The sequence below is a fragment of the Erinaceus europaeus genome, unplaced genomic scaffold (genome assembly GCF_950295315.1).
Source record: "Erinaceus europaeus unplaced genomic scaffold, mEriEur2.1 scaffold_738, whole genome shotgun sequence".
NCBI classification, from domain to species: domain Eukaryota; kingdom Metazoa; phylum Chordata; class Mammalia; order Eulipotyphla; family Erinaceidae; genus Erinaceus; species Erinaceus europaeus.
This window is the reverse complement of record NW_026648066.1, coordinates 1-64,708: the sequence shown is the minus strand read 5'-3', so window position 1 is coordinate 64,708 and position 64,708 is coordinate 1. Positions and strand designations below refer to the sequence as shown.

At 37.4% G+C, this 64,708-nt stretch overlaps 1 protein-coding gene and 1 pseudogene across 1 annotated transcript; one reads left to right on the top strand and one right to left on the bottom strand.

Moving 5' to 3' along the window:
• Window positions 1–34,029: 34,029 nt before the first annotated feature.
• LOC103107056 (pregnancy zone protein-like) lies at window positions 34,030–64,053 on the bottom strand (the record flags this gene model as incomplete). Its single annotated transcript, XM_060184702.1, has 25 exons — window positions 34,030–34,798; window positions 35,592–35,633; window positions 36,904–37,006; window positions 37,353–37,421; window positions 38,189–38,279; window positions 38,647–38,777; window positions 38,962–39,180; window positions 39,996–40,219; window positions 40,660–40,837; window positions 41,101–41,175; window positions 41,558–41,714; window positions 42,311–42,401; window positions 43,311–43,487; window positions 44,645–44,728; window positions 46,504–46,555; window positions 46,774–46,895; window positions 47,593–47,719; window positions 48,203–48,431; window positions 48,829–49,018; window positions 52,675–52,810; window positions 54,196–54,354; window positions 56,886–57,035; window positions 59,400–59,542; window positions 63,028–63,091; window positions 63,826–64,053. Coding segments are annotated over 25 exons (3,264 nt in total), but the record flags the coding sequence as incomplete, so codon positions are not given.
• On the top strand, window positions 60,436–62,316 carry LOC103107046 (large ribosomal subunit protein eL28-like; annotated as a pseudogene).
• Window positions 64,054–64,708: the final 655 nt, after the last annotated feature.

The window sequence follows — 64,708 nt, the reverse complement described above, 5'->3', positions numbered from 1 at the left end:
AATTGTATAATTAGGAATAGCTTCCTTGTCCACTATAATTTTTTCAATATAATAGAAGAGTAGAATTTTATATTGCACTTAAGATGTGCCCTTGTAGCTTCTGGTCATTTTTGGCTATACCATTTGCCAACTAAATGATCTCAGCAGGAAATATCTGAATCTTTGTTGCTCCAGATATAAAATGGAGATAAGAGTGCCAGTGAAATAGCTCACTTGGATAGTACACTGCTTTTCCATGTGCATCATCCTGGGTGGAGACCAGCCCCCCACTATGCTGAAGGAAGCTTTGACTGTGATATTGTTCACTGTCTCTCTGGATCTGTCCCTAATTTAAAAATAAAGGGATAGAACAATATTCTCTAGATCATTTTGACACTGCTGCCGCCACCACCACCACCCACTTTTTGGGCAAAGTAATATTGTTGAATATGATACAAAATTAAAAGCAACTTATTATTTTACCTGGATATGCTGCTATTCCACCTACTCGCACTCAGTGTCTTATTAGACATGGTTGTGGTTTTCAATTTTAGAGTTGGTGAGTACTTTTAATCCCATACTCTGTAAAAGTGATAGTTTAGTAAGATCTAGATATTCCTTGTGTAATTCCAATAATTATGATGCTATGTTAATTCCATGGAGATACACATGTTCAAGAAATATAAATGAGGGAGGAGGGTTAAATAGCATAATAGTCATGCAGAGATTCTCATGCCTGAGGCTCCAAAGTCCCAGGTTCAATGCTCACAAACTAAAGTTGAGCAGTGCTTTGATATAAGTAAGTAAATAATAAATGAATGAAATGCAAATGAATAATGAAATTACAACACTTTTTCATTATAATTTTTGAAAACAAATTAAATGCAATTAAAATAGATAAGTAACATGGCAAAAGATAAGTAAGACTGTTTTTGACTGCAAGGCTAAATAATTTCTAAAAATTAAAATATACATATGTATAATATCTGACACCAAAACACTCACAGACCCATATACTAATAAGCAAATACAATTTTACCTTTAGGAAACTATAAATGTCTTCTTCATTTTGATTTGCTAAAGGAGTATAAATAGTTCCTTGATGGATTATATTAGGATGAGTGGCACAACTTGCTTGTGCTTTTTCTTGCTGGTTCAAATTTTCAAGGAAATCAGTGAGATCTTTTATAGTTAGCAGATTAGATACCTATAGCAATGAGGAAAACAAAAACAACTCTTACCTGATTTTCTTTTGAGCTGAGAGAAATAAGATAATCCAGTTCATGTGGTTGGTACTACTTAGCGAAAAGTAAAAGTGTTTTTTTTTTTTTTCCTGTGGGCTTAGAAACTGATACAGCAGCAGAGCACACAGCTTGCAAATATGAGGTCCTGAATTTGTCCCCTGTTACTGTATGTACCAGACTCTGGTTCTTTTTCCTTTGTTAATAGATAAAGTCTTATAACATTTTGTTCTGAGTAGTTTTTTTGTTTGTTTGTTCTAAAGATGGAAATACCTCCTGAGCAAATCTTTCCAAGAAATAATAAAATCAAGTTATCTCTCTTTAATATTATTGTGCCACATAGGTAATGGAGTTTAATTTTATTCCATAGAGAAACAGAAGTTAGTTATGTCATGGAAGAGATCAAAGTTTGAGAGTAGAGTTTCAGACTCACATCTCAGTTGGATCTGAGAAAAATATAGTTACAAGCACATTACATTATGTCTCTTCTGAACCAACTCACACAAATCTTTCAGTTATTCTGAATCCTAGTTTTCATTTTCTCTCTTTCTTTTGTTTTTATTTACCAGAGCACTGTTCAGCTCTGGCTTATGATAATTTAGGAGTTGAACTTAGAACCTTGGGGCCTCAGGTGTGAAAGTCTTTTGCATAACTATTGTGCTGTCTGCCTGGTTAAATTTTCATATGGTTATATGAGTATATTATTTACAGTGTGGGTTGTTAAAATGTATGTAAGAGAATTTAGAAGACATTATTTTTAAAGTAGACACGTGATTATTATATTTTACTCTCTTTTCTTACCCAGCACAGGGGACTTCAACTGATTCTAGACTGATTTTTTAAAAATTACTGCAGATAGAGGAAGGCAGAGGGAGGTGGAGGGGAGAAGGAGGGAAGGAGGAGAAGGGAGGAAAGAGGTGAAGAAGGGAGAAGATGCTAGGAAACAGCATAATGATTATGCAAAAAAAATTCTATGCCTGAGTCTCTGAGGTCCTAGGTTCAATCCCCAGTATCACCATAAGCCAGAGCTGATCAGTGCCCTAGCCTCAGTGTCTCTCTGCTTCTTTCTCTTTTTCTCTTTCTCATTTAAATAAATAAATTAATTAATTAATAAATAAAATGTTTATAAAGTGTGTGTGTGGGGGTATACCACAGCTTTACTATCTGTGGAGCTTTCCTGAATGCCTTGGTGCTTTCATGTGGAACCAGGGCTTAAACCCAGTACTTTGTACTTGGTAAGACATGTACCAGACTGAGATATCTCTTGGCTCTTGTATTTTATTATCAGTGGGGCTTGATTGACCCTTCTTGACTTCTGAAACTGAAAGGAACTTATTGAAGCTACAGAGAGCTCTGCCTCAGGCTTCATGAGTAACACACTCTGGTCCACAGCTTGGAAGGCACAGAGGGATTTGGGAGAAGCTGTGACTGGCAGGTGGGTCTGTGAGGCTGGAAAACTTTGTGCTGGAGTGAAACTCAGGTCCATCTATTAGAAATGAAGGACAAGTCACCCAATAATGCCTCTACTTTTGCAGTGCTGCAGTCATCCACATTTCTTTTTATTTTTTTAAATTTTTATTTATAAAAAGGAAACTGACAAAAAACATAGGATAAGTGGATTAGAATTCCACACAATTCCCACCACCAGAACTCCGTATCCCATCCCCTCCCCTGATAACTTTCCTATTCTTTATCGCTCTGGGAGTATGGACCTAGGGTCTTTATGGGGTACAGAAGTTTGAAGGTCTGGTTTCAATAATTGCTACCCCGCTGAACATGGGTGTTGACAGGTCCATCCATACTCCCAGCCTGCCTCTCTGTTTCCCTAATGTGGTGGACTCTGGGGACATTGGGCTCCAAGACACATTGGTAGGTTCCTCTGACCAGGGAAGTCCAGCTGGTATCATCTTAGCACCTGGAATCGGAGTCACTCACATTTCTTTTTTTTTTTTTTTTCTATGCAATACATTTTTTAAAAAATTTTTTATTTAAGAAAGGATTAACGAACAAAACCATAAGGTAGGAGGGGTACAACTCCACACAATTCCCACCACCCAATCTCCTTAACCCACCCCCTCCCATGATAGCTTTCCCATTCTCTAGCCCTCTGGGAGTATGGACCCAGGGTCATTGAGGGTTGCAGAAGGTAGAAGGTCTGGCTTCTGTAATTGCTTCCCCGCTGAACATGGGCGTTGACTGGTCGGTCCATACTCCCAGTCTGCCTCTCTCTTTCCCTAGTAAGGTGTGTCTCTGGGGAAGCTGAGCTCCAGGACACATTGGTGGGGTCTACTCACATTTCTTAAAAGGCCCTTATGTTCAGCTTTGCCACATAAGTAATTTTCCCCATCTCTCCGTGATAAGTGTCTGCATATCATCATCAACTTGTTTTCACTTGCTTGCACAGAACCCACCACCACCTCCCATATTCCTTAGCTATGATTGGTTAATGTCAACTCACTACCCACTTTTAGCATCCTTTACTGCTGAAAGGTTTATTCAATCACTCAGTCTTAACCAAACAGACAACAGATAGGGACAGAATGCTTGGTGGCAAATCCAGTTGAGTACACATTACCAAGCAGAAGGACCCAGGTTCAAGTCCCCATTCCCAACTGCAGGGCTGGGAGTGAGGGTAGGGAGATGAGCTTCATGAGTGGTAAAGCAGGTGTCTCTCTTTCTCTCTCCCTTTCTATCTCCCCTTCAATCTCGGTTTCTCTATGTCTCTAGCCAATAAATAAATACAATATATTTAAAAAGAATGTTGGATTGAGGGGTGGGCAGTAGGATACTGGGTTAAGCACACATAGTACAAAACACAAGAACCTGCTCAAAAATCTCAGTTGAGCCCCCCAGCTCCCCACCTATGGGGGGGTCGCAAGCAGTGAAGCAGGTCTGCAGGTGTCTATCTTTCTTGCACCCTCTCTTTCAATTTCTCTCTGTCCTATCCAATTAAAAAAAGGGAAAAAATGGCCTGGAGGAACAGTGGATTTGTAGTTCAGGCACTGAGCCTCAATAATAAACCTGGAGGCAAAAAAAAAAAAAGAAGAATGTTGAATTGACAACAGAGAGTGTTGTGTTTATCTTGGATGCATTATAAGGTGATTTCTGGGTATTTGCATTTACTTTTGAGATTTTAGAAATCTCAATTGCTTTTTAACATCTTTCATACTTCACACAGTTGATTCAATGAAGTGGCCACGATGGGCCCAAGATAGAATTATATTTTATGTGGTAGAAAGTTTTTGTTGTTGAAGAAGGACTGTACTAGTTCTTGTGAAATTGTGGCTGTGTTATAACCCTGTGGTTACTTGTTTACTTTGCGGGACTCAGTTTTCCCTGAGGTAAAGAGAAGATAGGTAGATCAGAATACTTTTGTTTTTATTCTTGTAATTTGATGCTAATGGCACTCACCTTCTTGCCTAGACAGTTTTAAATCTCTAAACTCCCTGAATCTCCGATAACTTCTCCATCAGGTAAAATGGTAAAGATGAATAGTCAGGCGATGGGAGCAATGTCTGACCTATGGGGAAGAAGGAAAAACTGCCTTTCACTGGGGTTTAGAGAGGAGGAAAAACAATAGATATTGTCACTGGTCAGATCCAGCTTAGAATTATGCCTATGCATTCAACAGCATTATTTGTTTATTTATTTATTTATTTATTTATTTATTTATGTATCTAGGAATATTGCTGGGGCTCTGAGAATCCACTGTGCTTGGTCCCCCCCCCCCAATTTATTGGATAGGACAGAGAGAAATTGAGAGAAAAGGGGGAGATAGAGACACCTGCAGACCTACTTCACTGCTTGTGAAGCTTTCCCCCTGCAAGTGGGAAGCTGGGGGCTCAAACCCAGACCCTTGTGCAGGTCCTTGTGTTTAGTACTATATGTGCTTAAATCCAGTGCACCACCTCCTGCCCCCCCATATGTGTGTGTGTGTGTGTGTGTGTGTGTGTGTGTGTGAGTCACAGGAGTTTCATCACTCTGGACCAACTTTTTCAGACAGAAAGAGAGAAATAGAGATAAATATCATAGCACTGAAACTTCTCCCATGCCATGGGTCCTATACATGACAAAGCATGTACCCTCCCTTATAGTCTTTTTAATGCCATTATGGTGAATTGTTGATGTATGTACTAGGCTAGTGTTTATCTTTGTAATTTCAGTTTCAGAAATAGATTAAAGTTCCTTCGCTCATATCCTTCTTATTTTCCACATAACTAATTTCTAAATTTATGATGAAAGAGTCTGACTGAAGTCTTAGCAGAGTGTCTGGCACATGTTATTCCATAAAGAAAATAAATAAATATATAATTTAAAAATAGACTCCCAGGATGATTTTTATTTTCTTTTGTTTACTTATTATTGTGAAAGGATACTAGAAAATAAATTTTCATTTGGGAAGTCAGTAGTAGTAGAAAGAGCAAGGGCGGGTGTACGGGAAGGAATGGAGAAACAGAATTGGGGGTTTGCTCTACAGGCAAAGCATGTGATCCTGAGTTGATAATGCCTCCTTTGGCCATGATCTGAAATGACAAGTTAAAACAACAACAACAACAACAAAAAAGAACTGTTTTTTATGAGCCTGATAGAATGCTCAGTATTTTATCCTCCAGACTAACTGCTTTTCTTTGGTGGGTCTGTACAGTAGAGAATCAACACCCCCCCAAAAAAATCAAGGGAAATATAGATGAGAAAACACAGACTCATGAGTTATTTTTATACTCTTGGCCTCATTCACTACTTTTGTCTACCAAAGTAAACTTTAAACAAAATCTTTGGTCTTATTCTTACCAAGTAATGGAAAATGACCTCTTGTAGCTCCCCAGTGGCCTGCCCATTGAGTATATAATGTGCCTTAGTAGTTTGTATTTGCCCACAAGGTTGTTTGCCAGTCACAGGTTACAGATGGACATAGCTCCCACTTATTGAGTAAACATGTTTTACAAAATGCTGAGCTTTCTGTAGATCTTCATGTAACCATGTGAAGTGAGAACACAACTCATGTTGCTCCAAGTATGCCTGACCAAGGAAGAAAAAAAAAATCAAAATTGTTTGAAACTTTAACTTCACCAAGTAGTTAAAATTTTGTGTCTCCCATGCTAACAGATAGCATGTATCATGTCATTTTTGCAGATTGCAGAGATGTAGGTTTTTCTAATAACTTAGAAATATGTAAGTAAAGGTTATCAAAATAACTTCCTTGGATAGTATGTCTGCTTTGTCATGTACACAACCCAGATTCAAACCTGAATCCATTATACTGAAGGAAGCTTTGGTACTGTCATGTCTCTCTGTCTATATATATGACATTGATTACTATCAAATGCAATAATATTTTTGAACAATACATGAATTTTAAAAATAATGCTAATGAAATTGTCAACTGACAAAAAATTTATAATATACTGAATTTTCATGAACTTTTTTATCCCTAATTTTATCCCAAGTTGGACAGTTTCTTTTTTTCTTTTCTTTTCTCCTCCAGTCTTTCCTTCCTTACTTTATTCTTCTTTTCTTCATTTTTCTTCCTGCTTTCCTTCTTTTTTTCCTTCCTCTCATTCTTTTCTTTCTCTACCTCCCCCCTTTACTGCCTCCTCTTTGTTTTTCATTTGTTTCTTTGTTTTTTCCAGAGTACTGCTCAGCTCTGGCTAATAGTGGTTCTGGGGATTAAACCTAGGACCGTTGGTACCTCAGACATGAAAGTCTTTTTGCATAACCATTATATTATCTTTCCAGTCTCACATTCCAGTCTCTTCATATTTCTGTCCTTTGATTACAAACTGTGTCCTTCTTCACTTTTGAATACACGGTTCTTAGCTATGTTATATCTTTGGTCCATTTTTTAAAATACACACCGTAATAAAAAGTGTGTATCCAAAACATTGACTAGTAGTGTTGACTGAAAATGGTACAAGGCCTTGCTCATTGGTAATTGCATTGAATTGATAATTGGCTTCATTTTCAGAGACAGTGAAGCAGATCTGCAGGTGTCTATCTTTCTCTCCTCCTCTCTGTCTTCCCCTCCTCTCTCGATTTCTCTCTGTCCTATCCAACAACAATGACATCAGTAACAACAATAATAACCACAATAATGATAAAAAGTGCAATAAAAGGGGGAAAATAGCCTCCAGGAGCAGTGGATTTGTAGTGCAGGCACTGAACCCCAGCAATAACCCTGGAGGACAAAAAAAAAAAAAAGTCCTGGGGGAGGGGAGCTGATGACAGGGAAAAGGAGAGACTCTGCAACCTAAGTTCAAGTTCACAGGCAGATGTGTGTTTATCTTTAAGCTGTCCTCATCCTGCTCTGAGTGCAGCACCTGGCCCCTCCCTAAGCCAGTTGTCCCAGGGCCAGGGCCATCAGGTCAAAGGGCCCCTCACCCCCACACCAATCCTTACAACTGCTTGGACTCCAAGTCCCTGACCCAGTCCTGAGCCACAGAAGAAACATCGCCATTAACACACACACACACACGCACACACACACACACACACACACACACACGTACTGGAGCAGTGAAATCAAGCCTGTGTGAGGCCCTGATTCTACCAAAATAAACAGAAAGAGAGGGCAGTTTTGTTAAATAAGCATAGATACTTGGTTTTGGAGGTAGTATTTTTGGATAAGCTTACTTTGATGCCCTCTTTCTGGCTAGTAAGATGAAATGGTTAGAAAGCTGTCAGCAATCAACCTCTAGAGAGAACCCTGTACACTAACCTGTTGGCTGAATTTTTCACATAGTTCTTTACTTGAACAAATGTCAAGCCTAAACAGTTTTATACAAATGCGTAGAGTTGCATGTCCTGGCACAGGTTTCCCATAGGTGTATCTGTCACATAAACCATAATCAGGAGAAGTACTCAAACTGTCTCTTAAGTCTTTGTGAGAACTGTTGTGGTTATTGTTGGAAAGGAAAGGAAGGGAAGGGGCATAGAACATTGATGGGGGGGAGTAGGGCAGTAGTGCAGCTGGTTAAGTGCAAGAACTGGCGTAAGGATCCGGGTTCGAGCCCTGGTTCCCCACCTGCAGGGGGGGGTGACTTCACTAGCGGTGAAACAAGTCTGAAGGTGCCTCTCTTTCTGTCCCCCTTTCTGTCTTCCCCTCCTCTCTACATTTCTCTCTGTCCTATACAACAATAATATCATCAACAACAACAATAAAACTACAAAAACAATAAAACAACAAGGGCAGAAAAAAAGGGAAAATAAATAATAAAAGAAAATTAAAAAAGAACATTAGTGGAGTGTGTGATGTGAAACTATAACCTGTAATATTACTATTTTGAAAAACAAAGAAGGAAAGAAAGAAAAAAGAAAAGAACAGAGGAAAAGAAAGAGAGAAAGAAAGAAAGAAAGAAAGAAAGAAAAAGAAAGAAAGAAAGAAAAAAGTGAGAGAGGGAGGGAGGGAAGGAAAGAAGGAAGGGAGGAAGGATCACAAAGTGGGTCAGGGAGAGAGCATAAGGGTTATACAAAATGACTTTGCCTAAGATTCAAAAATCCAGACTCAGTTCCCAGCACCATCATAAGTCAGAGCTAACCTGTGCTCTAGTAAACAAATAAGTCAATTAAAACAATAATAATCAGAAACTGAGGCAGAGTAACTACCTTTTCACTACTAACAGAACAGTTACTCTCTGCAGTTTCATGTACATCTCAAAAACAGTGTCATGACCTTTATAGTTTATCTTGAAATGATAAAGCAAGAAGAAAAACGTAGCAAAAATGGCAAGATGTTGTTTAATTCAGTTTATGGGTATTCCTATTCTTTGTGTTTGAAAGTTTGTATAGTAAGACACAATGAGGGGAATCTTTGGAACAATTTTTCAAATGATGAAGAGAACTTAATTATGTATCTAGTTAAATAATTACTCAAAATTGAGGCAGAACATTAAATTTAGGATAAAAGCAATTCAACTTACATTCCACATGCTGACATGTTCACTTTATCATCCCTGACACTGATTATCTTTGGTGTTTGAACTTTGCCCTCAAACTTGGGAAGCACTATTAAGAGAGGTCATTGAGACAGGAAGACTGTTAAGCATTTCATAAAGATGCATTTATTTTAATGTTTATAATTTCCCAAAATGATATCTCAGATATTTAGACCCATTTTTAATTGTACCGACTTTAAGTTTAGTATCCTTTTAAAATTTAACTAATTGAGATCACAGCAGATATCAATGACACTAACAAATGATGATTCCATTGAAATAAGAGTTTTGATACTTGAGAAAATATAAATTGCTACCAAGGAGAACTAAGCTCTTTAGAAATTATGGTGATTTTATCAACAGACTAACTCACTGACTCTAACTCAAGTTAAATGTAACTATGGGAAATCAAAACATCTAATTGAGCACATGATTATTGTCAAAAGTTATGTCTTTTTCATCTTTCATAATCCATACCAAAATCCTCCACAGCAAAGGGGTGCTCGATTTTCTCCCCTGATTCTTTCTGTACCATTACATTGTCAGGCCCCTGAAAGGGTTCTGCTGAGAGGGGAAAGGACAATTGCTGGAGGCCATTCTACAAGTGGACACTCTGCCATTGTCCAATTTGATTTCTTTTTGGATTCTGGCAGCAAGCAGAGAATGTGATGAATGGTTATTTAGCCATGATAGTCACTGAATTAATTCTGACACTGGCAGTAGTAACTGACAATGTCTTCAAAAAGATAAATACAGAAGGAAGAGAAAATACAATAGATCTGACTTTAAAGTGGAAAAATTCAATCTGAAGGGTTTTGTTTCTACCTGGAATATCAGAACTTCCTATTCTTTTTTTTAATTAGTGAGTTAATATTTTAAGAATATATTTATTTATTTTTTTATTGGATAGAGACAGAAATTGAGAGAGGAGGGAGAGATAGAGAGGAGAGAGACAGAGAGACACCTGCAGTCCTGCTTCACCACTTGTGAAGCTTTCTCCCTGCGGGTGGAGACCAGGGACTTAACCTGGGTCCTTGCACATGTAATGTAAGTGCTTAACTAGATGTGCCACTGCCTGGCTCCACTGTGAGTTAATATTAATTTACAAAATTAGAAGATAACAGGGGTACAACTCTGCACTGTTCCCACTATGAGAGTTCTGAATCCCCAGTTCTTCCATTATAAGCTACAGCAAGAATTTACTAATCTTTAAATCTTAAAAGATTCAGATGCGGGATGGGTGGGTGGATGGGACACAGTCTTTTGGTGGTGGGAATGGTGTTTATGTACACACCTATTAAACTGTAGTCATATAAATTACTATTTAATTAATATGAGAGGGGGAAAATAGATTGTCTAACAAAAGGACTTTTCAAAGTTAACCCAATTACCAAATCATGTGATGTTAACAATAACTATCCATTGTCTTCTTGAACCCTAAGACAGCAGGAACCTCACATTTCCACTATACAGCCTAAACTTCCCCCAGTCCTGGGACTCTAGGGTCAGGCCCACTTTCCCGTATGCTTCTCCCAATTCTTATCAAATAATATTGCATCCACTGATCGCAACCTAATCAGCACAACGAGTGCCACCCCAGCATGCTTCACTTCAGACTGTGTCCAGAGACTTCAGGTGTGGAATGACAACTTCAGCTTCATCACTGGGTGAGACCTTTCCTTTCATAGTATTCTCTAACTCCATCCCAGGTGGTTCACTTCCTAACAAAGTCCCAAAACCTAGATACAGACCAGAATCTGTAAGAGAGAGCATATGTCCACACGTATCCATAAACCAGGGCAAATATATACCTGAAAGCAGTAGTACACTAGAGTTTGCAGTGAGTACCCCCCAACACTTTATCTCCACTATTCCATCCTTTGGGTCCATGATTGCTCAACAATTTGTTTGGCTTTGTATGTTAACTCTCTTTTCAGCCCACAGGTTCCAGATGTAATCAGGATGCCGGAGAGGCTTCCTTGGACTGAAGACCCCACCAACGTGTCCTGGAGCTCAGCTTCCCCAGACCCACCCTTCTAGGGAAAAAGAGAAGCAGACTGGCAGTATGGATTGACCAGTCAACTCCCATGTTCAGCGGGGAAGCAAATTACAGAAGCCAGACCTTCCACATTCTGCTACCCAAAAAGGCCCTGGGTCCATGCTTCCAGAGGGATAGAGAATGAGAAAGCTAGTGGGGAAGGGACAGGATATAGAGATTGGGTGGTGGGAATTGTGTGGAGTTGTACCCCCCCCATCCTATGATTTTGTTAATGTCTCCTTTCTTAAATAAATAAAAAAAAATGATTCAGATGCTTACCTCTAGGTAAACCAGTGGAAACTACATTTAAAAAAGAGAAAGAAATGTGAATAGAATTTTTACTGAATTCTTGTGATTTCTGATATATGACCAAATTATTTATTGAAGAAAAATAATACATGTAGTAAATAAGGCAAATTTTTTTAAATTTATTTTTTTATTTAAGAAAAGATAAATTAACAAAAACATAGGGTAGGAGGGGTACAACTCCACACAATTCCCACCACTCAATCCCCATATCCTATCCCATCCCCTCCCCTGATAGCTTTCCCATTCTCTATCCCTCTGGGAGCATGGACCCAGGGTCCTTGTGGGTTGCAGCAGGTGAAGGTCTGGCTTCTGTAATTGCTTCCCCGCTGAACATGGACGTTGACTGGTAGGTCCATACTCCCAGTTTGCTTCTCTCTTTGGGGGCTCTGGGGAAGCAGAGCTTCAGGACACATTGGTGGGGTCTTTAGTCCAGGAAAGCCTGGCCAGCATCCTGATGGCATCTGGAACCTGGTGTCTGAAAAGAGAGTTAACATACAAAGCAAAACATTTGCTAAGAAATCATGGACCCAAAGGTTGGAATAGTGGAGAGGAAGTGTTGGGGGGGTACTCACTGCAAACTCTAGTGTACTTCTGCTTTCAGGTATAAATTTTGCACTAGTTTATGGATACGTGTGAACATATGCTCTCTCTCACAGAAACTGGTCTATTTCTAGGTTTTGGGACTTTGTTAGAAATTGAACCACATGGGATGGAATTAGAGAATACTATGAAAGGAAAGGTCTCACCCGAGTAATGAAGCTGAAGGGTTGTTATTCCACACCTTAAGTCTCTAGACACAGTCTGAGCTGAAGCATGTTGAGGTGGCAATTGTTTCGTTGATTAGGTTGCGATCAGCAGATGCAATATTATTTGATATGGATTGGGAGAGGCATGCGGGAAAGTGGGCCCTACCCTAAGGTTCCAGGACTGGGGGAAATATAGGCTCTATAGTGGAGATGTGAGGTTCCTGCTGTCTTAGGGTTCAAAAAGACAATAGATAGTTATGTTATCATCACATTACTTGGTAATTGGGTTAACTTTGAAAAGTCCTTTTGTTAGGGTTTGCAATATAGTACCCAGTATCTTGTATATAGCTATGCCATTGGTTGCTTCTGATCTACTTGGTCTCGGCTTTTGAGAGAGTCCGCATATCAAATACACAGCCTATATATTAGAAAGACTCAGTCTGTGTTTTAAAAACTTCGAGACATACAATTAATTTTCCCCCATTCATATTAATTAACTAGTAATTTATATTACTACACTTTACTAGTAGTGTACATAAACACCATTCCCACCACCAAAAGACTGTGTCCCATCCCACCCACCCACCCCAATCCCGCACCACCCAGGAAGCCGCATGTCTACCCCTCAACACAGAGTTTTTACTTTGATGCCCTACTTTCAATTTAGTCAGTTCCTGCTTTAGTTTAACTTTCAGATCTTCTTTCTCAACTTCTGTTCTTGAGTGGGATCATACAAATGCAAATCTTTATCTTTATCCATACTCATTTTTATCTTTCTGACTTAGCTCACTCAACATAATTCCTTCTAGCTCTGTCCAAGATGGGTCAGAGAAGGTGGGTTCATGGTTGTTGATAGCTGTATAGTATTCCATTGTGTATATATACCACAGACTTCTCAGCCACTCATCTGTTGTTGGGCACCTGGGTTGCTTCCAGGTTTTAGCTATTATGAATTATGCTGCTATGAACATAGGAGTACACACCTCTTTTTGGTTGGGTGTTAGGGAGTCCTTGGGGTATAACCCCAGGAGAGGAATTACTGGATCATATGGACGGTCCATGTCTAGCCTTAAGAGTTTTCCAGAATGCTCTCCACAGAAGCTGGACCAATTTACATTCCCACCAGCAATGCAAAAGGGTTCCTCTGTTCCCACAGCATCTCCAGCATTTGTTGCTGCTGTCCTTTTTGATGTATGCCATTCTCACAGGAGTGAGGTGGTATCTCAGTGTTGTCTTAATTTGCATTTCTCTGATAATCAGTGACCTAGAGCAGTTTTTCATATGTTTGGTAGCCTTATAGATTTCCTCGGAGGTGAATGTTTTGTTCATATCCTCTGCCCATTTTTGGATGGGGTCATTTGCTTTTTTGGTGCTAAGTTTGCTGAGCTCTGTATATATTTTTGTGATTAGTTTCTTGTCTGATGTATGGCATGTGAAGATCTTCTCCCATTCTGTGAGGGGTCTCTTTGTTTGTTTAATAGTTTCTTTGGATATGTAGAAGCTTTTCAATTTGATGTAGTCCCATTGATTTGTTTCTGCTTTAGTCTTCCTTGCAGTTGGGTTTATTTCATCAAAGATGTTCTTAAGGTGTAGGTGGGAAAGTGTTTTACCAATATTTTCCTCTAAGTATTTGATTGTTTCTGGTCTAACATCCAGGTCTTTGATCCATTTGGAGTTGATTTTTGTTTCTGGTGAGATAAAGTGGTTAAATTTCATTCCTTATGCAAATATACTATCCACTGTATATTCTAGGGATATCAAGAGGAGAAAGGGAAGTAGAGCAGAGATACACACATAGAGAGTCCACTCTGAGTCAGATTTCTTCCCCAAAATAATTTCCAAATGAATATCAGTGAATTCAGAAAGACAAAGAAGAAGAAAGGAAGAAATGGAAGACAAGATAAAAAAGAGAAACAAGAGAGAGAAAAGAAAAAAGATAAGAAAAGAACTGTACTAAAAGAGCAGTGAAAGGAAAGTTTTTTAATTGATTAATTTATTTTTTTATTTTATTTTATTTTTTTAATTAGCTAGGAGTAGGGAGAATGGAAGAGTCTGTAGAGGAGGTAGGAGTAGTGAGATAAGTTCCTCTTACAATGGATATGATGCCCAGTCCCCTAGCAATGAAAGATACCCTAAGCGTTAATTCTGGTGAAACTAAAGGAGGGGGGAAAGAGATACACCTTTATATAATATTAACAATAGAATAGAGCAGGGTAAGATACCTGTCCCAGATTGCCTCAAGACTCCTGAGCAGATGCAGCTTATTGTTAAGAAAGAAAAAACAAAACATACAAACAAAAAAGTCCTCAGGACTAGACAAGAATAGCAGGAATAGACAGTTATGCAAATCCACTATCCATTGTATATTCAAGGGGTAGCTAAAGGAGAAAGGGAAGTAGAGCTGAAATACATGCAGAGAGAGTCAACTCTGAGTCAGATTTCTTCCCAAAAATATTTCCCAAATGTGTATCAATGAATTCAGAATGCTGAACTTGGAAGGAAGAAAGCATGACAAGAATGAGAAAAAGAAGAATAAAAGAAAGAGAGAGAGAAAATAGAGAAAGATAAGAAAAAGAACAGTAATAAAAGAGCAGTGAAAGGAAAGAGTTATTTATTTATTTATTTATTTATTATTATTTAATTTGCTGTGGGGGGGAGAGAATGGATGGGGTGGTAGGAAAAGTGAAACAAGTTATTTTAGCAGTGAATAATACACCCAGTCCCCTAGCAATGGAAAATACACTAAGAATTAATTTTGGTCAACCTCAAGGAGAGGGGGAAAGAGGTATGTGTTTATCTTGTATTGATAATAAAATAAAACAGAGTAAAAAACCTGTCCTGTCTTCAGCTTGGATGACTCCAGATTGCCTCAAGACCCCTGAACAGAGGCAACTGATTGGCTACTTAGAAAGAAAAAAGGCTAAAGGTTTCAGAAGGGAATAGAATTAGAATGAATGGCACCCCCTGGTGGGATAGGAATCTTGGTAAAGAAAAAAGCTCAGCAATGGAGCCTGCTAGGAGCAGATCTCTGGCCCTCATGGACTGGTTATGGGGGGGGGGGGAGAAGTGAAGGGGTGTGCTTCGGGAATAATAATTTAAAAGAAAAAAATTTTCCCTTTCTTTTTACTCTATTTTCTAACCCAATTGAGTTGTAGTTACCTCCTTGGTGTTACCGCTAGGACCCCTTATTGACTGGCCTACTAAAGGCAAAAAATCCTACCGTTTCTAGTAGATGTGGTCGGAGCTCAAGCCACTAGCAGCTTCTCATTCCGCCATCTTCCAGAATCCCCAATACAGCAAAATTTAACTTGAAGCATTAGAGATGTAATTTCTCATGGGACCAGTAAATAGTTCCAAGCATAAAAATATATTTCATTTCTATAGCAATCAATTTTTCCATTTCCCTCAAAATATTGTTGAATACTATTCATTAAAATATACCTGTTTTGATATTATTAATCACTCATATTTAGCAATTTCATTCTTCAGGTAAATAATATGATATGCTGTTTGTGTGACTTAGGAAATGAATCTTAACAGTTGCATATTATTGTGATTTAGATCCAGTATGAAGGTACCCACATTTATCTACTTAAAAATTAACTGAGAATATTTCTTCCTGTTTCAAAATTGCCTTTGAAGAAGTTTCTTTGTTTTTTTTTTGTCTTAATATTGAAAGATAGTTGGAGGAAGAGATATTCTGTTATCTTAAAATAGGTCTTATATATGGCATCAGACATTATACTAGTATATATTATATGTTAATATATGTATATATGCACATAGTAGCATATTATATATGTGTGTTTTGAAGCACTGAAAATCTTTGTTGTACTAATCATAAATGGTTTTTAGTATGAATATGGATAATACAGGACTCAAATACTTAATATATCAGTAATACATTTAGAGCAATAAGATACCTACTGCCAATTGATTAATATTCTAAGAGGAAATCTTCCTCATTTCTCATTCCTTGATTATACTCTGGATAAAACTGTAGATTATAGATACATGGCGAGACTAATTCTGAGTTTCCAAAAATAATGCCTGAACTTAATTAACTTTTATCTTAGATGAATACTGCTTTTTTCCCCCTCCAGGATTATTGCTGGGGCTAGATGCCTGCTCTATGAATCCACTCTTCCTGTGGCCACTTTTTCTTTTTTTCTTTTGGATAGGACAGAGAGAAATTGAGAGGGGAAGGGAAGATAGAAAGGGAGAGAGAGAAAGATAGACAATTGCATTCCTGCTTCACTGTCCGTGAAGTGACTGCCCTACAGTTGTGGAGCTGGGGCTCAAACACAGATCCCTGTGCAGGTTCTCGTGCTTTGTACTATGTATACTTAATCCAGTGTGTGGGTCTAGGAATTAAGAACAACAAAAAGTTTATTAGTGGAATCAGAAAGTCAGGTTTGATTCTCTCATTCTCTAAGTAGTCTGTTCTAGTCCATCAATTTTACTATGTGTATTTTAATTTGCTCCTTGGTTAAATTATAATCATAAATCTTTAGACATACTCTTAGACAGTTAAACTCTTGGATCTTCACTACATGATTCCCAAGCTTTTGTTCTGAAACAGGGAGGCTCAAAGCAATAAATACCCTCCCCCATAATTGAGACAAAACCTCTCATCTAATCTTTCTCAGAGGTCTGGATGCTTTGATTTTTACTCAGTGGGGCTTCACTGTTATTGACCAACCTTTTCAAACAGAGAGATATGGAGACAGAGACAGAGACACCACACACTGGAGCTTTTCCAAGTGCAATTGGAGGCCAGGCTCAAACCTGGCTTCTGAGTGTTTCTGATCCCCTTATCCTGTGATCTTTCAAAAATGTTATGAATGATTAAGAATATATTTTTTTTACCTCCCAATCCACATTTTTTCTCTAGTTCTTGGATCCTTAATAGGGAAGAAAACATCAGCATACTAAAATTTATCCAATGTACTATTTTTCTCTTAGTTATAGACATAATATCACATTAAAATTAACTCCATGTTTGCTTAATATTACAACTATTGCAAAAAGAATTGGATGTTGTTTTGTAAATAACTACTGAGAGTGGAATTCATCCATGTTCAGCAGTTTACCCAAGATTTCAGCTTTAATCAGTAGGGTGCAACTGAAATGCTTTGATGTATTACTCAATCATAGAAGTTTGTATTCTAAATATTTGCCTTTGTGGGAGTGGCTAAATTTGAGAATAATTAAACAAATAGTCTTCAGTTTTATCTTTTTTAAAATTACTTATTCTGAAACCTCCAACTTTCTGAAACTCAAGTTAAAGTATACTTTTCATTTACCCTATTAAGGGTTAGTGATAGAGGAATGTGGTAAGGTTTCTTTTTTAAAAATTTTAAATTATTATTTATTTTCCCTTTTGTTGCCCTTGTTGTCTTGTTGTTGTAGTTATTATTGTTGTTGATGTCATCATTGTTGGATGGGACAGAGAGCAATGGGGAAAAGAGGCAAAGACAGAGAGGGGGAGAGAAAGATAGACACCTGCAGACCTGTTTCACCGCTTGTGAAGAGACTCCCCTGCAGGTGGGGACCCTGGGGCTCAAACTGGCATCCTTATCAGGTCCTTGTGCTTTGCACCATGTTTGCTTTTTGTTAATTTTTATGACTGTACTCTATCTAAAGAATTAGAAGTGTAGAAATAGTAAAAAGAAAGCAGAAATATAAGAAAGCAACTTAAAAAAAATTTTCTTAACTTGAGGAGATTTCGAGACTTAAGGTTCTGCAGAGTCTAAGGCATTGGTAGAAAACAGGGCAAATAACAGTAGTATAAGGCATGAGTGAGTTAGTTTGTTGTTCTGCATTGTAAGAGATAGATCAGTGACCATATTGTGCCTAAATCCAGGACCTCAGTCAGGTCTCTGATCTCCCAAATCTACCCTATCTTATGTAGCTGTAATCTGTAAACAAACCCACCCCTTCATGCTTCTAGTAAAGAGTTCACCATTAGGCAGAATCCATGACATAGTCATTGCCCTTAGTTATTACCTCCTTGTCAGCAAGGTTAAACACTTTTTCTTCCCAAATTTTATTGAGATATGTGATAAGTATCCCTCCAGGAATTTAAGGTGTACAGAACGATGGCTTGAACACACACACACACACACACACACACACACACTCAAATACACACACAGTAGTGTATATATACATATTATTTAGTATATATGTTTGTATCTATTTATAAATATATGTATTACAAAAGTTAATTAGCATTCACCAATTCACTTGAGGCAATAAAAAGAGAAATATTTTTTCCCTTGGGATAAGAATTCTTAGGATTTATTCTCTTAGAAATTTATATGTGTATCAGTTGCACTATTAATCATAGTAATCTTGTTATGCATTGCATTTCTACTACTTGTTCATATTTTAAGTGGAAGTTTATGCCTTTTCACAGCCTTCCTTCAATCCCCACCCCAACCTCTGGTAACCACAAATATAATCTATTTTTCCATAAGTTTGATATTGAAAAAACATTTTAGACTACACAAGTAAGTTGGATTATACATTATTTGTATTTCCCTATGTGACTCATTTCTCTTAGGATAATTCCCTCAAGATCCACCCATATTATTGTAAACAGTACGATTTCCTTGTTTTTATGAATGAAAATATTCTCTATGCATTCGTCAGTGTATTTTTATGTAACTTTCATACTATGTTGCTAGGAGTATGGAGGAGGAGAATCTTTTAAATTTAGCATTTTGGGATGTTTTCATAGAAGTAGAATTGCTGAATCATATTTTAGCTCTATTTTTAATCTTTGTATTTGTTTCTGATGATCTATATTGCTTTCCATAATGGTTGCGTCAATTTACAGTCTCACCAGTTGTGCCCAGGTTTTTCCTTTTCCATATTTTCTCACCTGCATTTGATATTGCTTAACTTTTGGTGATAGACATTCTTATTTTTTATTCATTTTATTGGAGGCTTAGTGTTTTATAGTATAGTTATTGACACATGGGCATAATTTTACAACTCCCCATGAAAAATATCTGCAAAACAGATATTTATCGTAAACAGTACGATAAATACACTCTCAACTTGACTTAGGTCTGTTTCCAGCACCATACACCATGATCCATCCTTCCCCTTTCACCCCTGTACTTTGGTGCAATATACCAGGCCTAAGTTTCACTTTATGTTTACCCTTTCTGTCCTTGTTTGTTTCTTTCTTTTTTAAAAACTATTATTATTATTTGCCTCCAGGGTTATTGCTGGGGCTCAGTGCCTGCACTAGGAATCCATTGCTCCTAGAGGCTATTTTTCCCTTTTTGTTGCCCTTGTTGTTTATCGTTGTTGCTATTGCTGGCACTGTTGTTGGATAGGACAGAGAGAAATCCAGAGAGGAGGGGGAGACAGATGGGGGAGAGAAAGACACCTGCAGACCTACTTCACTGCTTGTAAAGCAACCCCCCTGCAGATGGGGACCCAGGGGATCGAACTGGGATCCTTGAGACAGTCCTCGCATTTTGTGCTATGTGCGCTTAACCCACTACCCTACCAACCAGACCCCTGTCCTTGTTTCATAAGTTCCACCTGTAAGTGATATTATTGGGTATCTTTCTTTCTCTTTTTGGCTTATCTCATTTAACTTGATTACTTCAAGTGACATTCTAGCTCACTTTAGATGATAACCTTACTTTGGTATTTATTTAAATTTCTCTTAGAAGTAGCTCTTTATTTTTATTAATTATTGATTTATTTTTAATTTTTATTTATTAAAAAGGAGACATTAACAAAACCAAGGAAAAGAGGGGCACAACTCCCCACAATTCCCAACAGATCTCTGTATCCCATCCCCTCCCCTGATAGCTTTCCTATTCGTTATCCCTCTGGGAGTATGGACCCAAGATCATTGTGCGATGCAGAAGGTAGAAGGTCTGGCTTTTGTACTTGCTTCCCCACTGAACATGGGCATTGACTGGTTGATCCATACTCCCAGTCTGCCTCTCTCTTTCCCTAGTAGGGTAGGGCTCTGGGGAAACATAGCTCCAGGACATATTGGTGGGGTTGTCTGTCCAGGGAAGTCTGGTCGGTATCATGCTGGCATCTGGAACCTGGTGGCTGAAAATAGAGTTAACATACAAAGCCAAAGAGCCTGTCCCTCTCTTTCCTTAGTGGAGAAGGGCTCTGGGAAGCAGAGCTCCATGATACATTGGTGTGATTGTCTGTCCAGGGAAGTCTGGTCAGCATCATGCTAGCATCTGGAACCTGGTAGCTGAAAAAAGAGTTAACATACAAAGCCAAACAAATTGTTAAACAATCATGGACCTTAAGGCTGGAATAGTGCAGATGAAGTATTGGGGGGTCCTCCATTTTGTAGTAGGCATATTTTAGTTATATTTCAAAAAGCCTGTGGCTACTAGTTTTGTTTTTTTTTTTCCTCTGAGCCTGAAATCAGAAATGCAGGTGGATCCAAGTTATTGTCTGAGTAGATTATGTCATGGCTGGAAAAATTACCAGAAAGCTGATCAGAGGTGAGAGTAGCTCCCTAATATGAGGAAGGGGTATAAGTGTTGTTGACTATAAATCCCATCGATTTGATTTGGACTGGGGCCCATATTCAGCTTAGGAGCCTATGTGACCTCTTCATCCTTATAGATCTGAGCTAAAATTCTGAGGTCATGAGTAGGAGCATTCCAATTTCAACCCATCTTCCTTAGGTATAGCATAGAGTATGTTGTCCATCCTCCCTTCAGAGGATGGAACATTCTTTACCTACTGTTGTTGATCCAAGTTGAGGGCAAGGTCCTATGTGGGGCCCACAAAGGGGTCTATTTTGTTGTTCCTGATAGAAATGACAGGTAACAATGGATAGAGGGATTTATATGAGGTCTAGGTCCATCATGTCTGCTTGGGAATCTCAGGACTCCCCAAATAAGGCCCCAGCTGATGGGGTGGCCTGATAGTGACTGAAGAGTCATCATTAAAGTATGCCATTTTTTTGCCCTTACTCAGCTTTTGCAGTCCTTGCTTTGCTAAGGTTAGCTTTAGAGTGAGTGAGAGAACTGTAATAGGAGGTAGGTGAGGAGGGTATCTAAGTCTAATTAGATACTATTTCATTAGGAACTTTATACTGACTAACTGTAGACTATTGTGTACTTTTGCTTTCAGGTATATATTTTGTCCTGGTTTATGGATACGTGTGAACATATGCTCTATCTCACTGGACTTGGTCTATATCTAGGTTTTGGGACTTTTTTTTAGGAATTGAACCTCTTGGAATGGAATTAGAGAATACTATGAAAGGAAAGGTTTCACCAGGTAATGAAGCTAAGGGTCGGCATTCCATGCTGGCCATCTCTGGATATAGTCTGAACTAAAGCATGCTGAGGTGGTGGTAATCATTGCATTGATTAGGTTGGGATTGGCGGATGCAGTATTATTTGGTATGAATTAAGAGAAGCATGCAGGAAAGTGTGCCCTACCCTAGAGGTTCCAGGACTGGGGGAAATATAGACTCTATAGTGGAAATGTGAGGTTCCTGCTATCTTAAGGTTAAAGAAGATAATAGATAGTTATTGTTATAATCACATTATTTGGTAATTGTGTTAACTTTGAAATATCCCTTTGTTAGGATTTGTTGTATAATACACAACACCACCATAATTTATGTCCTTTGACATTATTTGTATATAGCTGTGCCACCAGTTGCTTCTGATCTCTCTGGTCTAGGCTTTTGAGAGACTCAAAATATCAAAGACTCAGCCTATGTATTAAAAAAACTCAGTCTTACCAAGAAATGGAAAGACAGTCCATGCTCATGGATGGGAAGAATAAATATCATCAAAATGAAAATTCTCCCCAGAGCCATATAAAAATTTAATGCAATACCCATCAAAGTTCCACCAAGCTTCTTTAGGAGAACAGAACAAACACTACAATCATTTATCTGGAACCTGAAAACACCTAGAATTGCCAAAACCATCTTGAGGAAAAGAAACAGAAATGGAAGCATCACACTCCAAGATCTCAAACTATATTATAAAGCCATCATCATCAAAACAGCAAGGTACTGGAACAAAAATAGGCACACAGACCAGTGGAACAGAATTGAAAGCCAGGAAATAAATCCCCACACATATGGACATCTAATCGTTGATAAGGGGGTCCAAAGCTTTAAATGGAAGAAGAAGGCTCTCTTCAATAAATGTTGCTGGGAAAACTGGGTTGTAACATGCAGAAATGAAATTGAACCACTTTATCTCACCAGAAACAAAAATCAACTCCAAATGGATCAAAGACCTGGATGTTAGACCAGAAACAATCAAATAATTAGAGGAAAACATTGGTAAAACACTTTCCCACCTATACCTCAAGGACATCTTTGATGAAATAAACCCAATTGCAAGGAAGACTAAAGCAGAAACAAACCAATAGGACTACATCAAATTGAAAAGCTTCTGCACATCCAAAGAAACTATTAAACAAACAAAGAGACCCCTCACAGAATGGGAGAAGATCTTCACATGCCATACATCAGACAAGAAACTAATCACAAAAATATATACAGAGCTCAGCAAACTTAGCACCAAAAAAGCAAATGACCCCATACAAAAATGGGCAGAGAATATGAACCAAACATTCACCTCCGAGGAAATCCATAAGACTAACAAACATATGAAAAACTGCTCTAGGTCACTGATTATCAGAGAAATGCAAATTAAGACAACATTGAGATACCACCTCACTCCTGTGAGAATGGCTTACATCAAAAGGGACAGCAGCAACAAATGCTGGAGATGCTGTGGGAACAGAGGAACCCTTTTGCATTGCTGGTGGGAATGTAAATTGGTCCAGCCTCTGTGGAGAGCATTCTGGAAAACTATCAAAAGGCTAGACATGGACCTTCCATATGATCCAGTAATTCCTCTCCTTGGAGTTATACCCCAAGGACTCCATAACACCCAGCCTAAAAGAGATGTGTACTCCTATGTTCATAGCAGCATAATTCATAATAGCTAAAACCTGGAAGCAACCCAGGTGCCCAACAACAGATGAGTGACTGAGAAGTCTGTGGTATATATACACATGGAATACTATACAGCTATCAACAACCATGAACCCACCTTCTCTGACCCATCTTGGACAGAGCTAGAAGGAATTATGTAAAGTAGCTAAGTCAGAAAGATAAAGAAGAGTATGGATAAAGATAAAGATTTGTATTTGTATGATCCCACTCAACAACAGAAGTTGAGAAAGAAGATCTGAAAGTTAAACTAAAGCAGGAACTGACTAAATTGAAAGTAGGGCACCAAAGTAAAAACACTGTGTTAGACATGTGGCTTCCTGGGCCAGTGCGGGATGGGGGTGGGTGGGTGGGATAGTCTTTTTGTGGTGGGAATGGTGTTTATGTACACTACTAGTAAAGTATAGTCATATAAATCACTAATTAATTAATATGAGAGGGGGAAAATTATATGTCTTGAGGTTTTTAAAACACAGACTGAGTCTTTTTAATATATAGGCTCTGTATTTGATATGCGGACTCTCTCAAAAGCCTAGACCAAGTAGATAAGAAGCAACCAATGGCATAGCTATATACAAGATACTGGGTACTATACAGCAAACCCTAACAAAAGGACTTTTCAATGTTAACCAAATTACCAAATAATGTGATGACAACATTAACTATCCATTGTCTTTTTGAACCCTAAGACAGCAGGAACCTCACATCTCCACTATAGAGCCTATATTTCTTCTAGTCCTGGAACCTTAGGGTAGGGCCCACTTTCCCACATGCCTCTCCCAATCCATATCAAATAAAATTGCATCAGCCAATCACAACTTAATCAACACAATGATTGCCACCTCAACATACTTCAGCTCAGATTGTGTCCAGAGACTTAAGGTGTGGAATGACAACCCTTCAGCTTCATTACTCAGGTAAGGCCTTTTCTTTCATAGTATTCTCAAATTCCATCCCAGGTGGATCACTTCCTAACAAAGTCCCAAAACCTAGAAATAGACCAGGTTCTGTGAGAGAGAGCTTATGTTCACACGTATCCATAAACTACTGCAAAATATATACCTGAAAGCAGAAGTGCACTAGAGTTTGTAATGAATACCCCCCCAACACTTCCTCTCCACTATTCCAACCTTTGGGTCCATTATTGCTCAACAATTTGTTTGGCTTTGTGTGTTAACTCTCTTTTCAGCCACCGGGTTCCAGATGCCATCAGGATGCAGGCCAGGATTCCCTGGACTGAAGACCCCACCAGTGTGTCCTGGAGCTCTGCTTCCCCAGAGCCCCACCCTACTAGGGAAAGAGAGAGGCAGACTGGGAGTATGGACCGACCAGTCAACGTCCATGTTCAGCGGGGAAGCAATTACAGAAGCCAGACCTTCCACCTTCTGCAACCCTCAATGACCCTGGGTCCATGCTCCCAGAGGGATAGAGAATGGGAAAGCTATCAGGGGAGGGGATGGGATATGGAGATTGGGTGATGGAAATTGTGTGGAGTTGTACCCCTCCTATCCTATGGTTTTGTTAAATTATCCTTTCTTAAATAAAAAATAAATTAAAAAAATATAAAGACTCAGTCTGTGCTTTAAAAAGTTTGAGGCAATCAATTTACCCCTCTATATTAATTAAATTGTGATTTATGTGATCAGAATTAATAGGAGTGTACATAAACACCTCTCACATGACCAAAAGTCTGTGTACCATCTCTCCCACCCCTGCAACCCCGCTGTGCCGGGAAGCCAAATATCCACCTTAACCCTTACTCCAGGGTTTACACTTTGGTGCCCTACTCCAGATTTAGTCAAATACTGCTTTTAGTTTCCCTTTCTGTTCTTCTTTCTCAACTTCTGTTCTTCTTCTTCTAGTGTTTGCCCTTCTTCCGTAGCCAGTCAACAGCATCAGGTTGAGCCTGATGTAAAGTTTCGAGACCTCCTTTGAATCTGGAGAGGTGGCAGTCGTTGACTATGTGGGTCATAGTCTGTCTGTAGCCGCAGGGGCAGTTCGGGTCGTCTCTGGCTCCCCAGCGATGGAACATAGTGGCGCACCGGCCATGGCCTGTTCAATAACGATTGAGGAGGGCCCAATCATAACGTGCTAGGTCAAAGCCGGGTTGACGCTTGCAGGGGTCTGTGATGAGGTGTTTGTTCTTTACCTCAGCTGACTGCCAACTCTGTTTCCAAGAGACTGGAACAGAGAAGTTCAGTGTAGGCATAGGGGACCAGATTGGGTGACGAGATGTCAAGCGTTGAACAGGGTGGGCGAAGATATCCGCGTATATTGGCAGGTCCGGTCGAGCGAAGACGTGGGAAATGAACTTAGATGATGCCGCATCCCGACGAATATCTGGCGGGGCGATGTTGCTAAGAACTGGCAGCCATGGAACCGGGGTGGAACGGATGGTTCCAGAAATTATCCTCATGGAGGAATATAATTTGGAATCGACCAAGTGGACATGGGGGCTACGGAACCATCCTGGGGCACAGTATTCTGCAGTGGAATAGCATAATGCCAGAGATGATGATCGTAGTGTGGAAGTGCTCGCACCCCATGAGGAGCTGGCCAGTCTTGCAATGATGTTATTCCTTGCGCCCACCTTTGCTGCAGTTTTTATGAGATGTTTGTGAAATGACAGAGTGCAATCGAGAGTAACGCCAAGATAGACTGGCTGGGCTTCATGCTGGATTCTCATATCGCCAAGCTGCACATTAAGCTCACGCGAGGCCGAGGTATGGTGTAGATGGAAAACATCTGTTTTCTGTTTTCAACTTCTGTTGATGAGTGGGATCATCCCATTGTCATCTTTATCTTTCTGACTTAGCTCACTTAACATAATTCCTTCTAGCTCCATACAAGATTGGTCAGAGAAGGTGGGTTCTGTTTTCTTAATAGCTGCATTGTATTCAATTGCCTATATATACCACAGACTTCTCAGCCACTCATCTGTTGTTGGGTACCTGGGTTGCTCCAGGTTTTAGCGATTATGAAATGTGCTGCTATGGACATAGGCGTACAGATATCTTTTTGGTTGGGTATTATGTAATCCTTGGGGTATATCCCCAAGAGAGGAGTTACGGGGTCATATGGAAGGTCCATGTCTAGCCTTGTGAGAGTTCTCCAAATTGCTCTCCACAGAGGCTGGACCAATTTACATTCCCACCAGATGTGCAGAAGGGTTCCTCTGTCCTCACAGCCTCTCCAGTATTTGTTGCTGCTGTCCTTTTTGATGTATGCCATTATCACAGGAGTGAGGTGGTATCTCAGTGTTGTCTTAATTTGCATTTCTCTGACAATCAGTGACCTGGAGCAATTTTTCTTATGTTTGTTAGCCTTTTGTATCTCCTCTATAGTGAGTAAGTTCTGTTCGTATCCTCTGCCCATTTTTGGATGGAATCATGTGCTTTTTTGTTGCTAACTTTGCTGAGCTCTTTGTATATTTTGGTGATTAGTCTCTTGTCTAATGTATGGCATGTGAAGATCTTCTCCCATTCTATGAAGGGACTCTTGGTATGTGTGATAGTTTCTTTGTGCAGAAGCTTTTCAATTTGATGTAGTCCCACTGATTTGTTTCTGCTTTAGTCTTCCTTGCAGTTGGCTTTGTATCATCAAAGATGTCCTTGAGGTTTAGGTGGGAAAGTGTTCCACCAAATTTTCCCTAAGTATTTGATAGTTTCTGGTCTACCATCCATGTCCTTGATCAATTTGGAGTTAATTTTTGTTTCTGGTGAGATAAAGTGGTACAATTTCATTCTCCTGAATGTTTCAATCCATTTTCCCAGCACCATTTATTGAAGAGAGCCTCCTTCCTCCATTTAATACTCTGGGCCCCCTTCTCAAAGACTAGATGCCTAGATGCCCATAGTCATGGGGGTTTAGTTCTGGACTTTCTATTTTGTCCACTGGTCTGTGTGCCTATTTTTGTTCCAGTACCATGCTGTTTTGATGATGATGGCCTCATAATATCTGGGAGATCTGTTAGTGTGATTGATGCCTCCATTTCTGTTTCTTGTCCTCAAGATTATTTTGGCAATTCTGGGTGTTCCCTGGTTCCAGATAAATGATTGTAGTTTTTGTTCTATTCTCTTAAAGAAGCTTGGTGGAACTATGATGGTTATCACATTAAATTTGCATATGACTCTGGGGAGAATATTCATTTTGATGATATTTATTCTTCTAATCCATGAGCATGGGGTGTCTTCCATTTATTGTTATCAGTTTCTATTTCCTTGAATAGTGACTCATAGTTTTCAGTATACAAGTCTTTCACTTCTTTGGTCAACTTTATTCCTAGGTATTTTATTGATTTTGCAGCAACAGTGAATGGGGGTAATTTTTGGATGTCTTCTTCTTCAGATTAGAGTTTGCATAAAGAAATTACACTGATTATTGTACATTGATTTTGTAGCAAGACACCTTGCTATATTGCCTAATAACTTCCAGTAGTTTTCTGCTGGACTCTTTAGGTTTTTTTCTGTGTATACTATCATATCATCTTCAAATAGTGAGAGTCTGACTTCTTCCCTTCCAATCTGTATTCCTTTGATTACTTTCTCTTGTCTGATTGCTATGACAAGAACTTCCAATACTATGTTGAAGAGTAATGGTGACAGTGGACAGCCCTTTGTAGTCCCCGATCTGAGGGGGAATGCTTTCAGCTTCTGTCCATTGAGTATGATTTTGGCTGTAGGTTTACTATGTATGGGCTCCACTATCTAACCAGACCCCTGTCCTTGTTTTTAAGTTCCACCTGTAAGGGAGATCATTGGGTATTTTTTCTTCTCTTCTTGGCTTATCTCATTTAGCTTGATTCCTTCAAGTCACAGACATTGTAGCTCACTTTAGGTGATAACCTTACTGTGTTATTTATTTAAATTTCCCTTAGAAGTAGTTCTATTTAGTATCTTTTTAAGTACCTCTTAGCGTTTTACATATATTATCTGGAAAAAATAGCCATATGTGTCTTCTGCTCATTTTAAAATGTAATCCCTATTGTACATTTATTGCTACTAAATATTGTGAGTTCTTTGTATATTGATGTTAATACCTTCTCACACACATTTTGCAACAGGTTTTTTTCCCTCATCTATAGATTTTCTTTTTCTTTTTCTAAATTTTTTTATTACCACCAGGGTTATCACTGGGTTTCAGTACTTGAGTGACAAATCCACCACTCCCAGTGGCTATTTTGTCCTTCCATCCCTGCCCCCTTTGATTATTTGATAGGACAGAGAGAAAGTGGAAGGGGTAGAGATGTAGAAAGAAAGACACCTGCAGACCTGCTTCACCTCTCATGAAGTGATGCACCACCTGGCCCACCGCCCAGGTGGGTTTTTTGGGTTTTCATTTGTGTCTTTGCACATAGTAAGGTGTGTGCTCAAGTGGGTGAGCCACGGCCTGACCTTAGGTTATCTTTTCATATTGTTTACTTTATTTGCTATGCTGAAGCTTTCAGTGTGATGTAGTTACACTTGTTTGTTTTACTGCTTGTACTTGGCCTGACCTTAGGTTATCTTTTCATATTGTTTACTTTATTTGCTATGCTGAAGCTTTCAGTGTGATGTAGTTAACACTTGTTTGTTTTACTGCTTGTACTTGTGAGTTTGTATCAAGTTCATAATGAAATAGTGTCTACTTAGGCTTAGATACCCTCCTCACCTACTTCCTATTACACTTCCTCACTCACTCCAAAGCTAACCTTAGCAAAGCAAAGACTGCAAAAACTGAGTAAGGGCAAGAGACTGGCATACTTTAATGATGACTCTTTAGTCACTATCAGGCCATTCCATCAGCTGGGACCCTAATCTGGGAGTCCTGAGATTCCCAAACAGAGTTGATTGGCCTAGACTTCAAATAAATCCCTCTCTCTCTTGTTACAGGTCATTTCTATCAGGAACAACACAACAGACCCCTCTGTGGGCCCCAATAGGACCTTGCCCTCAACTGGATCAACAGTGGTAGAGAATTTCCTATCCTCTGAATGGAGGATGGACAACATGCTCTATGCTACGCCTGAGGAAGATGGGTCTATATTGGGGCAGCATGGAATGTTCCTACTCATGACCACAGAATGTGAGCTCAGATCTAGAGGGATGCAGCGGTCACATAGGTTCCTAAACTGATTATGGGCCCCAGATGACATCAAATTGATGGAGTTTACATTCAACAATATTTATGACCCCTTCACATATTAGGGAGCTACTCTCTTCCCTGATCCAGCTTTCTGGTCCTTTTTCCAGCCATGACATCATCTCCCCAGACAATAACTTGGATCCACTGGCATATGAGATTTCAGGCTCAGGGGGAAAAAAGAAAATGGAAAAAAACTTGTGCAGCCACAGGACCTCTAGAATATAACTAAAATATGCCTACTAGCCTTCTACAAAATAGAGGACCCCCCAACTCTTCATCTGCACTATTCCAGCCCTTAGGTGCATGGTTGGTCAACCATCTGTTTGGCTTCGTATGTTAACTCTCTTGTCAACCATCAGGTTCCAGATGCTAGCATGATGCCAACCAGACTTCCAGGGACAGACAACCCCACCAATGTGTCCTGGAGCTTTGCTTCCCCAGAGCCCTTCCCCACTAGGGAAAAAGAAAGACAGGTTAGGAGTATGGATCAACCTGTCAATGCCCATGTTCAGTGAGGAAACAATAACAGAAGCCAGACCTTCCACCTTCTGCATGCCACAATGACCTTGGGTCCATACTCCCAGAAGGTTAAAAAATAGGAAAACTATCAAGCGAGGGCATGGGATACAGAGTTCTTGTGGTGGGAATTGTGTGGAGTTGTACCCCTCTTATCCTATGGTTTAGTCAATGTTTTCTTTTTATAAATAAAAAATTAAAAAGGGGAAATAATATTAAAAATATATATCATATACAAAAAATTCATATCTAGGCCAAAGAAGTTTTTCCTGGTTTTCCATTAAAAATTTCATGGTCTCAAGTTCAAATCTTTATCTCATTTTTGTAAGTACAAAAATTTAAGTATCAGCTAGGATTCCTCTTCTGTTCTTTTACATGTTAATATCCATCTCTCCCCAAACCATTTGTTAAAGAAACTATATTTGAGTATTCTTGGTCTTCTTGTCAAATAACGGTTGTCCACATCATATTATATATACCTGTATTACTTCTGGGCTCTCAATTATATTCATTGATCTATGTCTTTGACTTTTAATCATAAGACTTTATGTTTAGTATCATAGTGTTTTGATTACAATACCTTTGGAGCATTATTTTCAGTTGGAAAGAGTCATAGTTTTCTTCTTTTCTTTTTCAGAATTTCTTGGATAACTTAAATATCTTCTGGTTCTGACCTGGCAGGATGACTTAGCTAGATAGTGCACTGCTTTGACATTTACAGGGCCCAGGATCTAGCATGGCTCCTATTTCATTCAAGAAAACTACAGTGTTGTAGTCTCTTCCACTTTCTCTTTCTTGGTCTCTGTCTATATGAAAAAAAGGAACAAAGAAGGAAGGCTCTCTGTTTCCAAAAATGTGTTTGTTTGTTTTTGCTTCTATAGAAAATTACCACTGGAATGTAGGAAGTGATTGCATTGAATCTATAGACCACTGGGGGTTGCCAGATATTTTAAATCTATTAGTTTTTCATTATGAATACAGTATACCTTGCAATTTACATTTGTAAATTGGTAAAAGACATTTTCACTGTCCTTTATCAATTATTTGAAGCTTTGGTGTAGAGATGAGAACAAGCTCAATGACTGCAGAACTTATTTTGTGGAACGGATTCATTAAATTTCCTGGCTGAAGAGACCCATTGACTCTGTTCTTAGGCAGAAAGCCATGTGCTGTGTTTCTTGTTCAAGTGCCTGTAAGTATATATGTAAGGTTGTTGTATGGCAGTCTCTTCAGCTTTCTTTGATTAGATCACTGGTGAAACAGAGGGAAGGTTGTATTCAGCTATGGGAGAGGCTTATCACCCTAAGTGGAGTGGGGAACAAACTCTAAAACTGGCAATCCTTTCTTCCTTTTCTTCCTTTTCTTCCTTCCTTCCTTCCTTCCTTCCTTCCTTCCTTCCTTCCTTCCTTCCTTCCTTCCTCCTCTTCCTCCCTTCCTCCCTTCCTCCCTTCCTTTCTCACTCCCTTTCTCTCTCCCTCCCTTCCTCTCTCCCCTCCTCATTGCTTCCTCTTTTTTTTTTTCTTGTCTTGATTTCTGCTAACTTCTCTTGTCTTCTCTAGTTTAACTTGACCATTGAATTCACTCTGAGTGGGATTAGCTGTGACTACTGACCTCCCTAAGCACTGTTAGGTAACACAGCCGTTTCTATGTATTCCTGCCAGACTTTCTAGTTAGATGGGGCTGAAAGCTAATTTTATTCTGAAAATTATACAAATAATTTGTCAAAATAAAAGGCAGTCATATTCAATATTGTCCAGCTAGGAGTCCCAAAATGAATCATAAATTATTTCCTAGAGAAAGTGTTATTTAGCATGGGGAGACAGCATAATGGTGATGCAAAAGCCATTCATGTCTGAGATACCAGGTTCAATCCTCAACACCATCATAAGCCAGATTTGAGCAATGCTTTGATAAGAGAAAGTCCAGAGAGAGAGAGAGAAAAAACTTATGTTATTTTATTCAGTCTGAGAAAAGCTTACTTTCAATTAGTTTCTTTTTTACACCTGATACAACTTGTTCGAGTTTAATTTCTTTTTTCCTTTTTTTAATGCCACCAGAGTTATTGGCAGCATTATGAATCCACCATCACTGGAGGCCATATTTAAAATTTTTTTTTCTTTTCTATCATCTTCTTTTATTTTCTATTTTATTTAATAGACCAGGGAAATTGAGAAGGGAGAAGGTGAGATAGACACCTGCAGACCTACTTAACTGATCATGAAGCATCACCCCTGCTGGTAGGGGTCTCAAATCTGGATCCTTCAGCATGTTGAGGACCATATGTGCTCAACTGGGTGCACCACTGCCCACCTGCTGCTGTTTAATTTTATATTCAGCCACTCAGTGTCTGTGGAGAACTTTGGGTCCAAATGCATTGATGATGAAAGTCTTTTATATAGTTTATGCATTAACAGACTTTGTGTAATTCCAGATCTTTTCCCGGACATGTCATGTTTCATTTTGTCAAATTAAGTACACATTACAACTTGGCACGGATTTCCTCAGGAAAAACTTTGTTCAGCAATAGCTTGAATCCAAATAGAACCTTTGCTATTTGTGCCTCAAAATATTCTTTTAAAATATTTATTTATATTATGTGGGGGGGAGAATGAGAAAGGCCAGAATACTACTCTGGTGTATGTAGTGTGGTGGATCACGATTTTACACATTTAAATTCTGTACTCTGTAGCTGAGTAATTCCCCACTTGGTGCACCTTCAGTATTATTTTTTTTAATTTTAAAATTAACTTTATTTACTGGATTGAGACAGTCAGAAATCCAGAGGGTAGGGGGAGATAAGGAAGGAAGAAGAAAAAAAGACACCTGCAGGCCTGCTTCACCACTTGTAAAACTTTCCCTCTACAGGCAGGGACCAGGGGCTCAAACCTTGGTCCTTGCACATTGAAACATGTGCGCTCAATCAGTTGTACCACCACCTGGGCCACCACCTTCAGTATTCTTTATATTAATATTTTTACATTAGGTTTAATTCCTAAGTCTTCTAAAATATTAAATAGTCTTTTAAAATATCAAAAGTACAAAAGTATAAAGATATTTCTCATACTACTGCTATTTTAATAAGTGTGTGTGTGTGTGTGTGTGTGTGTGTGTGTGTGTGCGTGTGCGCGTGTGTGTCATCAGTTTCTCTGCTTTGTACTTAATACTAGTCAAAATTATGTGAGGGAATATAGACTAGCATTTTAAAATCTACAAACTAGTTTTTTTTCCAGCCAAACAACTGATCTTGCAAAAATAAAATAGTAGAGGCCGGGGTGGTGGCACACTAGGTTGAGCATAGATTATTATAGTGCGCGAGGGCCTGGTTTTGAGCCCCTGGCTCACACTTGCAGGGGGAAAACTTCACAAGTGGTAAAGCAGGGCTGCAGGTGTTTCTCTGTCTCTGTTCCTCTCTATTACCCCCTTCCCTCTCAATTTCTGACTGTCTCTATCCAAATCAATAAATAAAGATAATTTTAATGTTTTTTAAAAATAAATAAAACAGTAGTAACCAGATTGACTTTTACACTCTATGAAAACAAGAGCATTTAAATATGGTGGAGAGAGGGAGAGCTAGATGGAAAGTTCCAGTTAGTGTGATAGCACTAGACATGATAAACTGATAAATAAGTAAGAAATTGATCTTTATAGTACAGTCCTAATTCAGCAATTAAGTCTGAATTAGAATTCACTCCATGAGAGCTGAATAAAGATTAAAGGTACCTGTATATGGACATTCATAATCACTGAAATTTATTCATGTTCAGTGTAAATATTAAACAATATGTAGTATGATCACAGGGATAACTGACATGATAAAAGGATACCAAAAATTCATCAAGGATAAATAATGAAATTAGTGTTGTAAAGCAAAGATGGAATTAGAGAAATGAGTGATTCCATAGTAACTTATTATAATACTTTATTAAACCAGAATACTTGAAATTTTTCTCTCTTTTTTTTTTAAAGAATTTATTTATGAGAACGATAGGAGAGAAAGAACCAGCCATCACTCTGGTACATGTGCTAACTCACGACCTCATGCTTGAGAGTCTAGTGCCTTAGACACTGTGCCACCTCCTGGACCACGAAATCTTTCTCTTGTGGAAGAATAGATTAGTTAATCAATGAAATAAAGTACATCATTCAGAAATCAGTCTTAAAATATATGATAATATATTTTGTGACAAATTAGGTACTTATGAAGGAAATACGGCATCAGTCAATAAATGAGTTCATCAACATGAAAATCTCTGTAAGATTTCACCTTTAAAGTAACACACCTCTTTATATCATCATTCCTAACTCGTATAAACACTAATTTGTTTTCCATCTCTGTAATTATGTAATAGCAAGACTGGCATATTAAAAAAATCATGTAGAATGTGACTTTTGGAAATTGACATTTTTTTTTTACTCTGCATGATATTTTGAGATGTATCCAAGTTGTGTATATCAATATCTTGTTCCTTTTCATTGCGGCACAGTATTCCACAGTGTGAATGTATCATACATAATTAGTTTAGCAGTCACCTGCTGACAGACATTTAGTTGTATCCAATATTTAGAAACATTCCTTAAATTCCCCTATCTTCATGAGGGCTATGCAAACATTTGTTTAAATTCCATTTTTACTTATATATAGTCATTTTGAGTGTACCTTTTTGTATATATCTTTCTGGTTTTTAACAATGAAGGATAGATGCGTATTTCAGAAGGTTGATAACATAGATGAATAACAGAATAAGAAAGTTGTGTCACAAGTTGTTTCATTATACAAATTTTATCTATGACCAATCTCCATTCCTTCTTTCTTTCACTGTCTTCTCTCCTGATAAAGCTTTGTACTTCATTTTCTGAGAAGTTCATATGATGAGGCATATACCTGAGCTTCTATTTTCAAGCAATTATATGCTCAGATTCTAAACAGTAGAATAAAATATAACAATATTAGATAAATTGTTTGATCTACTAAAGTACCAGTCTTTTGTATTTCAGTTTTACATTTTCAATTGCAATACATTTAAATTATTTTAGTGATTTTTCCACATTTTGAAGTGGAGAATCAAAAGTTTCACAGCATATATTATATTGTCAAAAGTGAACTCTGTAAAGAAGCCTAAAGGCAAGTCCCCAGGCTACATTTCACATGGGTAATTGCAGTGAAGTTTCCTAATCTTAACTATAAGTTTGAAAAGTTGTAGTTGACAAGTGTGCTATTACTTGATATGAATTTAAACTAAAAGATTAGGTGATTTGATTTCTAAATGAGGCAAATTACTATTTTTTTATTATTCGATACAGACAGAGAGAAATTTAGAGGTGAGGGGAGATAGAGAGGGAGAGAGACAGAGAGACACCTGCAACCCTGCTTCGCCACTCATGAAGCTTCTCCCCTGCAGGTGGGGACCAGAGTCTTGAACCTGGGTCCTTGTGCACGGTATGTGTGCGCTTAGCCAGGTGCGCCACCGCCTGGTCCCACAAATTACTATTTTTAAACTCAAATATATCACCCCTGACATAGATCATTATAATTTTCTTGTATATTTTTCTAATGGAGAAATTCTGTAATGCATTTGAAATAATTCAATTATGAATTATGTACCAGGAGAATTTATAGCAGGACTAAGAGTATAATCAAGGAGCACCACATAGGCAACAGATGCTCATTAATTTTCTTTATGTCGGCACTAGATTTTATAGTTGATACTTTACCAGCATTGCAGGGGATGCTATACTCTTTAATGGTGAACTCATCTGAAATACAGAAATGAAGCAAAAAGAATGAAGACATTGAGTGATAGCAAGAAAACAATAAATTGTAAATGAATTGTCCACAATAAGAACAAAAGTATAAAGCACAGTTATGGAGTCAGTGAAAATGACTGACTTACTTTTGAACTAGGCTATTTGGGATTAGTGGAGAGTAGTAGAGAAAAAATTGTGTTTGGATTGAAAATACGAGGGGTAGGACTTGTTAATTGAAAACTGTGTGCCTATACTATGAATCCACTGCTCCTGGTGGCCATTATTTCTGTTTTATTGCATAGAGACAGAGAGAAATTGAGAGAGCAAGGGGAGAGAGAGAGAGGGAGAGTGAGAAAGATAGACACTTGCAGACCTGCTTCACTTGTGAAGCTTCCCCTGTGCAGGTGGGGAACCACAGGCTCAAACCAAGACTCTTATGAGGGTCCTTATTTTTAGTACTATGTACACTTAGCAAAGTGTACCGCCACCCAATCCCCCTGAGATGTGACTTCATAGTGATTGTTATTCATCTCTTTCTGGAAGAATTCTGTCCAGAATAAGTAGTTTTATATGCGAATTTAGAATAAAAATTGTTACCTTATTGCTTCATAACCAACTTAGATAAATGGTTTTAAGATCCACTTAGGGAGGCACATAACAGGTTAATATTCAATGACTAATTACTTGATAAATACCAGCATAGTTCTTCTACCCATGAAAGTTTGCACTGTTTTTATTTTATTGTAATAACAATGCTTCATAACATTATGTAGGTTTCAAGTGTGTGTCATTATATATCAACACACATTTGTATGTAGATACGTGTGTATGTATGTATACATACACACCTATGTATTTCATTAAATTCACAGTAAAAGTGCAGTTCCACCCTCACTGTCTAAGCGGTTACTTTTATCTAATTTACCCACCTCTCTTCCATTCCCTTCTGGTAACCACTAGTTTGGTCTTATACTCAGAAAGTTCATATTTATTTTATTTAAGTCATTGTTTTGTTTTGTTTTATTATGTGCCACATGTGAACAAAATTATACTGTGTTTGTGTTTGTCTGGCATAGTTCAATAAGCATAGTATGCTCTGACTCTATATATATTGTTGCAAATGAAAAGGAATTTATCTTTAAAAAATCTGAGTAATATTTTACTGCATTTGTGTACTATATCTCTCTTATCAAAGATTGTGCAGTTTTATTTTAGTCTAGTTATTGTTTACACAGTAATTTTTTCTTTCAAAATTTTAACATCTCTGTATCCTACTCACCTGTCTCATAATAATCATAGGCTTTTACTGTGGCTGCTTTTAAATTTTCTACTTGAATGTCTTGTTCCACTGAGAAGGTAAAACTCACAACCTGACTGGTTAGCTGGAGAGACAAGAAAAGATTATTTTAATTACTGGTAATCATCCTCTCTTCCCGACGCATGTTGAAACCCTTTATTTATATTACCCACCTGTGCCAAAACCATGGAAAGAATGAGGCAGTTTTGAGAATTGCATAGCAAACTTAGTGATAGACACAAAACAGTCAAAAGAGATCAATCTATGGACTGTCACAATTAAGCCTTGTTAACAAGTCCTAACTTTATTTCTCTCTGTAGCATTTTTCTCCTCCTTCATCTAGGTATGTGAAAATACTCTTTGAAATATGGAATGGTTTATGAGTAGCCCTGGTAGTTCTATCAGATAATAGTAGTTATAGGGAATCTTACCTCTTCAAAGTAAATCAGGACATGGTTTTTGTTGACTTCAGTCCTTTGAATCTGAGGCATTTCTTTGAGCTGTTGATGAAGAAGATAGGAATGAGGACATTTCACACTGAGTACAGTCTTAGGTATTTATGATCTAAATGGCACCTTTTATCCACAATTTTTGCTCTCTGAACTTTCAGTTGCTTTCAGTTGATCGTGGTTGGAAAAAAATTAAGTGCAAGAATAAAATACTTTAAAAAGAGAGAGTATACGTATACATAACTTTTATCACAGCATACTGTGATGATGTTCTACTTTGTAATTATTAATACCTTACTGTCTAGTTTAGAAATCAAACTTTAGAATAGCTATATGTGCATAGGAAAAACCATAGTATATGTAAGATATTTGTGATTTAAGGTATCTGCTGGAGACCTTAAAACATATTTTCCACAGATAATGATGACTACTATAAGTATCAAATCTTTTGATTATATATGCATGATATATGTGAGATATTTTCCTAGGCAGTTTACAAAATATATACATATACATATACATATACATATATATATATATATATATATATATATATATATGTACTTGGAAGATCAGTTTATACCACACCATCAACCTAGATATCCCAGAGCTTGTTGGGATGTTATTAACCATGTTTATGACTTATGCCTTAAATCTGAGACCATAAAACTATGATACCCAGTGTTAAAATGATGGAAACACAATCTAAGGAACCATATTTGGGCCAGTAATTCTCTTGCATCAATAGAATAAAATGGACAGGTGTAGACATCAGCATTTATCATGGCTATGCTATCTGTAGGGAGTTTAGGTTTTACCTTTTTCACGGATGCTTTCACAGGTATGAAGCCTGACACCATCTTCACATCAACAATCACCATGTTGGAGCTGGGTTGTTCTCCTATATAACTATAAAATGAGGGTATATGGACAAGGGATTCAGGCAAAATTACTTGGAATTTGTTCAAAACCAGAATCTCCCCTTTCATTTCTAGTGTTCTATATTCCTAATACTCATTCTCCAAAATCTCTAGTTGCCTCTTCCCTAGTTGTTAAGGTAACCCAACATTATGAACTCATGTTCTAAAGGTAAGGAAACGTTGTATGCTCCATGTTAAACTTCTCAGTAAGAGTAAAGAAAATTACTTTCTTGTCAAGAAATATTGGAAGCATTTAATTTTCATTGTGTGTGACCCTGGGCAGTGTTTTCATGCATAATAAAACACATTTATTTCACTATATTCTACATAAGAACTGAGAGAAATATAGGATTTACCTAATATTTATGTGAATCTGCATTTTCTTTTGAGCATCCACCCCGTCACAGTTCTTGGGGAAAGTGTCAACACTAAGAGCGAAGGGATCTTTCCCCTCTTTCTTAGGCAGGACATTATATCTCAAGGATGTCTAAAGCAAATTGAAAAAAACAATTCTGAATCTTTGCACTCAAATCATCTTCATCATCTTCTCTCTTCTAGATTATTCATACTTTCCCTTACCATACAATTCATTTACTGGTTTGCAAATTCAGATTTAATTATTGAGATTTTTTTCTGCTGTGTGTAGCATTCCTGAGTCCTGTCAGTCTCACCTGGAGGTACACACATCCAGACCCTGACACTGCAGTGCTGTAGTCCCCTGGAATCTTCGGCAACACCACCTCTTGTAGCAGAAGGCGGTTGCTCTCATCTACTTGGAATTCTTCAGAGAATGTTTCTGAAGAATTGAGGCGGACTATAACAGGTTTATCCCTTTTAGAGAAAGTTGCTGTTCCATATTTTGAAAGGGCTTGGAGAGCTACCACTGTGTCCTGACAATAGATAAAAGCAGAGATTATAGGATGTTAGCAAAATCATAATGGCTGTATGTCATTTGTCCTTTCAATAGTTATAAAGGTGCATCATTAACTGGATATCAATTCTGTTCAGGTCTATTGTAGATAATTTGGGGAGAATAAATAAATCATTTTTCACATAATTTGAAATATACACAGAGAACTGGCACAGAATAGAGACTATTTCAATTACCTATAAGTTTACATAATAATACTTGTTTTTAAAAAATACGAGTATGGAAAATAAATTGGACTCAGAATTGTAAGAGAAGACTATGAAGAAGGTGAGGAATTCAATTTTCTTTGAACATTGAGAAAGATTAAAATGGACAGAGGAGAATTCCCAGGGACTACTGGGGGGGTGGGGTGGGTGGGGAGCATGTCGTAAATGAAGTGAGTGAATTCTAGAAAAGGTGGAGTGATTTGGCCTAATTAGATAGGAGTATTCATGTGAATTGTGGAGAAGAGATATTTTGGGTAAACATCAAATAAGTTTAGTCTTTGGATGGAAAAATATTTACTTTATCAGCAAAGTAATCTTATGAAAATGTTACTTAAGGAAGATCGATATGCTTTACAGGTAAAGGTCCACTTAGAGTCTAGATAAATGTCCAAACAATAGCCTATATATAAAATGGTGACATGGGTATCAATATGGGTATGGAGGAATGGAGAAGGTATGAATTAAAAGCATTATTCAATAATTCAGCTCTTAGAATATGGCTGTGTGTACCTAATGTATTCATATATTTTTCCCCTCCCCCTCCCCCCTCCAGAGTCAGTCCCCAGACCTGAGTGGAGGAAAATCCCCCATAGGGGTTTTGTTGCTTTGTGATCCATTTCACAATCTGGGATGCCACAGATAGGTCACTTGAAGATGGGACAGGTTGAACAGTAAGGTAAGCAAGGAGCACATAAGCTGTCATCTCTACTTCAGCAGAAGGAGCCCGGGGTTGATAAAATAATGTATTCGATTCTTGAAGTTTCCCAGGTCTTTCCCAGTGGATTGAATTCTCTATGGAATGCAAATGGATAGAATAGATTGATATTGAATTTAGAGAATGGTTTCAAACCTTGATCCATAATTATGATTATAATTAGAGTCTCACTACTGAATTGATATAAATGAAGTAAAAGTGTATATTGTCAATAAGCAGATCTTAGATAATAAAATAAACTATGTTTCCAGAAAATCATTCCATATCTCTGTGTCTATTACATGAATAATTTTGGAAGTTAGGTTATATAGATTCTCTAAGTTGTGAATTGATAAAATGGTCATATTAGTAAATGCATGTGTTATGTTGTTCATACTTATTATGGGCTTAGTAATATAATTAATATAAATATAATATAATGTAGTATAAATGTGATAACTGTGAGCTCTACTGGTCTTTTCCCTTTTTGTGATTACAGGGGATTTGGTGAAATAAATTTTGTAGTAGTGATTCTTACCTTCTTTCACAGCCTCTTGGTCTAGTGAGCTAAGCAGTTCATTTCTTCTGGCCTGGTTTCCTGCTAGGGCAAAGGCATAGGCAAGTAGTGCCTTAGTATAGACAGTAGTTTCTTTGGTCCTTGAGGTGGATTGCCAGGCTGTTTCCAAGCAGTATAGAGCATTGCGGACAACTGGGTGCTATAAAGATGAAATATCTTAATAAAACAGAAGCTTAAACTGATCTCAAGCTAATCCCAAGTAAAGACCCAATGGTTCTGGGCAGCATCACAGAACAGTTTTCTCCCAAGCTCCAAATGATCATACCTGTTATGTTTCCATGAAAAATACCCCCAAATTAAATAAAATGAGAAGTGCAATTCATTTTCCTCAGAGATGTATAGTCTTATGATTTTGATGCCTTACTCTTGTGAGGGAGGTACAGGGAGCATGCTAATACATACAGTGATGGACAGTGGCATTTCCAGTAGAGCGATGGTGATGTAGGCAGAAAGTGTCACCTCATTATCCACCCCACCCTGTAAGGATCAGAAGCAGAGGTACTCACACACACGCACACACACTCCAGTATTCATTAATCAGGCTAGCTCAGTCTTTCTGAGCATCCTCATTAGCAAAAAAAAAAAAAAAAATTCCCCTGCATAGTTTTATTTATTTCCCTCTTCTTCTCCTACCTTAATTCTTGAGTCTGTCTTAGCTCACTTCTCCTCAGTTTCAGTAACATTGATTTTTGCACATTTTTTTCAATAAAAGCTATTAATTTATTGCTGGATTGTAGAAGAATTCACCTCTACCAACTATCTTCAAAACGATGCCACTAGAACTTAATAAATCAATAGGTGCATCGTGATTCCTATGTAACACTAAATTTAGGCACCAGAATAAAATTAATTTCATCACCTTCATAGCATTATGTAACAGTGATCCAGAGCTCTGGAAACAACCATTTTCCTTTTGTTTCTGCGTGAGCCATGTGAACGAATCTGTGATGTGTGAAGACTCCACAGAGATGTATACTTGGGCTTGAACAAAGGACTTTAGCACAAATGCAGTGAGCCTGCCAGACAAAGAGACAGCAATAAGAGGACATTTTCATTTTTGAAGCTTACTTTATTTCCTTAAGACCTTGGTCTTCACAACTCAATGAAAACAATTATTGCAGGCATTTGGTGGGAAATGGTACTTGAGAGGTGAATACCCTTCTAGTTGTCCAAGAGACATCTGAACCTCTTTTTAAAGCCTTTCACCTTCTTTGCTTTTTCTAGAGTTTATGTTTTTAAGTTTTTTTTCCTTCATGAAATGGTTTTTTGATCCTCCATGCATTCCTACTACTCAAACTACCATTTTTGAATGATTTCACTACATCTATTTTGCCCTTTATATTCTTCCCTCACTTAATGCAGAATAGATGATAGACTTCTGACATTTCACTTTATGACACTTTTTATTTTGCATTTCCACTTGGAGGTTCTTACTTCATTGTTGTATATGCTTTCAGAACAAATGAACTTTCATGGGTGAGATCACTCAGGTTGTGCTTAATAGATATGAGTTTATAAAGAATAACAGATTTAGAGGTATCAGTATGTAAATATTTGAAAAATTTTGAAATATCATGGATTTACAGAATTCACATGAAGATAATTATCTTACCAAGTGTTTCCTTGCTGTTTGCCATTATCATCTTCTCCAAAAGTACTGTATGAACCATCTTTGTGCTTATAATTCAGCTGCCTTTGGTACCCTGAAGAGGAAGTTTTCATAGACTTTAAAAATAGTAGAAACATAGGATAATTAATGAATCTTTTCTTCATAATTAAATATGTTGAGGTGGAATTACTTGACAACTACTGTTTTCTAGTACTTGATAATGCCATTACTTTTTTTCTTCTTTGCCATCACATTTATCATTAGGGCTCCTCAGTTACTGTTTGACAAATCCGTGGCTCCCTGCATTCCTTCCTCACTTTCTTTCTCTCTCTCTTTTTTTTTTCTTTTTATAAAGTCACATATAAGTAGGGGTAGAAGAAGAAAATAGATACCTGAAGCAATGTTCCACTATCCATAATGAAGCTTTCCAGGAGGAGGGCTTGGTGCCTGTACTATGAATCCAGCGCTCTTGGCAGCCTTTTTTTTTTTTTTTTTTTTTTTTGATAGGATAGAGAGAGATTGAGAGAGGAGGGGAAGATAGAGAGGAAGAGAGAAAGATACATCTCATCCCTACTTTTCACTACTTGTGAAGCCATCCCCCTGCAGATGAGCCGGGTGCTCCAACCAGGATTCTTGCACTGGTCCTTGCACTTGGTACTATGTGTGCTTAACCAGGAGTGCCACCAACTGACTCCCAGGATATTTCATTTTGTAAATAGCTACAATGACTATTGAATTTTTACCATTAGTGTGATTTTATTGAGATCTATAAAGGGAATAAGGCATCTATTAGGATTTCTCCTTTTGAGGGCAGAAGAGCTAACTCAACTTGCTAGTGCACTAGTTTGCATTACTGAGCAACCTGAAACTGCAAGTTCATTCACTCCCCAGCACCACCAGATAGATGCCAGAGCTGAAGAGCACCACAGTATATCCTAAGTCTTTTTCTCCCATGCTCCCCTCTTGTATCACTCTTTTTTTTTTTTTTGAGGCAGTCTCTTACCACTGGTGAGGTAGTCAATGGCTTTGGACTTGATATCCTGTGTCAGCTGTCCTGTCTTATTCAGATAGTTCAGAACATAGATGTTGGGGACAAAACGGACCATATTCTGCTCTCCACAACCAAAGGGCATTTGGATAAGATTGTGAAGGTTTTTCATTGCAGATCCTAGTATATCACCTGGAAATTGAAAGACATAAAAAAAGGGAAAAAAATTCAAAGAAACACAGAGCTAGTTTATATTGGGATATAAAGAAGCATTGTTAGCTAGCTCAAAGGTCATATCAATTATGAAGAGGTACACAGAAAAATATGAGTTGAAGAGAAATAATATAAGGAAGAATTGGGAAAAAATTAAGCCAGTCAGGAGTCGGGTGGTAGCGCAGAGGGTTAAGTGCACGTGGCGCAAAGCGCAAGGACCAGCATAAGGATGGTTCGAGCCCCTGGCTCCCCACCTGCAGGGGAGTCGCTTCACAAGTGGTGAAGCAGGTCTTCAGGTGTTTACATTTTTCTCCCCCTTTTTGTCTTCCCTTTTCTCCATTTCTCTCTGTCCTATCTAACAATGACATCAATAATAACGGCAATAACTACAGCAACAATAAAAAAGGGCAACAAAAGGGAAAATAAATAAATAAATAAAATTTTAAAAAATTAGCCAGTATTTTAAGGATAGAGAAAATAGGGGGCTGGGTGTTGGTGCATCAGATTAAGTGCATATAGTAGGAAGTGTGCAAGGATCCCAGTTTGAACCCCCAGCTCCCCACCTGCAGGTGGTGGGTCACTTCACAAGCAGTAGGTCTGTAGGTGTCTATATTTCTCTCTCCCTCTCTGTCTTCCCCTTCTCTTTCAATTTCTTTCTGTCCTATCCAAAAAAAAAAAAATTAAAAAATGGCCACAGGAGCAGTAGATTCATGGTGCAGGCACTGAGCCCCAGGGTTAGGGAAGGAGGGAGGTAAAAAGGGAAGGAGTGGGGTAGAGAAATAGGGATGATGTGTAATGGGAGAGTGCATCTTTTCTGACTCATGCAGTTTTTAATATTCAGTTCTTTTCAAATCTACTAGGAAGAATGTGCTTAGTCTTTTGAGATTAGGGTAGAGAGGTGAGTCTTTTTACTCTGTAGAGTATATAAGGCATAACATATAATGTATAACGTGTATTTAACCCCCTTTCTGATTAATATACAATGCAGCCTTCAGCTCAGTACCCTTCCCTCAATTCAGTATCTGGAGTCTGGACATTTATTAGCAATGGATGCTCAGAGCCATACAACAGAGTGACTAATTTTAGGTGCTAGAGTTCTGGGTAAATAACTGCTTCCCTTGAGTTGAGAGACTCACCCAAAACTGAATATGTTGCCCTGGCAGATCCTTCAACCACATTTGAAGGGACTTTTAATGGCAACTTTTCAATTACTCCAGTTCCTATAGGAAAAAAAAATACAAGTGTATGTAAGGAAAGGGAAATTTTAAAAATGTTTTATTTATTTCAATTTATTTCCCTTATAAAATCAAGGTCCAAGCTCTTGCTTCTCATGGTGACTAAACAACTTTTTGATGGATCCAAGTTTTTTTCTTAAGCCATGATTCATCTCAAAGTAAAGTTTTTATAAAATACTTACATTTGTTTGTGAAAGAGTTTTTGTAGATTCCCTTATAAGTGTATACAATATGGTATACTTATTCCTTCTCACTGTTTACGTTAATTACTACTATTGTTACTATTTTTCAAATCACTTTCTTTCTTCTTCTTCTTCTTCTCCTTCCCTCTCCCTCTCCCTCTCCCTCTCCCTCTCCCTCTCCCTCTCCCTCTCCCTCTCCCTCTCCCTCTCCCTCTCCCTCTCCCTCTCCCTCTCCCTCTCCCTCTCCCTCTCCCTCTCCCTCTCCCTCTCCCTCTCCCTCTCCCTCTCCTTCTCCTTCTTCTTCTTCTTCTTCTTCTTCTTCTTCTTCTTCTTCTTCTTCTTCTTCTTCTTCTTCTTCTTCCTCTTCTTCTTCTTTTTATAAGAGAGACATAGAGAATAAAACCAGAGCAGTGCTCAACTCTGGCTTATGGTGGTGCTAGGGGTTGAACCTCACACCTCAGAGCCTCCAGCATGACAGTCTTTTGCAGACCTATTATGCTGTCTCCCCAGCCCAAATAACATGCTTTCTATAAATATTAACTGAATGCTATGTGATAAGTTCTAGTTTAAGTACAGTAATACAACAATTTTCAAAAAAGATCCTGAAACTTTAGAATTTTCAATTTAATAGCAGTAAAATCAAAGAGAGATTTGGTAAAGCAGATGCTACATTTTATAGGGGGAATTAAAGCAGTATACATATTTATATCAGTGAATTAATAAGATTCAAAATTGGGAAGTGATGTTTATTGATTAAAAAATCTAAAATTGGGGGGTTGGGCGGTGATACATCTGGTTAAGTGCATACATTAAATTGCACAAGGATCCAGGTTCAAACCCCTCATCCCCACCTGCAGGAGGGAAACTTCACCAGTGGTGAAGCAATATTGCAGGTATCTCTGTTTTCCTCTCTAGATTCTTCTTTCCTCTTGATTTCTTTTTGACCACTACAATCAGTAGTAGTAATGTCACACAGATATTTCACAATTTTGAAAATTGCTTGGGGATAAGTTTGGGATACCCGGGTATGTTGTAAAGAATCATGTTCCTGGGTTAAGCGCATGTGGCACGAAGCACAAGGATCTGCGTAAAGATCCTGGTTCAGCCCCCGCTCCCTACCTGCAGGGGAGTTGCTTCTCAAGTGGTGAAGCAGGTCTGCAGGTGACTATCTTTCTCTCCCAGTCCTCTCTGTATCCCCTCCTCTCTCCATTTCTCTCTGTCTTATCCAACAATGATGACATCATCATCAACAACAATAATAATGGCAACAACAATAATAATGGCGACAACAATAAAAACAACAAGGGAAACATAAGGAAAAAAAAGAATAATGTTCCATTGCCATCAGCTTAAATCCTCACTAATAGCTATGAGCTTGTAGGTTTTCTTTTAAACTTTTCTATATCTTCATCGGGGAAAATTATTCTGCATGTCTTTAGGTCTTCAGACTTTTATATGGGAAAAGTACTAGTTTTTCTCTTTTTTTCCCTAGAGAAAAGTATCTCCCAAAGTTCATATGACAACTATATACTTTGGCATATGACTTATATGAAAGCTTTATCTATTATTGACACTTACCTGAGGCACAGAGCATTGTGTGGAAAGTTTCTTCCCTTTCTATTCCTTCGGGCTTTTCATTGAAAGGGAAATATATGAAAACATTATTGAAGCTAAATATACAGGTGAAAAAAATCAATCACTTTAAAATACAGGAGAAAATCTTAGTGGAAAATGTGAGTTGTGGATACATCTATGTTCTTGGGGAGAAAATATCACTATCACATATATTTTAGATAATGTACTATTGTATAGAAGATCGTGGAGATTTGAATCAGTTTACCCACATACCTCAACTAATAAGGGCTTGATCACTGTATCCTTTTGCCCAAATGTTGGGGCATCAGGCACCTCATTGTCACATAACTCCTGAGACTGCAGGGCTTCTGCAGTGGCTGTGAAATTTACCTCTCCTGAAAAATAAAATACATAAGGAGTCAAACAGCAATTCTCTTTTTAGTAAATTATTTAAAGTTTACCCTATAAGTGCCATGGTTTTCTTTCAATTAGTTATTGTTAAAAGTAGGAAGAAAATGTATCTGGGTCCAAGTAGTGCCACACCTAGTTGAGTGCACACATTACAGTGTGTAAGGACCAGGGTTCAAGCACCCCACCTGCAGGAGGTTAAGTTTCATGAGTGGTGAAGCTGTGCTATAGGTATCTCTTTTTTTCTCTCTCCTTATTTAACCTCCTTCCTCTCTCAAGTTATATCTGTATTTATCTAAAATAAATAATTATTAAACACACACAGAGACACACAGAAGAATTAGAATCTAGAGGCCAGGAGATAGCTCAACTAATAACACATTCATTTTACTAAACACAAGGCCATTGATTCAAACTCTCACTCTGCATAGGAGCATCAAAGATGTCATTAGGACGATTCCAGGTATGGTAGAATGGTATTCAACTGTTTTCTTCTTTCTGTCTCTCTCCTTGCCCCCCACCCCTGTTTGTTCCTCTTTAACTCTCTCTAAAATAAAGAATGAACAGATAGCTCTGGAAAGACCACTTAGCAGTGATATTGTACTCTTGAGTCTCTGAATTCATTCCTAAGTACTATGAAAAATAAATGAAGAATAAACACGTGTCAACAACTTTGCCACTCACCCAGTGACTTTGGGGTCACAGCCCAGGATACAGTTTTCTGTCCATTTCCAGAGATGCAGTAAGACAGTACATTGTTCTCTTCTGGGACAGCCAAGAATTCAGAAGAGATCTGCAGCTGCACGCTGACCTGTCTCCCCCATACAGCCACAAGTTCAAGAAAGAACATAGGTCAGTAGCAGAATAGACAAGTTTACTGGGACATACCAATTAAAAGACTTTGAGGGATTGTTCAAGCAATGTAAAAATCCTGTCAAATCCTTTGAATTTTAGATGTTTCCCAGTAATGTAATGGAAAGCCGAACTACAATTAGGATAAATACCTAGGATTTAGGTTTGTGGCCCTTTCAACATAACAATCTCCTTTTATTGGAGTGATGGGATAAACTATTCTAGTAGAAATAAGGTCTGGAGTTAGGAATACACATATAATAGAGAGTCCCAAATGAGCATCATTTATCACCTTGATCAGGTAACTTTGCTATTGACACTTACTTTATTCCAAAATTAGGATGCATCAAATTATACTGCAATTTTCTAGGAAATCTTGTTAATAAATGCTGAATGTAGTCATTTATTCTGCTTTTTCTCATATTCCAAAAAACGCCCTTACCCGAATGTATTGGGGCAAGTAATTGAACACAGTGGCTTTGAGTGTGAAGGCTTCTCCTCGAATGACAGAATATGGCAAAGTGAGTTCAAGGAAGAAAGGCTGGAAAGCTTGAAGAGAGATGGTAGGGGAGAGACCAAGCCCTGTTTTTCCAGACAGGCAGATTGCATTGGCTTTCCACTCCGTGATAGTGTCCGGGATTTTCATCACCATGTCACTTTGACCTGATAAACTAGTGAAGGGAAATTAAAAAAGAATGAATAAACCCCTTTTTGTAGCACAGATTATCACTGATCTTCGAGCATAATAACTCAGTAACTTAGGGTGATAAATGATCGATTTGATAGAAGAGCTGGTGATCCTACTGTAATCTGTGATAGTTTTGCTTATCTTTTTAAAGGCAGTGGCAGCTTCCTGCTTCCTATTATTTTAGTTATCTCAGGACCAAATTAGATATATAACTTGTAGTACCTCGCCATGTTACTACTGAACAACGGACCTATATATATTTACCAGAGAAGTATTCAAGAGCACTTAAAGAAAGCATCAGGAACCACAGTCATCACCAGGATCACTGAAGAGCACTCAAATCCCAGCCTCAACAAATTTCCAAGTGACACACAACTTACTCAGTTACTACCAAATCCCAGATCCAGGTCTCAGGGAAATATTTCCGAATTGTCTCTCTTTTTTTGATTTCCATGGGCAGGAAGCTTCCTGGCAGTGGCTGCCCTGGCAGTGGCATTGCCATTGAATAACCTGCTGCCAAAGAACCAACAACAGGAACAGACATGCCTGGTAAACCCATGGGCATTGAACCTGTTATACCAATAGAAAGATAACTTTAGCCCAATGTAAAGGTCATTATCTAATCATTAATTTCTTATAGCTGCTTAATTTTTTCAAGCACAGTAAAGTCATTTATTCAGGCATCATTTACTATTGGGAAAATATAAAATTACCAGCCTATTATTTTGGTCATTTATATATTTGTCCTAGAAATAAATATTGTTGTCTCTTTACTACATAATAAAGAGGCAAATGCATTTTTCTCTAGAAATGAAAACAAATGTATTCTAATCTGATTATCCAACTGATGGAGGGAAGAATAAGGTATAATTTTCTATGTAAAAGAATAGGCTTAAACTATTGTTGCAATCACATAATCTTTATTTATAGTGAGAATCAAACAAGAGGGATGTATGCTACCTACAGCAAAAGGATTTCAGAATTAATTTTTTAAAAAAGTGAATAAGATATGGAAACATAAACAATAGTATACAATAAACTATGGGCTATAGATCATGGATACTCAATAAAGCACATAAAATGAAATTTAGATTGGTGAGGAACCACTTTACCAAAGTAAAAATGATCATTGAAAGATGAAACACAGAGAAGAATGGAGAGGTAGGTATTCCAGGGAATCAGCCCATACAAGTTAAGTATATATAGAGAGGCTGGGAGGGATATTACAAAAAGTTAAGAACATAACCACCTCAAAGTAGATTTCCTATTTCAGTGGTTTAACATAGCTGAGTAAAAACAGATATGACTGAATAACAAAAAATTCTGAAGGTTAAGACAAAATATGCTAAAGAAAGAGTCAGACTTTTTAAATTTTATTTTAAATATTTATTTATTTCCTTTTGTTGCCCTTGTTGTTTTATTATTGTGGTTATTATTGTTGTTATTGATGACGTTGTTGGATAGGACAGAGAGAAATGGAGAGAGGAGGGGAAGATAGAGAGGGAGAGATAAAGATAAGACACCTGCAGACCTGCTTCACTGCCTATGAAACGACTCTCCTGCAGGTTGGGAGCCAGGACTCGAACCAGGATCCTTACACAGGTCCTTGCGCTTTGTGCCATGTGTGCTTAACCCGTTGCACTATAGCCCCACTCCCCTGACTTTTTTATAAGCAGTACTCCAGATAATAGAAGATATATAAGTATGATACATGGACACACATAACTATCCATACATGCACCTACATATCAGAGTTGAAAGGCTCTGGAATTGTGTGGAGTTGTACCTCTCTTACCCTGTGGTCTTCTCAGTGTTTCCCCTTTTTTTTTGCCTCCAGGGTTATTGCTGGGGCTCAGTGCCTGCACCACGAATCCACTGCTGTTATTTTTCCCCTTTTGTTGCCCCCCCTTCATCATTATTGTGGTTATTATTGTTATTGTTATTGATGTCATTGTTGTTGTATACTACAGAGAGAAATGGAGAGAGGAGGGGAATACAGAGAGGGGGAGACAAAGATAAACATTTGCAGACCTGCTTCACCTCTTGTGAGGTGACACTCCTGCAGGTGGTGTGTTGGAAGCTTGAACTGGGATCCTTGTGCTGGTCCTTGGGCTACCTGCCATGTGCGCTTAAGCTGCTGTGCTACAGCCGAGCCCCCACCCAGTGTTTACATCTTATAAAACTTAAAAGAAAAATTATGTGGGGAGTCAGGCCGTGGTGCTCACCCTGTTAAATGCACATAAAGGTCTTCAGGTATCTACCTTTCTCCGTCCCTCTCTATCTCCTTCTCCTCTCTCAGTTTCTCTCTGTTCTAGCCAATAAAGTGGAAAAGAAATGGCAACCAGGAGAAATGGATTTGTAGTGCTGGTACCAAGACCCAGTGATAACCCTGGAGTAAAAAAGGAAAAAAAATAATTATGTGAATTCTAAAATCCATGTCTATGTATAATTAAAGCCATATTTAAACATAGAATTTCTTATACATCATACACAAAAAAACTGCTGTTGAAAAAGACTAGAAGCATGAAAGTCAAACTAAGGTGCTTTTTAAATACTTTGGCTATGAAATAACGAGGCACAAGACCTGGATGGTCTAGTTGTAAATAATTTAAAAAAAAGAATAGCTGATATATACTCAATGTAACATTTACATGAGAGTATTATATAATATTTTAATAAGAATATAGTTATGATATTTTGAATTTTTCAGGTTCTTTGATTTCATCAGTATGTTTTTTTAGGATTAAAAAGAAAATATGCACTTATAGTTAGAGAGTTATGAAAAAGTAAAAGGATAGGCAACTGATGAGGATTTTCCCCTTTACTATTACCAGTGACTTTTATTTTTATTAGTGATTTAGTGCAAAAATTAATAAAGTCATGGGCCCCTTGGAATGCACCTAAGATTGTTTGTTTTTACAATATGGGATTTGATTTCTTTTAAGGGAATATTTATTTTTCTTTTTTCTTTTTTAGGAATTTTTAAAAGAAATTTCTATTTAAAATAAATTTTAGAAAAACAATATGAGAGCATTTTTCAGCTCTGGCATATGCAGTGCTGGAAGCTGAACTTGGGGCTTGAGACCTGCAAGATAACTCCTTTTTATTTTAACTAGGTTTCATTCCTTGTTTTCTGAGGTAAATAATTTCTACTATATTAAAATAGATGTGTTTTTTTTTAAACAGAACCACATTTACCTCCATTTTATTTCCTATAAGAAAAGCAGGACTACTAGTGGTCCTACTACTACTACAATACTAGTGATCAAAACTAGGTCCTTCCCATGGTAGCTTTCCCATTCTCTAGCCCTCTGGGAGCATGGACTCAGGGTCGTTGAGGGTTGCAGAAGGTAGAAGGTCTGGCTTCTGTAATTGCTTCCCCGCTGAACATGGGCGGTGACTGGTCGGTCCATGGGAGGGGGGGGATTATGGGGATTGGGTGGTGGGAATTGTGTGGAGTTGTACCCCTTCTACCTTATGTTTTTGTTCACTAATCCTTTCTTAAATAAAAAATTTAAAAAAAAAACTAGGTACTTGAAGATGCTGGGGACACATTCTGGACAGCTACTGGACTGGCTCACTGGAAATTTTGTGAACAAAAACAATGAAACATGGAACTGAGGAATAGCTCACTCAGTAGAGCACATGCTTTGCCATGAGAGTGGTCCTGACTTAAATCCCAGAAGCACCACTTGAGAGTATCACAGCCTGGCAGAATCTCTGTTCTCCCCCACACTTCTCCATATTTCTTTGTGTCTCTATCAAAAGTAAAAAGAGCTAAAAAGAAAATGTTGATCTGGGAGTGGTGAATTCACACATGTGTGAGACACTGTCTGTAGCAGAGAGAAAACAGTTATATACTTAGCTACTGAGTTGTGGTGGTGGTGGGGGTGTATGTGTTAGTGTTATAATCTACCTCTTCCTGACTAATTTAGGTATGGAAGCCATAGTAAATAAAGATGATTGGAAATAGCAAGACTATTGAAGACTAGGGAAAAAGCTAGTTTTGGTTTGAGAAGGAAAAGAGGCAGAGAGAGAAAGGGAGGGGAAAGAGTGACAAAATAATTGCTTAAAATATATATTTTTCCAAGGAAAAATTATCATTTGAAGAAAATTTACCAAGAATTTAACTATAGTGAATTAGGAAAGAAAATAGACTTTTATCCTATCTCAACTCAACAAAGCATGATTTTTCTTCTGTATTCAGGCAAACAAATCTCTCTTACCTACACCTGCTGCTAATGCTATTGGTGGTGGTGGTGGTGGTGGCATTATTGGAGGTATAATTCCATATATTCGAGGTTGATGACAAAAACGTTGCTTCTGGATTTTTGAGTTGGTGAAAACCTCTAATCCTAAAGACTAGAAGGAAATTGATTACAATAAATGTATATTGACAATCTAATTTTGAGACTTAATTATTTCTTTTATTACATTTTCTCTTTTACTATATATATTAACACATAGTTCATATGGACATCAGGATAATTCTATACCATAGGGAGGATAAATATTTTATAACAAATTATAAAATATAAGTATTTTATAAGTATAAAAACTTACAAGTATGGAACCAGAGTTTATCTAGTTTGGAACTTATCTAGTATGGAACTTACGTTTATATAGTTTATCCAGTTAGTCAATGGGAGCTGGGATTAGAACCCACTTGTGATTCCTCTCTCTGAATTGTGTCTGTTTTGTGCTGATATCTCTCTAATTGTCTTTTGCATCCCTGAAACTGAGTATTTTAGTCTTAAGTGTTGAAAAGCATTTCCTTCTTTCTTCTACCCAATCTACCCACAAAGCAAACAGTATGTGTACACACATGCTTTATACCATTATAGCAGATGATTTTTTTTTTTCATTTGAAATTGTAGGGCTGAAAAATTGAGATTTCCCTGCATGGTTCTAGTAAACTTTGCTTTGTGCTTTATTATAAAATATACTTTTCTCTGAATCTTTATTCTCAATTCATCCCTTGGGTGACCATCCTTTTCTCTTTTCCTATTGAATAATTTCTTTTATTTAAAAAAATTTTTTCCCTTTTGCTGCCCTTGTTGTTTATTGTCGTTGTTGTTATTGCTGTAATTGTTGCTGGGTAGGACAGAGAGAAATCGAGAGAGGAGGGGAAGACAGAGAGGGGGAGAGAAAGATACACACCCACAGACTTGCTTCACCGCCTGTGAAGCGACCCCCTTGTAGGTGGGGAGCTGTGGGCTTGAACCGGGATCCTTATACCAGTCCTTGCGCTTTGCGCCATGTGAGCTTAACCCGCTGTGCCACCACCCAGGTCCCTGAATAATTTCTTTTGTTAGCTCATGTCTCTACATGGAAACACATGAGTATACAAAGTTCATTTTATTCCTCTGATATTTCATTATTTTCCTATTAATCAGCTTTTTTGGAGGACAGGATTAAATTTTAGAGCTCAGAAGTCCATTTGTTCTCTCTCTCTTTAAATATATATTTTTTTATTTTGGGTAAAGACAGATAAATTGAGAGGGGGGGAGAAGAGAGCGAGAGAGAGAGAGAGACTGAGAGAGAGAGAGAGAGAGAGAGAGAATCCTGAAGCACTGTTTCACCATTTGTGAAGCTTTTCCCCTGCGGGAGAGGATGGAGACTTGAACCTGGGTCCCTGTGCACTGTAATATTGCTCAACCAGATGCACCAACACCCTGCTCTGAAGTTTGTTCTCTGTCTTGAAAAATATTGAAGTCAATTTTTGTTAAGGCTTTAGAAAGAATTACCGTAACGATACTATAAGTATCATCCTCTATGGTCTGCATTTGCATGCTGTTGTCTGCATTAATGCATGGTTCATCATCTTCAATTGTAGGACCTGAATATACTCCATACCTTGACAGTCCAATAGGAAACAAATTCTTCATTGGTAACAAATCATAAACCTGTAAATTTGAGAGAACAAAAAGAACATATTTTTGTCTTTATGAAAAAAATTAAATGTGACTATGTATAGTATAAAATCTAAATGATTATGGTATTTCCTTAATATCCCCAGGCCCCATTATAAAAAATAGAGAATTGAATGAAGTGTTAAAAAGAAATAATCTAGGGGCTGGGTGTGGTGCACCTGGTTAAGCCCACATGTTACAATGTGCAAGGACCTGGGTTCGAGCCCCCAGTCCCCACATGCAGGAGGAAAGCTTCACTAGTGGTGAAGCAGCGCTACAGGTGTCTTTCTGTCTCTCACTCTCTCTATCCCTCCCTTCCCTCTCGATTTCTGACTGTTTCTATCCAATCAATAAGTAAAGATAATAAAAAATTTTAAAGAAGAATTAATCCTAGTTATTTTGCTGTAAGAAGAACTGAATACATAGAGCAAAATGAAAAGAATTTGTCAAACTCTCAGAGATTATTTTGGTTATAGAAAACTAAAAACTAAGTTCCCTCTCTCCATGGCTTAATATGTACTTTTAAAAGAATACAAGATAAGTAAATGGTACAGAGAAGCTATTGGGAGAATTAAAAGCTCTCATATTTCTATTGCCTATAGATAACTAACATAACTACTTGATTCATTCCCATTTCCGATTTAATATTATGCTCTTTCCAAATTTTGTGTGTGTTTTGTTTTAGCCTACTATTTTAGCATCAGGTTTATCTTGAAAGAAAACTAGGTACAGAATAAACCTAGAAATCAATTCTAGTTCAGTTTTTATCTAGTATAAAACACCCTGCTAAGTGATACAATGTTCTGCTTCCTATTATCTAAGCTACTACCCTAATCTTCTGTTTCTACACTTCAGTCCTAGTCTCTAACAGTAAAAAATAAATAAATAAATAAATAAAAACTTCATAGTATACAAATCTGAAGTGTTCTGGTAAAAATAAATGAATAAATAATGATCCTTTTTAATTTACTTTATCTCAACATTGTTTATTCATTTCATTATGGTTATCAAAATTTGAAGTTATTATACATTGATATTCTTTGTTTGTTTGTTTTTTGCCTCCAGGGTTATCTCTGGGGCTTGGTGCCTGCACTAAGAATCCATTGCTCCTGAGGCCATTTTTTCCTATTTTTGTTGCCCTTGTTATTATTATTGTTGTTATTGCTGTTGTCGGATAGGACAGAGAGAAATCAAGAAAGGAGGGAAGACAGAGAAGGGGAGAGAAAGACAAGACACCTGCAGATCTGCTTCACTGCTTGTAAGACGACCCCCTCCTGCAGGTGGGGAGACAGGGGCTTGAACCAGGATCCTTGTAACAGTCCTGTGCTTTGCACCATGTGTACTTAACCCGCTGTGCTACTGCCCGGCCCCCAATTGATATGCTTTTGCTGCCCGATTTTATATCTCATAAGACTATGAATCTAAAGTATTACCAAACTTTCATCTAGGCGGCTCACCACTAGATCTCTTTTCACCAAGGTTATATCCATCCTATCATCAAAGATACTGAACTACCAACCCTGAAAACTACCTGCCCTTTCTGAAAGCGCTTCATCAAAAGAAGTATTTTTCAAAGACAAAGTTTAAATGGAAACTTTCTTTTTATTATTTTAATAGATATAAATTTTACTAGATTATTTACTATTTTCTAGCCTGACAGATTTAAGTCAGCTTTCTTGTCATACTTAAGATCAGTAATCAGTGCTTGAATTTTAGGCAAAGTTTTAAAATTTGGCATTTCACATAGCACTGTGGGTTTTTTTTTTTTTTTTTTTTTGAGGGGGCAACTTTAAAAAAAATTTACTTATAAAAAGGAAAAACTGACAAAAACCTTAGGATAAGAGGGTTACAACTCCACAGAATTCTCACCACCAGAACTCCATATCCCATCCCCCTCCCCTAATAGCTTTCCTATTCTTTATCCCTCTGGGAGTATGGGCCCAACTTTTTTGAATGTGTTCATTAGGTGTGACATTGAAAGGAATTCAGTTCAAATTCTACCTTTAAAATACATTGTGGGTGGGAAGAAAGCAGTAGAACTCATGTCTTTTATTCATAGAAAGCTGGTTTTGATCACTAGCACTACATGAAACTGGAGATGGCACACTCACAATTATGCCCATGACAATTTACCATCACTTTCTTCATTTAAAATTAAGGTAGTAAATACCACCTTAAAACTGATTCACTAAATTCATTTACTGATCTATTAAAATATATTCAGCATCATTTATGCTATGCTAGGCAAAGAGATTGTAGTTATGAGAAAGATAGTCCCTTAGGAATTATAAGAAAGGACATCATAAATAGATAGATAGATAGATAGATAGATAGATAAATAGATTTAAATACATATGCAATATATTTTTTCTTTTTTGGAACTGAACTAAATTCTGACTCAAATATAATTTACTCATTATGCCTGAGACTCTGAAGAACTTTTCCTTTTGTAGTTTTAACTAACAACCCAAAATGATTTTTTCATATATGCATTTTCTACTTTTCCATACTTAAATGGGACTTACAGATTGTGGTGAGAGCTCAGCTTCAGGCTTCATTAGCAACACACTCTGGTCTACCCCCCGCAGGGCACAGAGGGACTGAGGAGTGGCAGTGACTTTCACTTTGGTGTCTGAGGCTGGCAAACCCTGGGCTGAGGAGAAACTCAGATTTACCTGTAAAGAGGACATGGTTATAGTAGCAAGTTTTCCACTGACTACAGTCTCAAACTCTTCTTCCAGACTTGGACCAATCCTTTATTTTGTTCTTAATACTGTTTATTTTTATTGAAGTGACTTTGATTTATAATATACATATTTTATAATATATATAGATAAATATAGATATATTCTTCAGGTACAGAGCATTATGTCAAAAAATACACTGTATCATGACCATGGCCGTGAGTCTAGTTTCTATCCACCATCATACAATAATCTTCTTTATCTGCTTTACCTAGTTCCAATCCGTTTTTCTTCTGGTAACCACCTCCATGTCTAAGAGTTTGTCCTTGCTTTACTTTGTTTGCCAACTTCCTATGTTTATTTGTATTTTAAATATAAGTGAAATGATATGGTTTGTATTTCTCTAACTGATGTCATTTAACAAAGTAACTTTGTTAAGCAAAGTTTCATGCTTGAAAAAAAAAAAGCTGAGTAGGATTACTACTTGTCTATAATTTCTTTATCTTCTTCAATACTAGAGCAACATTCAGAGCAACATATCTAGAACCAACCAAGTAACCAATCATTTCTGGAATAAACTGGAAATGTAGTTCATTTCAAAATTATTTCTCGTCCTAGATTAGGACTAGTCCATTATTATGTGTTTATTTTATTTAACTAACATTGTTTTATAATATTTTAAGAGCTTCCCTTTCCTCATGTAACTGGTAAGGTATAAATTTGTTTTGATCACATTTGAAAAATTCTAAATAGGAAACAGCAGTGGTGTGTGTGTGTGTGTGTGTGTGTGTGTGTGTGTGTGTGTGTATGTGTGTGTATGTGTATGTGTGTGTTTGTGTTGAATGTGTGTAGTTACATCACTCTACTTCTGAGACCAGTCAACTGAAGTCTCTTGACATTTAATCAGAGTAGTACTATTTATCAGGAAAAAAATGATACTGTTTATCAGGTTGAGAAAAAGTGAGTGAAAAATAAAAACTGCAAAACAAAGAACATTGTCCAGAATTTTCTCAGGAAGTTGATTTTGCTTTGACCAGCAAAATTCCATCAGCTAGGATGTTGATTCCTCATATGTATGTGAACCCATCTTTACATGTAAATGTAATATGCATAAATATTACACATATGTAAATGCAATATAGGTGTGTGAATATTACACATATGTAAATGTGATACAGATGTGTGAATATGCGATATATTTTTATATTAAAAGTGTGAATTTTATGCAACAATCAAAATAATTTGGAATTCAGTTACTGAAATATAACCAGGTAATTTTCTATCATCTTGATTTCATTGATTTTTATTATAGTAAAATCTCAGTACCTTTAGTTAAATAATATTTAACTTGAATTTAATTATGATAATCCTTCCATGTGTTATATTTAGTTAAATCTAAATTCACATATAAAATAATTATATTCAAGATAGAGTAATATTCATTTCCAACATTCCATATATTATGTGAAACACTACCTATGAAAAATTCTATTCTATATACTTTGTCTTTATTCTTAGAAATTTTAAGCTGATTAAAAATTTCTTGATTTCTCAAGGCCCTCTTTACACATCATCTTGTAAGGACTTCTAGAGGATTAAGGGCCCTTAACTTTTAACTTAAATAAGTATATTTTCTAACATTTTGTAGTGAATGAAAATGGGCAACTTTTTTTTCTGAACACTGTATAAATCTTTCATCTATATCACTTGCTTTTTCATGGTTGATCTTCACCTTGTGTAATGTTAATGTAAAAGATAATACAATAGTAAAAATCAGGTAAGCAACACTAAATTCTATTGAGATAAAGCTGATTTATTTATAATGTGTTGTTCTGAATGAAAACAAAAAACTCACTTGGCAACTCTGTTAGATGTTTATATAGTCATATGTGTATCACTATATGATAAGCTATATTTTCAAAATGGAGTTCATGCATGTATGCCTGTTCTGTATTATCAATCTAACTTTGAATTCATGATAACTTAGTGATTTCTGAGTGGTACATGGAGGTGTTTTGGGCTCATGGTTGAATAATTATGATGGATGCTTTGTGGCACATCATTTGTAATTGAAAGCTTGAGGAGAAACTACATAATTAAAGTTATTAATGAGTTATAATGGAATAGAACTTAAATTTCATATGAATATAGGAACTATGGATGCTACTTTGTACTTTAACATTAGAGCCCTCTGGAAACATCATCATATCTTTCATTAGAATTACTTTGGAAGAAATTTTTAAAGCAACATATAGCAGTCTTTTGATACATAAAGGTTTTTTGTTAACTTTATTATTTTCCATACTTCCAAAGGGATGTGAATAAAAGGATAGGACTTAAATAAAAAAGACCCACCTTATTCGCAAAACATTTTTCAACTTTAATGTTATCAGTGTCTGCAATCACTTCTCCATTAGGCAAAATAGTATAAATCAACAACTCAGCAGTAGGAGCAATATCTGATTCAACTTGAATAGAGAAGGGAAATACTCCTTTCACTAGAGAAAGTTCAAGAAAATAGGTTAGGGAGAACTCTCAGCTTTATCAAAAAGAAGGTTAAAATTGTTCACATTAGGCACATATATCCAATGTATGAAATAACTTACATTTATATCAGCATGCATTAGTAGTGCTCAGTAAACATATGGTATCTGACACCTTAAAGTTGTAAGTTAAATTGTTCATTCTCTGGGTTTAAATAGGAAGAAATAATACAAGTATGTCTCTAAGTTTAAATGTTAGAAAAAATGTCTATGAAGGAAGAATTCAAAAGAGAACACCTAGATGTCTTGAGTTATCTCTATGATTCATGTCAGCACAGTTCTTGTCATACTCCTAGGACAATTCAAAGAATGTAACACAAGTGCCAGGGAGAAATCTCAATGTTAGAAGATAGGACTAGTATTCCTGAGGCCCCAGATTCAGTGTCAGCACTATCATATGCCAGACCTGAGCAGTGTTGTGGTACCTTTCATTAGTTCAAATAAAAGGGACAGATTATAAAGTAAAAAGAAAATATAATCAACTTCTACAGACAGGAAACAAGCTGATAAACCTTAGCTGCAAAAACATTTTATCCTTCATGAAAAAGAAAAAGAAAATGATTCCAAAGGTGGAGTATTGAGCACAAAGGGCAGACACATGAACCAAAGAATTATTTCCAGGCCTTATAACATATTGTCTTCCAAGTTGATTTCAATTTTTCTTGGAACAAATGCGTCCTTTTTATTTGTCATAGAGCTGATTATACTCAGGGTCTCACTAGCACATCACTTAAGTAATTGACATGATAATATTTGAGCTGTTGAGACCTATTTGAGATTTGAACTGGAGTTGATGCTATAATATATTAAGACTTTGAGGGTTGTTGGGATGGGGTAATTGCATTTTCATGTGGATTGGATGTGAATCTTTGGAGCAAGATGACAATTCTATGGGAAGTAGAACAAAGGTGTCAATGTTAAATTCAAAAGTTGTGACTGTATTGATTCAAATAGGACTTGCAAGTATGATTTTGTCAATGGCCTTGATGAGATCATGTTTTAGACCTAATGTAAATGTAGTGATATTTAAAAGGGGAATTTGGACAATAAGACAGAGATTTGAGGATTACATGCTACTGGTATTAAAGATAGAAGAGATAATGAACTAATGGATGTAAAAGGAGTTAACAAGAGAGAAAAGGCAAGAAAACAGATAATTATCTATACTTTCAGTAGAAATATGGCCCTACTGACATCTTGATATTTGGATCAAACATACCTCTAGCCTATTAAATTGAATAGTAAATTTATGTGGTCATAAACCCCAAATTTGTGATATTTCATAAACTAGGGAAGTGAACACAAACACATAATTGGGGAAATGTATAACTAAGTTAAAATTTAGTTTGGCACACTTTTCAATTATTTTTTCTGCATTAAAAATGTTTATTAATCATACTTTGTAATAGCCTATATATATAGTATGCAGCTATTAAAATTTATGATATTGCCAACTCTGTAATAACTTGAACATAATTTGCAGGTCTCGTGTTGAGTGAGATAAGCCAGAAAGAGAAGTATAAATACTAAATGATTTTATTTATAGCTGAAATTTAAGGGAATAAAATGACAGTAAGGGAAAATGTAAGGTGAAACATGGAAGGGCTGTGCTATGTTGTGCCAAAGCAAAGTACTCTGGAGAAAGAGGGTAAGGAATCAGATGACTGGACATTGAAGTCCTGGTATACGATAGGGATGAGTACCCTAGTGAGGGAGTGGGTGTCTCCAATACATCTAGACACTTCTTATGAGGAGATGAGGTTGTACCAATGTGCCATTCATTGACTCTACTTCAAACTACCAACCCTCCAAATTAAAAGAAAATAAAAATAATATTGAATTAATTTTCTTTAGGAAGATTTTTTTTTGTCATCACTACTCTGGATCAATTTATTCAGATAGTGAAAGAGAGAGTGACAGAAGAAGAAAGGGAAAGACGCCACAGCACCAAAGCTTCCCCAGTGGCCAGAGAATCAGGCTCCAACCTGGATTATGTGCCTGACAAAGGAGACATGCTGTCAGGGAAGCTGATATTGTCAGGCCTCTTAGGAATAAAATTAAAAAGAGAGAGAGAGAGAGAGAGAGAGAGAGAGAGAGGATATATAATGGAAATATTAACTGGACTCAAATGAACCTACATCTCTCTCTTTTTTTTTTAAATATCAGCTGCCTTCCTCTAAATAGTAGAAGAAAGATCCTGTCAAAATGTTCTAGGCAGCTATTAAGAATGATGAATTTGGTCTCTTCTGTCTCCGGCAGCCGCATCAAGAGGAGCTGCCACCATCAGCACACCTGCAGTGGGATGGTGGTGCGGAACTGCTCCAACTTCCTCATCAAGAGGAACAAGCAGACCTACAGCTTGGAGCCCAAAAACCTCAAGGCCCATAACTTTTGGCTAAAACGGGCTGCTCCACAACAAGACCGTGGGCGTGGAGCCGGTGGCAGACAGCAAAGGCGTGGTAGTCATCATGAAGTACAGGACTAGCCAGCGGATGCTGGCCACCTCCTACATGCGCATCACCATCAACAAGAATGCCTGGGCCACTCTGAGCAGCATCAGCCACATGATCTGCAAGAACAAGTACCCACCAGACCTGCGAATGGCTGCCATCTGCAGGCCCAGCGTCATCCTGAGCAGCCAGAAGCCCGTGATGGTCAAGAGGAGGCGCGCCCACCCCACCAAGAGCTCTTGAACATCTGTACAATAAAGCTCTCTGCCACCAAGAAAAAAAAAAGAAAAAGAAAAAAAAATGATGAATTCACCTTCTTCATCTAATCTTTAATGAAGCTTGAAGGAATCATGTTAAGGGAGATAAGGCAGAAATAGAAGGATGAATATGGGATGATCTCACTCATAGAAGTTGAAAAATAAGAACAGAAGGGGAAACACAAAGTAGAACTTGGACTGGTATTGGTGTATTGCACCAATGTAAAAGACTGAGGGGGGGGTCCTGGAACATGATGGCAGAGGAGGTCGGGGTGGGGGGAGGGAGGTTAGAGTTCTATATGGAAACTAAGAAATGTTACACATGTACCAATTACTGTATTTTACTGTCTACTATAAACCATTAGTCCCCCAGTAATGAAAAAAATACAAATATAAAAAAATGAGATAAGCCAGAAAGAGAAGGATGAATATGGGGTTATCTCACTCATGGATAAAAGCTGAGAAATAAGAACAGAAAGTGGAAACACAAAGTAGAACTTGGACTGGGTCTGGTGTACTACACCAAAGTAAAGGCTTGGAGGGAGTAAAGGGGCACTTTCAGATTCTGTTGCACAATGGTGGAGGAGGACCCAGGATGGGAATGAGAGTATTCTGCAGAACACTGAGAAATGTTACCAACAACTGTATCTACTGTAAACCATTAATCTCGCTCCCTTAAAATGTTCAGAATTTGACTCTGAGAGAAAAATTAGGAAATCATGAAAGTCCTTACTCTCTCCTTGCTTAATGGGTAGAACATGTGTTCCCGATTGTGAGATGCTTCCTCGTGCTTTGATCTGAAAGTGAAACAATGCATTCATTATCATTTTGAAGGGCAAATATTAAGCTTCCTTAAATGTATTTACATAAGTAATCTCAGGATTCCAACCCAGAAATTATTTTGATTATTAGATCTCTCTTCAAGTATTTTCCTGTTATCTATAGTTGCATAATTTAAAAAGCAATTTTAGAATGCTTTACTAGTTTAAGATTTGTGATTTATTTCAAATACAAATACTCAAAATTTACATATTCTTCCAGTAAATATTTTCATCCCTGCTATATAAAAATAGTGTATAATTAAGGTCTATATAAAATGTGTAAATGGTCATAGAGATAGATAATTCTAAATAAGTTGGGTACTTATTTTGTCATGTCTCCAACACAGGTGAACTCCAACACTATGTGAGAGAATTGATAGCACTGGGGGAAGATCTAGTGTTATAGTCCCCCACCTCTCCATTTTCTTTCTTGCTCTGTCTGAATGGAAAAAAAGTTAATCAATGAAATCTCACATGTACTCCGTACACTATATTTAATCCTCTTCTGCTTAGCTTTTCATTGGAACTCAGAAGAAACTTGAAAGTTCTGGTGGAGATCAGAGTATCAATGAAAATTTAAAGCATAGTGATTTATTAGGAATTGTGATTTTCTTTTCAAGCACTAAGAAACAAATATTTACATTGTTATCTTACAAAATGCCTTACTTTTTATCTCTACACTTAGAAAGAGATACAACTTTTATTCTTACCAAATAATAGAAAGTTAAGTCCTTTTCATTCCTCAGAATCTCTTCATTCAGTATATAATGTACCCTGATCTTCTGGGTTTGTCCACAGGTCATAGTACCAAAAACAGGTTCAAGGTGAAGGTAACTCTTGCTCTCGGAGAAAAGGTGTCTTACAAAATGATGTGCTTCTATATGAATTTCATTAAGCCACCACGTATGAAAACAGTACTCATTCTTTTTGTAAGAAACCTAATAGGAAGAATAAAGTCCTTATACTGATTGTGTGTGTGTGTGTGTGTGTGTGTGTGTGTGTGTGTGTGTGTGTGCAAGCGCTATATTCTCTGGAGATATATACAGCTCTAGAGAAAACCCATTAATATAGATGCCCAACTTTTTTTTTATTGGGGGGATTAGTGGTTTACAGTCAACAGTAAAATATAATACTTGGTACATATGTAACATTTCTCAGTTTCCCATATAGAAATCTAACCCCCTATAAGTCCCCCTTTGCCATCATGTTCCAGGACCTGGATCCTACCCCACCCCAGAGTTTTTTACATTGGTGCAATACACCAATTCCAGTTCCAAGTTATGCTTTGTGTTTTCCCTTCTGTTCTTTTTTTTTCAACTTCTGTTTATGAGTGAGATAATCCCATATCCATCCTTCTCTTTCTGTTTTATCTCCCTTAACATGATTCCTTCAAGCTCTATCCAAGATGAGTTGGAGACGACTAATTCACCATTTTTGATAGCTGAGTAGTATTCCATTGTTGTGTGACTACAACAACATGAGTATATTGTAGATGCTCAGTTTTATGCTTATGCTTCTGTAACAACTATTGTTAAAAGACATGAGCTTTACCATAATCTATGGGGCACAGTTAAAGCAATAAGAAGAGAGAAA